Source organism: Sceloporus occidentalis, unplaced genomic scaffold, assembly GCF_023333645.1.
Source record: "Sceloporus occidentalis isolate IW3139 unplaced genomic scaffold, rSceOcc1.0.p SCAF_71, whole genome shotgun sequence".
Taxonomy (NCBI): Eukaryota; Metazoa; Chordata; class Lepidosauria; order Squamata; family Phrynosomatidae; genus Sceloporus; species Sceloporus occidentalis.
Genome location: NW_028317051.1, coordinates 356,691 through 428,779, shown reverse-complemented (window position 1 = coordinate 428,779; position 72,089 = coordinate 356,691). Strand labels below are relative to the sequence as shown.

At 40.9% G+C, this 72,089-nt stretch overlaps 2 protein-coding genes across 2 annotated transcripts; one reads left to right on the top strand and one right to left on the bottom strand.

Annotated features, from left to right (window-relative positions):
- Positions 1-53,873: 53,873 nt before the first annotated feature.
- Positions 53,874-59,401, bottom strand: LOC149286244 (AFG2-interacting ribosome maturation factor-like). Its single transcript, XM_089494305.1, has 4 exons — positions 59,352-59,401; positions 58,370-58,642; positions 56,086-56,265; positions 53,874-54,021 (listed from the first exon to the last, which is right to left on the bottom strand). The coding sequence occupies exons 1-4, from the start codon at positions 59,399-59,401 to the stop codon at positions 53,874-53,876; spliced, it is 651 nt and encodes a 216-aa protein (XP_089350431.1).
- A 1,926-nt stretch (positions 59,402-61,327) lies between these two features.
- On the top strand, positions 61,328-64,803 carry LOC149286243 (uncharacterized). Its single transcript, XM_089494344.1, has 4 exons — positions 61,328-61,506; positions 62,467-62,581; positions 63,636-64,177; positions 64,542-64,803. The coding sequence occupies exons 1-4, from the start codon at positions 61,328-61,330 to the stop codon at positions 64,801-64,803; spliced, it is 1,098 nt and encodes a 365-aa protein (XP_089350470.1).
- Positions 64,804-72,089: the final 7,286 nt, after the last annotated feature.

The following is a 72,089-nucleotide window of genomic DNA, read 5'->3' as shown; positions in this document are numbered from 1 at the left end:
AGCTATATATTTTCTGTCGTTAGGCAACCATTGACAGAGGTACAGCATAACACCTATCACTATATACTGAGGCACAGCACAACACCTATCACTATACATTGAGCCAGACATTGCCAATAATGTACCATAACCCCTATCACTATATACTAAGCCAAACATTGATGTGGTGTAGACCTACCGCTTCAGTGTCTGGCTTAGTATATAGGGATGCACCGAAATTAAAATTCTGGACCGAAAATTCAGCATTCACTTGACCGAAACTGAGAATGACCCCTCCTTTAAAAAAAAAAACCCACTTTATTAAAAATAACACACCAAAATTGGACAAAAAAACCGAACAACAATATTAAATATATATATATATATATATACATATATATATATATATATATATAATTGCTAACAGCAATCACACTCCTATCATGCCCAGGCAGCCAGTACATGCTGGAACCTGGGCATCATATTAATTTGATTACAGCCTCCCTATGCCATGCTTCCCCCCCCCACTTACACATCCATGCTATCACACACACACTCATTCACAAAGCATAAACTACAGCATAACACCCATCACTCTCACACACTTACTAATCCACTCTCACTTAATGTTTTCCTACATTTCCTCTGTTAGTTTCTTTTCCTCCTCCTCTTCGTTCTTCCTCTTGCCTCTTCTTCTTCTGTGTCCTGTCCTTCTGCTGTAGTAAAGACAGTGGGCGTGGCTTCAGTGCTGTGCACCAGGATCTGACATCAAATCCCGACGCACAGCATCAGTTGCAGCGCGCGTCGCAAGGGAGCAGAATCGGAGGTCTGCATTACCAGACCTCCCGCTCCCTTGATTGATTTTAAGCTGGTTGGGGTGAGATTTTTGATCTCCCCAACCGAGCTTGTTCCTCCAGCGGCGGACATTACTGTCCGTCTTTGGAGGAGTGCCAGCGGCACCCTGGACGGCACCCTGGACGGACTGCCCGCCCCCCGAGCTCCCCGTGCGCACAATTTTAGGACGTGTGCACTCCCTCGAAAAGTTATGTGCGCGTGCACAAGCGCACAGCTTAGAGGGAACACTGATCGGCAGCAGGGTCTAATATTAAAGAATGAAAAATAACTGCCAGTTCAGCAGTTATTTTGAAATCATATTTCAATCACGGTCTTTACTTCAAAAATATAAGTACATATTGTGTAGTTAAAAATACATATCTACTGCATATATATATATATAGTGTATATGTAGCGTTTTATAATTGGCCCCCCTACTTTGGTCAACGTCTCCCCATGTGCCCCCCTAAATATGAAAGCTGGAGACGCCACTGGGTCTTAGATCTTATGTCTAAGATAATTTCTTGCATGAGTGTGGAGACCAGCCACAACCTTCCCTTGTTGCCTGATTGCTCCATTAAACATGACATAACCATGCATGTGGGGTATTGCTGCACTTAAGAGATGATACTAAATATAAATCAAGACCTTTTTTGTTCTTTTACATATGCATTCAGAAAAATAAACATAGTGAAACTGCAAAGTGGTTGTGAAAAATGCTTTCTTTTTTTGTTCCACCAACTTTGAAAGGTGCTAGCATGCAATCAACTGCATGGGATGGGCCAATATACCAATAATCAAATTCCCTGTGCTGTCTATTTTATTTTTGTTTACATATAGTTTTATGGGGTTAAATTGTTATGTTGGTCCTCTACTGTGTCTCGAATGGGCCCAGTAAAGTAATTTGTCAACTCTGAGTGAGAACTGAAATGCGCATGTTCCAGTTTCGACCCCACAACACTGAGAAACATGAAACAATACCCCATGCTGTACTCGGGAGTGGTTACTAAATACACATCAAGACCTCAAATGCGACAATGAGTGGGTTATCAAAGTTGAACATAGCAAGGGGACATAGCAAAGAAGCAAAAATATTCTGGTCCTTTTTTCTTTGTTTTTGTCTTTGACTTGTCTTGTTTCCCTCTGTGAGATACAAAATATTAAGATAAGACAAGAGGGCACTGTTAAATGTATAACACTTAAAATTTAAAATAAAGACTTATTAAAAAAACTACTCTTTAAAAGAGATTTTCTCCATATATGGTGGAGCTGTACTATCCTAAATAGAGTGTGGATGAATGCATCGAAAAAACTTACAGATCTCTTTGGCTCACATTGGATATTAACCCCAGATAGAGCGCTATTACATTTGAATTTACCTAAAGCCACAAGTCAAGAAATACAATTATTATTACATCTTTTGACAGCTATTAAGATAGTAATAGCTAGAAATTGGAGATCCTCAGAGCCAATATTGTGGATAACAGTAAGATCGCAAATCTTACACCAATGCTATATGGAGAAGCTGATCCTAACACAAGATAGTGGAACTAGTAAAAATCAGGAAAAGTGGATTAACACTATCCTAGAGGGCAAATTAGACTAGAAATAAGCCTGACTAAATACTTTATATCTATCTCTTTGGATTTAGGCTAAGGAAATACTATGGCCAGTATAATTCAATAGTAATAATAAAATATACATACATAAATTTAAGCAAACTTCAAAACCCCAATTGAGCCCAATCATACATACTCAGTATATCTAAATATAAGATTTATGAAATAATAGAATCCACAAGTGTTGTCTTTATATTTGTCAGTTCTTTTAATTGTATTTTGTACGTTGTTTGCTTATTTATTGTATTGTGCTTCTTTTTCTATCTTGTATTTTATATCCAAAAACAAATTAAAAAAAAACCACAGTCAAATGCCTAACCCCTTAGGGACCAGGCTGTTTTTTCTTATTTTTTGTACCTTCCATGACCGAGGCTGTTTTAACATTTTTGCAGTGCTCGTTTTTAGCTGTAATTTTTATCAATCTTATTTAGTGTACCCACACAAGTTTTGTATTTTTCACATACCAATTTATTGATCATTACACTCATCATTCAATACCCAATGTTTTTATGTTTTATGCAAGTTATAGGACAGTAAGTACAAGTAGCTTTTTGGTATTACTTTTTAACAACAGTTTATTGAGGGATGCACCTTAGGCCCACCTTTGCCATGTCTCCAACCTCACCCTCTAAAAACGCAGACCAGCAACAGTGAAGCTGAGCTCCCCGGGGCTTAGATCATTTCCACAGAAAAAATCATGCAGTTTACTGCTATCTCATCCCAGCAGCCACAGGCAGTTTCAGAGACAAAGACCTGAGTTTCTTTGTTCCCTTCATATGTGTGGGGGACAGCCCCAACCCCTCCTGCTGCACAATCACTCCATGAGTGTCTATGATGCAATAGCATCATTTAAATTACTGTCAATGATTTGCATTGAAAGATTTATAAAATAAAACAAAATGTTTTCTGAAGCACTGATTTGGAAGTCAACGCCAATAAGGAGTGTGCCTGATTTTATCATTATGACAGCCAACTGATGAGAGAGAGGGAGGGAGATAAAGAGGGGTTATCCAAGGTAAAAATAAAAACATACACAAATTGGACAAAATGATCTGAAAAATATCCTTCGTCTTATATTCAAGGTCATCTTATAATCAGACTTCAAATAGCAGTCTGACTACAAGACTAAGATCCAGATACCCCTCAGCACTGCAGGGGACCTGGATCCTCCTGTCTGGCAGCTGGTGGACGCAGACAACCTCCGCTGCTGCCGGCACTACTGCCAGGGCTTCTATGATGGAGCGCCGGCGTGACATGACCTTCCGGTGCTCCACCATAGAAGCCCCAGTGGAAGTACCAGCCAGCAGCAGCGGAGGTTGTCTGCACGCCCCCACTAGACACCAGGGAGTCCGGAGCACGGGGGACAAGTCTGAGGATGCATCGGTAAGACGGGGGGGCATATAGGGGGTATAAGGTATTTCAGGGCGGCAAAATGGCAGATAGGGGGAATTAGGCATATCTGGGAGACAGAGTTATAAATATGGGGTATAAGATATATCAGAGGGTACAGAGTGGAATATAGGGGGGAAAGTAGAATATCAGGGAGGCAGAGTGGCATATAGTGGGGAATATGGCATATCAGGGCGGGCAAAGTGGCATATAGGGGATATAGGGCATATCCAGGGGGCAGAGTAGCAAGTCGTGGGGCAGATATGCATAACTAGGGGGGCAAGTTGGCAAATAAAAACAAAAAAGTGCATTTTCTCAATCATTGTTTTTATTAAATAGGAAAGAGTTTACATGTGAATTATTATTTACTAGGAAGTTTAGGCTCTTTTTTTTTCTAAATTAATATTCAAATTTGGGGGGATCGTCTTATAATCAGGGTTGTCTTATAATCAAGCAAATACGGTATTTTTTTTTAATATAGTTATAACTAACTGACAATTCATCCATGACCAATGTCAGTGACCTAAACTAATCGGCTATATAAGTGATCGGCTAATTATTTCATTTTTATTTTACAATATTTTAAAAAAAAAATACTTAATCAATTCTCTGTTTATTGAAAATTAATTGTCACAGTGACAGCAGCATAAAACCATGACTTTAAATGACAGCATGCAATGTTACAAACGCATAGATATATATAACACATCCATATGCTGTGACAGATTCCAAAGAGCAAAAGTTACATGTAACAAGTAACAAACAAAAAAGTTACATATTCCAAAGATATTGTGTTACAAATGATGCTCTCACATGTTACATGCTTTGCGGAGAATGAGATAAGTGTTGGTAAAGGAAAAGTATAGCTCTGTAACAAAAAAGTATAATCCAATCAAAGAAAAGAAAAGCTCCAAGGTGTTGCCAATTTATCTAAGACATAGAAAAACCATTTGTAATACCCAGTTAATTCCAATGAGACCACGCAGAGACAAATATTCTGCATGAATAAAAGCACATCAAGTGTCAGATCGAAAAAGGGACCACATATTTTCCTGAATCTAGGGGACAAAATAGCAATCACTCTGGGAGAGTACCATTGATTTTGGCTGCTGGGGTTGTGCAAAGCGCCTTAATTTGGTTGAAGAATTTATCTGCAATTTGTCACAGTGTCAGGTAAATGAGGTGGATCCAACTATGCAGATAAGCACTGCTTAGAGAAGTCCAGTAAACAGTCCGTGGTCGAGGGCAATAGCAGGCAGCGAGGTCAAACTTATCCGAGGTCAGGGCAGGTAGATCAGGTGCACGTTAAACAGGTCCGGGTTCGTAGGGAGGCAGAGAAGGTCGGTACACAAGGCAAAGATATTCGAAGTTCAAGAAACAGCACACCCAAAAGCTAAATAACGCTTAGAATGGGCAAGGATAGGGAATACAAATGGGGTTTATATAGGAGACAGGTACTCACGTCACAGGCCGCGCCGCTGCGTGCGTCGGGTGTCATCGGGTGCGTTGTCGCGGGCGACTCGGGCCGTCAGTACGTCGTCACCGTGGTCCCGGCGCACGTGCGTGGAGGACGCGGCGATAGGTCCGCTGTGCGGTCGCGCGTGCACGGCTGATTTCGAGGAGGCAGGACTGCAACGCCGGCGTGCTGTTGCTGCGGAGGTGGAGCCGCGACGCGGACGTGCATGCGCAGTGTAGGAGGCAGGGGCGGAGCTGCGGCCGTGGGCGAGCCAGTGTGAGCGGCAAGGTGAGAGCCGCAGCGGCGCACGTTTCACAATTCATAATGTAGTCAAGAACTTGAAGAGGAAGAGCCAGGCCACCCTATGAAACGCCTTGTCAGCGTCCATCGAAATTAAGGTAAAAGGCAACTTGTGAAATTTTGCATTTGATAAAGGATTGATGACTGGCTTCTCTACCAGCTGACCTGATCTTTATGGATCAATGTGGGAATAAACGTTTGGAGCCCCAAGGCCATTACCTTGGCTAATAACTTTAAGTCCGAATTGATTGAGGTATTGGGTGATAATTACTACATTGCTCTGTGTCTTTACCGGGTTTTGGTATAACTGAAATGTAATCCAAATTCAATTGTGGGTCAGGAAGAGAACCCATTGCCAATACATTAAATAGGGTCACCAGGTGAGGTCCCAAAATCGTTTATAGTAAAGAGTGGTGACCCAATCTAGGCCTGGATATTTTCCCTGGGCAGTTAATTTTAAAGCCATTTTGATCTCAGTAATATATATAGGGGGGTCCAAGGATTCCCTGGCCCCCTTGTCCAATCTCTGCATCATGTGTTTAGACAAGTAAGCTTCTACTAAATCAAAATACTTTGAGTTTGTGTTGGGTAACAATGGAAGATTATATAAGGCTTTATAGTAGGCGAATTTGACAATATTTGTAACATAAAAAAGTGCTCTTTGACCACTGGAGGGAGCATTGCGAGTTGGGACTGCCTCAGGGCCTTGACAGCATGCTATAATCAAGGGGACAATGAATTCATAAGTTTATCAAGGTACCATACAGGATAATGTCAGAATGGCTATCCGCCAGCTGAAGCTCACTAGAAGTTGGGTGATGCAGCAGGATAATTACCCTAAGCAACTACGTAAATCTATTAAAGAATTGCTTAAAAAAATAAATTCCGCCTTTTCAAGTGGCCCAGTTAGAGCCCAAACCCTAACCCATTAGAGATGCTGTTGAATGACCTCAATAGAACAGTTCACACCAGACATTGTAGGAATATGACTGAGCTTAAGCAGTAAAAAATGATAACTTTAAATTCCTCCTAAACGTTGTGCAAGTCTGATCTGCAGCTACCGGAAGTGCTAGTTTAAGGTTATTGCTGCCAAAGGAGGTTTTACCAGATATGAAATCCAAGGGTTCGCTTACTGTTTCTACCAGCACTGTGAATGTTTAATGGCTGTGTTCAAAAATGGACATAAAGGATTACCATTGTTTGTTTATAACTAGCTTAAGCACATTGTGTTAGTCTATACTTGTGACTTAGATGTAGATCAGATCACATTTTATCAACAATTACTGCAGAAAAGCAGGTAATTCCAAACTGCTCATTTTCTTTTTCTTGCCACTGTAGCCAAACCTGGAAATTGCTCTGGGCCTCTAGGGAAAACATCTAAAAATTAAGGTGTTAAATGAAAATTGAAATTCAGTTCAACACTGAAAGAGCATGGCCCCAATGAGAGTTCTAGGCACCTGCATGCATTCTGCAAAACACTATAATAGGCACCAGTAAACAAAACAAAAAAAATCACAAATGCCTTTTGTTGCATTTTTGACATGAAAACAAAAGTGAATATATAATTTTGCTTCAAAGTTAAAATTTCTTTTACACAATAATTAGGTAGAATAAGATGGTGCATTATTTCTCTTTTTGGTATAATTTTATTAGTTGAGAATAAATATTATGTTTTACCTTAAAATGACTATTGCCAATATTATTTTACACAAATTTTAAATATGCAAAAAGGGAAGCCCTCTGGTTACCAAATTAAAACCCAACTTTATTATACGTGGTAAAATAGGGCCAACAGTATTATAAAGTAGGAGCTTTGATTTACTGACTGTGCCGATTGCCAGGAAGAATAATGGCTTATACATTTTTTACAAGATATTTGTCAATTGTAAATTTCAAGATTCGGAGACCAACCATTGTACCACAACAATCACAGGAAGTTTATTCTAAGCAGCTTCAACATCTCCAACAAAAAGATGGGATCTGTAACAAGTGGAAGCTGTTTTTTTAATAAAACTGGCCTAAAACTTCGATTTGATGATATAGCCAATCAAACCAAACCACCAGAAAGTGAGGCCTTAGCTTATATATTTCCATAAATGTCAATGTAATTTTTTAAAAGTTTGACTAAATGTGCCAAACGATTCTCTCATAGAAGACATCTGTGCATTTAAGGAATCAAAGCCAGAATCTGTAACTTATTAAATGCAATGACTGAGATCACATCTGTTGCTACCACTTTGTGATTGTGCAGATACAAGTCCACCTCTAATTATGTGCTTTTTTTGGGAGGGGGCGTCTATCCCCTCTGCATTTGAAAAGTTTAAATGTAATGGTAATAACATCAAGGTTTTCACCATTTTCAAAATTCTAAACATGATCCAGAAGGTATGGAAAATATTTTTTTTGTGCACTAACAAAGTTAATGCTAAATTGCCTCTAAGCAACCTCAGACACTTTGAAGAAATGGGAAGTGTTTTTTCTTCTTCTCTTGAACTGCTTGTATGATTAAAGATGATGGCTTCAACAAATGCAGACATTTGGTTAGTGCAAATACTTTGCATATGCTTCAGAGTCACATGAAATTGGAGAATAATGCAGAAGCAACAATTACTTATACATTTACATTTTTTTATTTAAAATGGGGTTATCTACTGAGCATTTATACAAGAATCTTCTAAATAGATTCTTTGTACATTTCTGTGGGTTGCATGTATCCTACATATAATTCATGTAATTTATTGTTTGCTGCTTTTAAAGTGCCAGGGACACTGGCAATGATTTGGCTAAACATAGACGCTTCCAGGTTCTCAAGGTAAATGTCATTTCAGATCAGTAAGAATTACAAGAAATCAAAACTTAGGTTGGTTTCTCTACAGAAATATTAATGTAATGTGTACAGACTTAATATCCTTCAAGACATTACCCCTGTTTTTTCTGCTGAGAGAATGTCCAATGAAGTTACATACAAAAACATCCTCCCATGCTGTATCATCTGTTTGTACTATGCAACTTAAATCAAGATTTATGTATGTAAAAAAATATATTGGTGGTTGGCATCTCATCCACTTCAAAGACACCCTCATTTCCTCTAAAGCCCGCTTTGTGTACAAATTTGAGCTGATAATTCCAGATTCTGGAAACCAGTTTCTCTAGATTTATAGTAAGTATAGTTTCCAAACAAAAACCTGGTTTACCATATTTCTTTCTGACACATTGTTCACCTCAAAACTATTCATTTTTTTGGAGTAGACATCAAACTGTTCTTAAAAAATTTTTTTTAATCATCAGCAAATGTTCTGTACTACTTTCTCATACTGTATTGCTTGGTTTATTTATTTATACCAAGGCTGTGACATATGGTATTACGTCTTTAATAATTTTATGCATGGCTTTTGTATGTGTATGGTTTGAATTAGCACAGTTTAATATATCAGTGGGTGTTGCAATGAGCAAACCTCTTCTTTCTTCAAAAAACATTTTAAATGCATAACTTATTTTTGGTTTCTATTTAAGATTTGGTTTTCATACTTAATTAAAACAGAGTATAAGGGAGATTCTTGAAGTTAGGTTTTATTGAAGTTTGTGAGCCATGTAGTGATGGAATTTTTTTGTGTGAAACTTTTTATACAAAAGAGGAATACGGATACATCTTGTAACAACACATTACCCAATAGTCATTGGACATCCCTGAAAATCTATCTATAAATGTCAATACAACAAAATCCCTCAATGAAGAATTTTGCTATTGAAGCATGGAAGAGCAAACAAATATCCAAAGACACTTGCAGAAAACATATTAATATAACAAATGACTTGGGGTAATGAGCAAAAACCAGTCTTTTATCATGGTTAAATTGTACGTCCAGCGAAACAAACATGACATATTGGTGTGTGTGACCTATTAATATAGCTTAATGTATGACCAAACATTATACAATTATTGCCCAAAATTAAATACTTTGCAACAAAGCATTATTCAGGGACTGCCTTAATGCCTGGTATACTGTCTTTTTATTATACTGATACCAGGGATTTGGTATATGTCTCATAATAACTGCAAAGAGAACCACTAGGAAGGAGGTTTTAACAGATTATTTAGCCTTCTAATATAGAGGGAAAATTCCAGCTTCAGAACCTATGAAATTATTAACATCCTGCTAAAAAGATTCAACGTAATGACAAGACCAGAATGTTACTGCATTGAGGACATTCAGAGATAGCGCCCAAACCAATTTGGAATCTTAATTTGGGTGTTATATAAGCCCTGTGTAACATCTTCCAAAACATTTTACTATACGACTATTCAGGACTTTAGATGCTAGGTTGAATGCATCAATGAGTTGGTCTATCTTATAATTAGGTAGGTCAGCCTTCCAAGCAAACAAACTTTTTCCTTGGACTTCCAAATATAATGTGGGTCTAATAAGACTATAAATCCTAGACATTTTGGTTGGGTATGACCTGGGAAGTATGGTGACATTATGAAGAGAATTACTGCGATCTCTATCAGTAAGGGGAATAAAGTACTTTATCACTATAACTTGACAATTGCATATAATGCAAAGGGTAAATAAAAATGGGACAAAATGTGTCTAGTAGTTGCAATCCCCATGTGTTTGTCCATCTGGCACATTGGGTTATGGACCAAAGATAAAAGTCATAAAAAGGTTATTTGTAAGCCTAATCATTTCCTAATCAACTTCCACAACGTGTATGTATGTTATAGTAAAGGGGTTGAGAGCTCCTCCTCCTCCAGCCAAGAGATTTAGGCAAAAGCAGGAGAGACGCCAAATGAATGTTTGGGGGAAACCGCTGTTATGGCTTAGGCTGTGTGAATCTAGGAAAGTCTAGTATCCAAAGCCATTCTGTAGTTGGCAGCCAAATGATCCTATTGGACATTTCTATAATCAACCTTTGGTGGACTTTCTACACATACGCTTTTATATACACATTGTGCATAGACTAACTGTGAGTGCATTTTTACCGGCTATATTCGCTTTTACCTAAGATACTGCACTATTTCAGTTTGGTTTTATAGATTCTACACGAAGATCAATAAAAGATACCTTTTCACTTTACTCTGATGGGTCTGAATCATCTATACCGTTTGTGAGTGCAATCACAACATCACTTACACCAAATATTGGTTATACACTCTGCACTATATTGTATTACTTTTTCCTTACATGTACCTGCGCCCCATATATTGGTTTATCTATATTTCTACACCCTGAGGAAGAGTGTCTTTTGGGCTGCTGCGGTCATTTGGGAAGTATTATTTATTTATTATTATTATTGTCTTTTCATTTATTTTACACGAGCACTGGTGAGCACGAGAATTAGGTTCATTATTGTTTTTGTATATTCTCTTTAACAGGGACAGGTTAAAACCTGGACCCCTTAATGAGTCCTTGGTTGTAATTGTGACTAAAACCGCTCCTTACTTTGGTAGGTGGGGTGGACAATATTTAGGATGTTAATCTGTACTGCTGTGGCTGCTGCATGCCACTCGTGGTAGAGGTAGTTCAACTTTTGACTGCAAGCAAGAAGAGATTCTGCCTACTTGGGACAATTGTACCGTTGGTCACTTGACTACTTTTTCGTACACAACGATATATCAGCAAAAGGGGCGCATGAACATGTGGGAAAAAAGAAATACAACACAGTAGTGTAATAAATTCACAAGAATTAAGTGTGGTGAATAATATATTGCACTCACAAAATTAACTGGATAAAGAGGCTCATCAGAAAGGAACTTGGCTTCATAGGGTCTGTAATGTAAATGAGAAGACCACAAATGGTGCAGTATGATCGAACAAATATTTAATAAGAAGAGCGGATCAACTTACAAACAAGTTGGCATAACAGTTGATGTTATGCAAAAGCGCAGTATGAAGATAAAAGTCCAATAGATATAGAATGTCCGTATAGCAAAATCTCGATCTCAACGCTTTTTGCCAAACTCCGTTGGCTTCTTCAGGAGAAAAGATATTTAAAATACCGATATATGTAGTGTAGCTGCAGTCTGTAAATCCTCATCCCTTGGGCTTCGTTTTAAAGCTCCCGATAGCGTCCTCGCATAGTTACGTGTCGGCGTGATTACGTGTCGGCGTGATTACGTCCTCGCAGTTCACTATTTAAACCTGCTCAGTTCTATGTTGCCTTGCCTTCTGATGGTTGTCTATGTGCTAGCTCCCAGATAGCGTTTTGATTACTGTTTCCCGTGTTTGATCCTGGTTCGTCTGACTTCGTTGTTTTCCTGAATCCTGACCTCGGCTACGTTATATGACTATCCTGCTCTCCGGAATCCTGACCTCGGCTACGTTATACGACTATCCTGCTCTCCGGAATCTTGACCTTGGCTTATATGAACTGTTCTGTCCTGTCCTACCTGACTCCGGTGTCTCCTATTACTTGTACATGACATTAAAGATTTATTTTTATAACTATAAATATCTATATGTAATTTTTGATATATATTTTTTAGACACATATTTTTGTAAAAATAAATTTAATTTATATTCCACAACTTTTTATAATATATTTTTTATAATAAATTAATAAATCTATATTTATATATAATTTTAAAATATATTTATATTTACATATATTTTATACATCTATTTATAAATTATTTATATGGTACTATTTATAAATTACTAATAAATTATTTACTCATTATTATTTAAATAATTTACAATTCATATTTACATTATTTAGATTAATTATCCCTGATTTATATTGGGATTTTGTGGTATATATCTCCGATTCACCATTTTTATATAGGCCTCCTTTTTTTGCCTTTTATTTTCTCCTTTTTTTCTCATATATATCCTTTTCTTACCTTTAATGCGCGGACTATTATATACGGGAATGATACACACAGATAACATGTTTTTAAAAAATTTTATTTACTTTATTTGTCCTTATCCGGAGTGCTTCTTTTCGAAATATCCGAGTCCGAGATGTTAAAAGTCCTCCAATTAAAAAGGTCTTAGAGTTCAAGACGGTCTGTTTTGACTCTCCGCCCATTTGAATGAACTTTATTTGACATTTTCAACTGTGGAACCATGAAGGAAACTCCGACGAGACTATGTCAAACGTGTGGCCACGTGAGGACGTAATCACGCCGACACGTAATCACGCCGACACGTAACTATGCGAGGACGCTATCGGGAGCTTTAAAAAGAAGACCAAGGGATGAGGACGTACAGACTGCAGCTACACTACATATATCGGTATTTTAAATATCTTTTCTCCTGAAGAAGCCAACGGAGTTTGGCGAAACGCGTTGAGATCGAGAGATCGCGATTTTGCTATACGGACATTCTATATCTATTGGACTTTTATCTTCATACTGCGCTTTTGCATAACATCAACTGTTATGCCAACTTGTTTGTAAGTTGATCCGCTCTTCTTATTAAATATTTGTTCGATCATACTGCACCATTTGTGGTCTTCTCATTTACATTACAGACCCTATGAAGCCAAGTTCCTTTCTGATGAGCCTCTTTATCCAGTTATTTTTGTGAGTGCAATATATTATTCACCACACTTAATTCTTGTGAATTTATTACACTATTGTGTTGTATTTCTTTTTTCCCACATGTTCATGCGCCCCTTTCGCTGATATATCGTTGTGTTACACTTGTGAGGAGTGTTGTTTTGGGAGCTGCGGAACTTGTAGGGGTATATATATATATATATATTTCTTTATTTTTATATAATTTTATTCACGTGGAGGTGGTTTTCCTTGTTTTATTATTACTTTTTCGTACACGCATGCCACCAGCTCTGCCTAACCTAAAAACACTGGAATCACTCCGTCTCATGGACATTTCCAAATTTTGTATATACTCTCTGGTAAAAATGGAAAAAAAATTAAAAGGTATACCCCCTACTTAGGAATTTGACACAGTCAAATGCCAGATTTTGTCACCAATATTTATTATTCAGCAATTAATTGAAGGTAATAAAAAATATTTTTTTATATATAAACAACTTTTCATTATATTTTTTATTTTTTATAAATAAACAACTGAAAGATAGTCACACTGTGCATATGCACAAGCCCAGTTTTGTCACCAATACTATTAAATAAAGCTAGTTTGAGACGGGGAAATATTTTTGGCAAGACATTTTATAATCTAGCTACTAAAATGTGAAGGTCCTGCTTTAGCAATGATATTGGGTGGTATTAGACCAGTTATGTTGTATCCCTATTTGGCTTAGGCAGTACGATGGCTCTGGACCTATTGAAATCACCTGGTGAAGCTTTACCCTCAAAGAGTTGATTATATATGTCACTGAGTGGGCACATGGCTAACAAAGATTTTATAGTATTTAGTTCAACCCATCAAGACCTGGTGATTTATCATTGTGAAGTGACTTAATTACGGACTTGATTTCTTGAATGAAAATGGGAGCACTGATTAGTTCTGTATCTCTGTGATCTAGTTTAGGGATGAAAGCATGTTGGAACACTGAATTAATAAGTATTCTCCTCTTTTTGTTTTGACTGGGTCAGTTATATCCTGTTTGTTGCTGACTAATTTAAATGTAGAATTTTATTAAGGTTTCCTAACAATTTAGCAACGCGATTGCCCCATCTTTTTTGCTAAATTTGTGGCTAAATTTGTGGCCTTCTTTGTATAATGCCTTTGTATAATACCTCTGTTTAAGGTATGTGAGAACTTACCTACGTGGTCGCAGGGGTGTCATCATCCCCAGGCCTCCACCGCATTCCAGGCAGTTAGGCAAGGCCTTCTCAGCAAATGCGATCATATGATCACACATATGATGTCAGCATTTTTGCTCACAATTACCAGGGGTGCCCTGTGCTGCTCTAATTATGATATTCACAAAATGTTTGTCTTGTGTAACAATACCTACTTTAAATGACTATGGTAAGATGTTTCTGCCAAGGAAAAGCTACAAATGAGGGTTATATAAGGGAATAGAGAGCAATATTGGAACTCATTCACAGGTGAGTTAAAAATCAGTTGAAATATGTAAACTCACCAGCTTCAATATGCATTATGCAGGGAAAGCCCTGGAGCATTCATGCTTCAAAACAATCTTGGTCCTGAATAAAGAGTACTTAAATTGATGATGTCCATTAAGAAGTAAATTGCAGTGAGTTGCAGCTCACCTGCAACCACGTTTGTCAAAAAGAGGAAGATAAGATGTGTATTATGGGCAGGACAGGTACAGAATGGTATAAAACAGATAGATTAGATCAGACAGTTCAGCAGTGTTAGTGAAATTTTTCATTTTAAATTAAGCATTTCAGTAGTCTGCAGCAGAAACCTTACAGTGAAAAAATTATCATTATGCAATAAAATATTGCAGACAATAGCATATAGCTTCCAAATACACATTAACAAAGCAGGAATATGAACAGACATGATGAGACATTTTGCAGAGAGAAACAAATTAGATCATGCACAGAAGCTTTGAGACCAACCGCTACTGAAGCAGCTTGGTCTTAATGAACATACTTTGATAACAAAATAGATAAGCAACTGTTTTTAAGGAGACATAGTTATGTTGACAATTAATGTATTACTTATATTGCTCTTCAATTGTTTTATTGTATTTGATGGGCTGGTTTTTGTTATCCCTGCTAAAACCACTTGATATGGTGGCCATGAAGTGTAAGAATTAGAATAAAAGAGACACCGATCAGGTATAACATTATGACCATCAACAAGTGAAGTGAATAACACTGATAATCTTGTTATCATGACGCTAGTCTGTAGGAGGGATATATTAGGCAGCAAGTGAACATTTTGTCCCCAAAGTTGATGTGTTATTCTTCAATACCATTATATATGAAACTCACTACACTATAAGCTTTTGTTTTTGTGTTTTATTTTATTTTCTCAATTCTCCTTTATTGAAAATATGCACAAACGCAATACAGAGGCGCACAAAAAAGGTTACACCAACATTGTGCACAATGTGTCAAATCAATGTAAGATGCTCCATAAACGACCCAGATCAAAACACAGCAACCGATACATAGGTATATATCACAAGGTCACATGAGTATAGAAACGGCATGCCAGAGTCCACAGCCGAACAAATAGAAAAAGGTCGCTGTAGAAAAATATGGTGAAAAGCACATGGCGCTAGAGATGTTGAGACATCAATAAGAAACAATAACAAAAAGTAAATGCAACAAAGTAAATAAAAAGAAGAAACGCACTGCACGGTAGTCCCACCCAGGACACGATACCCCTCACATGGGTGCGGAAAACTCCAAAATACCACCAGTAGCACCAATCGAGCAAGGAAGCCCAGCTAGCGGGGAGGGCAGCAAATGAAAGAGAAGGCTAGAGCAGGCGGTAGGGGCGCTAAACCAAACCCAGCTCTCGCATGCGCGGCGAAGACACAAACGTCGACCACGGGAGCCATCGAAGAGTATTCCGATATTCCTCCCCCTTGGAAGAAGCAACTAAGTCCTCCATTTGAGAGATTGTGTTCACCCTAGAAACCCAGGCACTGACGGGAGGTGGACCCGGGGTCTTCCAAAATCGGGGGATAATTGATTTAGCAGCCTGGATGAGGTGAAAGGCTAAGGACCGCTTATAAGAACCATAGGAGGAACGGGTATGATGGAAAAGGAAAGCCGCGGGGGAGGGCACAAAGTCAGGATCAGCAATCTCCCTGACCACCGTGCCAACCGTAACCCAGAATGGCCTGATGTCAATGCAATCCCACCAGAGATGAATATAAGAGCCAGTATCAACGCCACATCTCCAGCACAGAGGGGAAACCAGAGGTATATAATGATGTAGGTCTTGAGGGACCTTATACCAACGGGAGAGTAATTTATAAGAACATTCTTGTATCTTGCTAGAAACGGAGCCTTTATGTGTCAACAAAAGAATCTTATCCCATTCAGAATCGGAAAATGAGGCGGGCAGGGAAAGATCCCTCTCCCAAAGGCTTAAAAAGAATGGCTTAGTCTTACAATGTTCATCCACCAGGAGATTGTAAATGTGCGAAAGGAGGTGTTGAGGCTCGCGAGGTGAAACGCAGAGGTTCTCAAAATGGGAGAGAGGCCTGGTGAGAAGGGCGTTCGGCAATAGAGTGGAGATGTAGTGCTTGAGTTGGTGATGCAGGAAAACGCAGGGGAAGGAAGAAGGGGCCTGCCTCATGAGGTCTCTAAGGGGTCGGAACGTAGTACCTTGGAGAAGGTGAAATAAACGTACGTGCTTAGTACGGAGCGGTATGCAGAAACTCCTGAGGCCCGCCTGAGTATTACGATCAATAGCGGGGTTGTGTGAGAGGGGAAAAAGGGGACTGGGAGACGTCGACAAGAGGCGACGAGAGGACAGCTGCTTAAAGACACGTAAGGTGGCCGAAATAGTGGGGTGAGAAGGTATTGTCAGATTGTGATAGCGGTCCGGGAGCCATGGCACCGCCGCGATGTGGTGCGCCAGAAAGGAGTTTTCCAGGGGCACCCAGAGCTTCGGGACCTCCAACGACCACTCCACTATGCGGCGTAGATGGGCCGCCATCCAATACCACTCCACACACGGAACCCCCAGGCCACCCCTGTGTTTGGGCCTGATCAAATGGGTGAATGCCAACCGGGGGTTCGAATTCCCCCAAATGTATCTGCGAAATATCCTCTGGCAAGTCTTAAAATACGCCCTGGGGAGAGATATCGGCAGGCATTGCAGCAAATACAGGAACCTGGGCAGAATGTTCATTTTCAAAACTCCTATGCGGCCAAACCAAGAGATGTGCGGAACCAACCATCTACGGAGGTCCGTAATAACAGAGGAAAGCAGGGAATCAAAGTTCAGCTGGCGGAGTTGGGATAAATCCGAAGGCAGCATCAGACCCAGATACTTAATTGCCACAGGCTGCCACTTAAAGGGGAAGGAGCGCATGAGGCTCACCCGAAGCGGGTCAGGCACATTGATACCCAGAATTTCGGATTTCTGCAAGTTTATTTTATAGTTCGAGAGTATCTGGAAGGAGTCTAACTCCGCTACGACATGTGTGAGAGAGGAATGTGGTTGCGTGATCATACAGAGCATGTCATCAGCGTAAATTGCAAGTTTGTGGGTATGGCCCGCGATGGTAATGCCGGCGACACCGGCATTCTCCCGAAGGGCGCAAGCAAGGGGCTCCATGGTCAGGATAAAGAGTAACGGGGACAGGGGACAGCCCTGTCTCGTACCGTTACGAATATGAAGAACGTCGGACAGGATACCATTAACCTTAATCTGAGCTGTGGGGTTGGAGTATAAGGCCTTAATAAGGTTAAGAAAATTCCCTGACAGGCCAATAGCGTCTAGCGTCTGGAAAAGGAAGGACCAAGCCACTCTATCAAACGCCTTCTCGGCGTCCATAGAAACCAGCGCATAAGGGAGCTTATGGGCGTGGGCGTAAGCCATCAAATTCAATACCCTAATGGTATTATCCCTGGCCTCCCTTCCGGGGACAAAGCCGACCTGATCCCTATGAATCAAGGACGGTATGAACTGTTGGAAGCGAAGAGCCATCACCTTTGCCAACAATTTGAGATCAGTATTAATCAGGGAGATGGGACGATAGTTGGAACAACAATCCGCATCTCTACCCGGCTTGGGAATAACTACAATATGTGCCAAATTGGTGTGCGGATCGGGAATTTGACCATCAGCCAGCTGATTAAAAAACTTCGTTAGGTGGGAACCAAGGACCGGAAAAAAACGGTTGTAGTAACCACTCGTCAAACCGTCCGGGCCCGGGCTTTTGCCCTTGGGGGTGAGTTTCAACGCAGCCTTAACTTCATCACATGTTATCGGGGAGTTCAGAACAGCTGAGGCATCAACATCCAACCGCCGCGGAAGGTATTTGTGAAGATACGATTTCATCATTGCCAGGTGACAGGGCTTGGCCATGTCTGCCGGCGGCAAATTATAAAGTGCACGGTAGTAATCGTGAAAGCAACGGGCAATCTCGTGGGATTCAAACCGAAGTGGACCTGTAGGGCCTCGGATTTTAGGTATAAACGAGATCGACCTCTGGGCCCTAAGAGCCCGAGCCAGCAGTTTGCCCGGCTTGTCGCCAAGCTCATAAAATTGCTTCCTAGCTAATAGATAGGACCGCTTAACCCTACTATCCAAGAGGGATGCCATTTGTTCCCGCAAAGCCTGCAGTTGCAACAACATAGTCGCATCTAGCGTAACTTTATGCGATTGCTCCAGACGGTGGATACGGTTAGTCAGGACCGTTATATCAGCTAGCCGTAGCTTCTTAAGGGCGGCACCAAGGCTTATAAGGTGTCCCCTGATAAAAGCTTTATGCGCCTCCCAAACTGTGGGAAAGGGAACCTCATCTGTAATGTTATCTTTAAAATAGTTGGCAAGGTGGTCCGAAAGGTCAGCTAAGGAAGAGGGGTTGTCAAGCAAATTTTCATTAAGCCGCCAGCTCCACGGTTTACGGGAGGACTGAGAAAGTTTGAGAGAGAGGAGGGCAGGGGCATGGTCACTAAACGAGCGAATACCAATGTCAGACGAGTGTAAGTGCAATAAATGGTGATGGGAAAGAAAAAGCATGTCTATGCGTGTATAACGATTATGGACCGCCGAATAGAATGTGTAATCCATCCCCTGGGGGTGTTGTGAGCGCCAAACATCAACCAATTGACAGACATGAAGGGCACGCCTCACTTTCTTAATGTGCAGAAATGGTATGTGCGAGGATTTTGCTGAGGAGTCCCTCAGAGGATCAAGGGTCATATTAAAATCCCCCCCATAAACAACTATACCCTCCTGAAAATCCGCGAAGATGGACAGCATACGACAAAGAAAGAGATGCTGGCCACGATTAGGAGCGTACACATTGCCCAGCGTAATCTTATGATTGCCCACATAACCTTTCAGGAATATGGCTCTTCCGTCTGCGTCCCTCCAGATATCCAACAGGCGAAAGGAGAGTGATTTATGGAGTACAATAGCCACGCCTTTGGTCTTAGAATCGGGCGAGCTAGAGAAGAACACCTGGGAGTAACGGTGGTCTGTAAGTTGAAATTCCCTTGAAGACCTGAAATGAGTCTCTTGCAAGAACGCGATATGCGTCCTGGATAAATGAAGATTGTGAAGCAATCTAGATCTTTGTTGGGGCTTGTTGAGGCCTCTCACATTGAGAGAGGCGAAATTAACTAAGTCCGGGACCATCTACGGGAGATCTGGAGAGAGCAGAGGAAGCTGGCAGGACCCGTGCAGTGTGAGAACCAAAAAAGTAAAACGTGTAAAACTAAAACAACAAGAACAGAAAGAGTCAAATGTAGGCACAACATGAGCCACAAGAGACCCTGGATGCCGAAGCACCAAGTAATGAGCCCAACGACCAAACATTAGGTCAAAAACCTGCACTCCACTCCAACAAGGGAGAGAGACAGGACGGCTCCGGGGGGTGGAAAAGTAAGGTAAGTAAATAATATCGGACCGAGGGGCACACCCGGCCCAGAGATCACACAGAGGACATGACCGCAGAGACCGAGCGCCGCGAAAGTGAATATAGGCGAACTCGGACTCGAGGCGCAAAAGTGTGCGAGAGGAGACTTGGAAAGTCAGTGCGCGAGCCGCACAGAGACCACAGCTATGTGTGGGTATGAATGCGTGCGACGGATGCATGTGAGTACGTGCGAATGTGAGGGAGAGAGCATGTATAAACGAACGCGTGCGAACGGACAAAAAAAAAAACAAACAAAAAAAAAAAAAACCGGAACGTGACGATCCGCAATAGAAATAAACATAAAACATAAAACAAATTGGTAAGACACGATACGCCAAAAAGTAAAAAAACAAAGAGGGGAGCCCGAACCAATTGACGGCGCCCCGGGTGCAGGTACAAAGAAGTGAAACTACACAACCCACGGCGGATTACTCATGACCGAGGCGTACAGATGGTCAGCTACCAACTCAGGTAGACGTACGAGCCGGTGGAGGCCACAACCCTCCCCGCCCGCAGTCCCACACATGATACCGTGCCTAGTCCCGCTAGTGGTCCGATGAGGCCGATTGGGGTACGTTGAGGCGAACGACCGGAGCGACGAGCCGCGAGAGCAGAAAGTCTCCACTGCACAGCGGATAGGAGGCTGCAGCAACTCGATGAGGTAAGCTGTGAGCAGATGTGAAAAACAGCGGGCCACCTCCCGGTAGCGACGAGAGGCGTCGAGGACAATCCCACGATGGTCGGCCGGTAGAGAGGAAAACGCGGAGAGGAGAAGCATGCGCGTCGTCATCAGGGCAAAGCGTCGTCCGGGCGTCGTCGGCGTTTTGGTCGCTGAGGTCTCGGGGACCACTCCCTGGAGGGGTCGGAGAGGCTGGCGGGAGGAGTAAAGGAGTACTCCCAGGCTGGTACCTCACAATGCGGAAGGCCCAGGGCCTCGGTAAGAAGAGGGACATCTTCAGGCTGGCGGATCACATGAGTCGTAGAACCCCTACGCACCAGCAGGGCGAAGGGGAAGCCCCATTGATAGGGGATGTTTGCTGCGCGGAGAGCCTTGGTAAGTGGCTGGAGCGCACGTCTGTTCTGTAGCGTGGCAGGCGACAGGTCCTGGAAAACGGAGATGGCGTGGGAATCCCACGTAAAGGTGGGGCGCGCACGGAATGCCCTCACAATGTCCTCCTTCAAGGGGAAATCCTGTAGGCAACAGACCACATCGCGTGGTGGTAGTGAGTCAGAAGGCCTCTGTCTGAGAGCCCTATGCACTCTATCAAATCCAATAGGAACTGTAACATCCCTGTTCAGGATCTTGTTAAAGATGGCCCGAAGAGTGTTAGGGAGATCATCATGTGCCACCGACTCCGGCAAACCGCGAACCCGAAGGTTACTCCTGCGACCTCTATTGTCAAGGTCTTCCAACTTTCGGGACAGGTGTCGAATGATGTTCGACTGCTCTCGGAGGTGGAAGGTCAGGGAGTCCACAGTGGCGTGCACTCGCGGCTGTTCTGCTTCGAGCGTCGCCACGCGCTCTCCAATATGGCGGATGTCTGACTGAATAGCGGTAAGGCTTGAGCGGATCCCTTTAGTCGCCTGGTCCACAATCTCAGCAATGTCCGCCTTGGTTGGCAACAAATCGAGCCTCTCTTTCCAGGAGCGATCAGACGTCTCAGGCGAAGGCAGCCGCGGTCTCCGAGCACTCGCATCAGTTGCCTCGCTGTCCAGGCTCGCGGATGGAGATGGCGGCCTATGCGCCGAGTCCCGAGAATCTCGGTCCGGAGAGGCGGCAAAATAGGAGCGCACCGAGGCAAGTGAACCCCTTTCTCTGGACCCCGAAGCCTTCGGGGTGGTATGTGGCTTGTTGGTTTTGCCCATCTTGCGTGTGGCAGCGAAATAAAAGCTAAAATACGGGCCGGGTGTGCCAGAGCTCCGAACTCACGCGTCCATCTTGGCCGCGAGCAGGCCACGCCCCCCCTTGTGTTTTATTTTATGACATCACCATTTATTGAATATTACACAGGTAATATTTTCTGCTTATCTCTTCGCACATCTTCAAATATGTCCATATGTTTATTATATTTTCTATACAATGTTGCATGTAACTTGTAACAAAGTACATACATCAATTTGAATGAAAAATAGACATACTTGTGTCTAGTAACTCTTAGAGCTGGCGGTAGTAAAACAATTAATGCAATCAATCATGTGGAGTAGGTGGGAAGATAAATAGCTAAAAATTCATACCTAATTATTAAAGTTCATAAATAGACATAAGCCAATGCTTAAAACAATAAAATTACAATAAATAAATAAATGGACTTAAAAAATCAGAATGATTTGGTCAAACCGTTCCCAAGAAATAAAGTCCCTGTGGGAATACGTTCCAAGAATCTCAATCTGGATTTCCATATGCTGCAGATTTCAAAAACTCCCACCCTTAATCATTCAATGTATCTCAACTGTTACGAAAACTTCCAATCATCTAAAGGGGGATTGGAAAGCATAGACCGCCACTAGCGTAATAACTTCAATCAACTTTATTAAACAAAAACAAAATGCACTTACAAGCGCAGAAAAAAAAGAGATACAATGTAGTCCTCTTTGTTTCAAACGATGTAGCGGAGGATCTGGTCAGCTACCCCTCACATAGACACCAAAAACAAAGAGCACCAAAAGCCCTACGCATTTTATAGTTTCTGAACCACTTTCTTAGGGGCTTCTAACGGAAGTTCATTTGTAAAATATTTAAAGCCTTATTAATTAGTGCTTATAATTAGCGTTACCACAAAAAGTCAATTACCTTAATTATTTTAAGAAATTAATTAACATACATTCACATATTTCAATATAATCATTAAACAAGTCATCACACAAATATTTATATGGATATATAAATGTGTAAATATAGAAAAAAAAACAATTAAATATAACAAACAAAGATAACAAACAATATAGCTAAGGGCAACCCCTCCTTTCTCCTCTTTCTGTAGCATGCAAAACCAGAACTGGAACTTGTAAATGAGGCTCTTGAAATCCTCTGGCAACACTCAGGAACCTGGGCCGGGAAAACCCTCGTATGTGGATATTCCACTGTAAAAGAGGAGACATTTATGACAGCAACAATATAAAGTAAACTTTAAAACATAAATAAAATACTGCCTTGTAACATAATGCCACATAAATATCTAGGGAAAAAACCACCAAGGGAGGCAGGGAAGTTAAATGTTCGCCTTCTGTCTTCATTAAAATTTCAGTTATTCGGTCATCAAATTTCAGTTATTCGGTCATCAAATATTGTCCATCCTCAACAAGAGGCAAGAATTTAAATGATTTTTGGTTAGACTGCGGATTGCAAAGGAACTTGCGATCAGTTCCAGGCAACTGATGTGAAGAGTGCATTCTTCCAAAGATCAACTGCCTCTTGTGGCTTTCATGCTGCTCCCTATTCTATGATACTTGCATCAGATTCTAGGATGAAAAAAAAGGTTTGCCATTCCAAGCCTGCATGTGAAGAAACCTCCAGTGAAGCATCTGACGTACATTGAATGTGAGTTGAACCGCTGATCATAGGATGGGCGATGCCTCAAATAATTGGCTTTGAGGTTGGAGGTGACTGACTTTGAAACATTCATCAGGAGCCCTAAACAAAAGGTTTGTATCACAAAAGAAGTCTGGTTTCTAAGAAGAACCGGATCCTGCGAGAAAAGTAGAATGTCATCTAGGTAAATTATGGCGCGAATCCCCCTGGTTTGAGCAGCTTGGTAAAGCACCAAGGGGTGGAACTGAGCTAAAAGGAAGGCACTTGAACTGCCAGAGTTGACGACCCCATTGAAATTGAAGACATTTCAGATGATCTGGATGAATGGGGACCAATCTCCTTGTTTCATTAGATTCCGAAGGAGGTGAATGCCTTCCATCTTCAAATGATAAACCCATTGAGGGCCTATAGATTGATGACCAGATGCAAATGCAACCTGTGGAAGGAAAGAGAAAAAGGACTTACCAGCGTTGCAGCGACCTCGTGTGAAAGCCGCAGCCCCTCTTCCTCTAGTTGTGGTGGAGCGTGAACAAAATAAACCTCTAACCATTGATGAAGATTGCCCTTGAAAAAATCTTGGGCCCAAACTGATAGAAACGACTGAACACTCGCCCCGTTTCTCCGTTTGAAAGACTTTGCATATAGGCGTCCAGTTACCCATCCATCTTGAGCAAGGCCGCTTTTCTGCATTCGGTAGAAATTGCTACATTGGCATTGCCTTACATACAGACTAATGGAAAAGCTCAATCCCTAATGATTTTGGGATCAAGTGTAGAATTCTGTAGAAACACTCGGTCGGCCAAGGATAAAATCTGGGTAACTGGACCCACCCTATCAAGGGGTTTGTCTTGAGGCACTTTAAGGCCCTGTTCTAGATCTCTTTTATTATGAGACAGGAGAGTGACCACATTCGGGACAAACTCCGGAGCCACTTTGCCCAGGATCACTTCATTATCTAATGGGTGGCGGAGCCATTTTAGTAAATAAAGACTTATGTGCTCAGGAACAGCCCATTCCGTGGCCTTTGGGTGTTGCATAGCCGCTGGCTCAAACAATACTGCTCCTGACAGATCCAAGACTGGAGCACCCACCACTGACTCACAAACAAAGCGTGGATGAAACCTGGACAACCAACTATTGGGAATCATCTGATAAAGTCGCATGCCATTCATCGAGGAGTGATAAAACACCCTCAGAAGGCTTATCCATAATGCTAGACATAGGGCCGGACTCATCACATAGTTGAGAAGTCATCATCTTTTTGGAGTGTTTTGCTGTGCACTTCCAAGGGCCCTTCCAAGGGTGTTTAAGCTGTTGACTCCTTAATAATCTGCTCAGAGGCACAATCCAAAGGTGCGGCAGCAGAAGATTGTACTGGTTGGGACATAGACTCCAACATTTTAGTCATAAATGACTCAATGGATGCAGCAAATTTAGACTCCAGCCAAGATAATAAAAAATATTATAAAATGATACCATCCAAATCGCTAGGAAAAAAGAACTGCCAAACACTAGCCTGGCAGGGAAAAGGTCTGCACGTCAAAACTGCTATCCGATACTGCTCGGGATTGTTACCGCGCGGTATCAAGCAAAAAATGAGTATTCAGCCAACTTAAGTGTTTGCCACACAAGAGTAGGGTCCAAGATGGCCATCGTGTCTAGGATGAAAAACAAAGCGGCAGAAGAACCCAAGGAAAAAAAATATAAAATAATAAATAAAAATACAAATAAAAAGGAAAAAGTTTATTCTTATGAGCAAGTGCTAACATTAGCACTGTATATTTTAAAAAAATCACACCATGGAAAGCGCTACAATACTAGCATTTAAAATACCCATGGGGTGTTAAGTATTAAAAAATGTATGGTTTGATGGAGTAAATTGAATTGACTGAATTGAAAGATGTCCTAAATAGGACATGGGCTCAGACTGACCAGATGTCAAAATGAAAAGAAAAAAAATGTGCACCCTCCCAAATTGAAGGATATTTATAGCTGACTATCACGTCTTTCAACATGCCTGTAATAGAGCAAAATACATAGTGTGTAGAGGGTTGCTATTTATTCCACATTTTAGTCATTTATTCCTATGGGAACTGGATGAATACAGAATCTCCAATACCTTAATGTAAGGTTATTAATTTATTAAATGAATATATATTTCCCTGTCTGCTGATATTATCATTTCTTCAGAGAAGTTCCCACTTTGAAGTGTTTGAAACACTCCTATAAAATGTGAGTGTATACATACCAGATTGAGTTAATCAACGTTTACAAAGATTACTACATTTATATTATATTTTTCCTTGTTTCATGTTTTCTTTTTTTGTTTTAAGTTATCATTCAATTGGAAAAGACTGTATATGTCAGAGTGGTTGAGGAGATTTTATATTGCATATTTAATAGTTTTATTTATTTAATGTTTTTATATTTACATATTTATATACCTATATTTATATAACTAATTGTTTAATGGTGATATTGGAATATTTTAAATGTATCTTCATTTCTTAAAATCATTTAAGTAAATGTATTAAATTGGACTTTTTGAGATAACACTAATTACTGCGCACTTTAATTGATAAGGCTTTGAATAATTTTGCTATTGAACTTGCGTTAAAAGCCCCTGAAAAAGTAGTTCAGAAACTAAGAAATGCATAGGGCTATTTGGGCTCTTTGTTCTGGTGTCAATGCAGGTTAGCTGACCAGACCCTCTGCTACGTTGTTTTAAACAAAAAATGACTGCATTGTAACTGATATGCAATCTTTTTTATCTACGTTTTGTAAGTGCATTATGTTTTTTGTTTAATGTAAAAGTTGATTAAAGTTATTACGCCACTGGCTTTACCATCCCTCTTTAGATGATTGGAAGTTTTGTGCTGGTTGCGTCATTTGTTGGCACTTAATAAAAGGTAATGATAATGTGAAAAGTTTATCTGAAGTATGCTGTTCCCTAACATGCTTATCATCATTAAAATGACGTAATTTTTTCTCTTTTTCTTCTCTCCCCCTCTTTCTATTTTCCTATATCCCCCTTGTTTTCTTCTTCCTCTCTCCCCCTCTTTCATCTTTCTCTCCTTGTTCTTCCTTAGCTCTCACTCTCTTTCAAGTGTTCATATATTGTCAATTTTAATATTTTTTCCTGCCTAAGAACATTACTGCTGCTTAATAGAAAGCAAGGGTGAAAATGCTGTCCTACTCTATGTAAATACCGATTAATAGTGTGCTGATGCTGCGTTTTGAGCACCCCATCTATTATAGCAATGCTAAATTAATACTTCATGTCAAGCAGGTCTCTCCATCCTGATCCAAGCTCTATCTAATGTCATAAGGTACAACAGTCTGCAATACATCAGAAATACTTTGTTTACTTTTTGGAAGGCATGTTTAAGACAAGCTGGCTTATCTAAAGCCTCTCACTTCTGCAGAGGAGAAAGGGAAACTAATTTGTTGAACGTTAGCAGTGACATTTGGCTTCAGCCAACAACTATCCCATGATTAATTCCCCATATGGAGTGTAACATGAGATGCATTGAACCCAAGTGTAAACACACATACACAGTTGAATACAAATTTAGCTGTGGCTTAAGAAGATTAAGTATTAAGAACAGGACATTGTGGGGGAAATATGTACCATAACGATAAATTAGACTGGCCCCAGAGATACTAGCTCAGTGTTACTGGTCTTTACTAAGTGCTTCTTAGATTATGTATATCTTTTTGTTAATAGCCTTACAATAAAGACCAAGATAAAATGGAAGATGAGTGAAGCTACAGGGATAAGCCACAAACCATTAACATAAATTATTAAAGGCACTTTTCTTAATCTTTTGTGGATATGGTATTTCTTAAGTCTCAATAAAATCTCTCTTTTTCGACCAGAGTTTCCTGAAGCACAATTGAGCAGCAGGAAGAGCGCAAGTCTAAAAACTAGTGTTTGTCATAGTGTTTGAGCACAAGTCTAAAAATTAGTCATTGGAAGTGTTCCTCCATAATGTACAGAGAACTCTGGGTTTCCTGAATAAAACAAATAAAGTCATGGCTATTGTTCTAGTTCTTCTCGGCAGCTGTCATCAGGAAATACAGTTGTGCTCAAAAGTTTTTGCTTACTATTGGAGGATTGGTAAAACATTTTTAAAGAAAACACGAGTGCAGGCAAAATACATTTCATTAGTTGTTATGGGATTCATATTCAACTGGAGGTTATAACAAAATATGGCAACAAAGAAAAAACTGAAATGACCTCTGTTCAAATGTCTGCATACCCTTAGTTCTTAATACCGTGTATTGCCCCCTTTAGCATCGATGACAGTGTGCAGTCTTTTTTAATAGTTGTCTATGAGGCCCCAAATTCTTGCAAAATGCCTCCAGGTCATGCAAAGTCTTTGGTCATCTTGTATGAACCGTATGTGTGAGATCTCCCCAGAGTGGCTCGATGATATTAAGGCCAGGAGACTTTGATGGGCACTCCAGAACCTTCACCTTTTTCTGCTGTAACCACTGGAGGGTTAATTTGGCCGTGTGCTTAGGGTCATTGTCTTGCTGGAAGAATGCATGCCCCCCAACTGTTCTGATTTAGGTCTCTGTCCCGCCTATCCCTTCCTCTGTCCCGCTTTGCAAGGGCAGAGGAAGGGGCAGGCAAGATCAGTACTCACCTCAGGTGCAGCTGCGGGGGGGGTGCACAGCCGCCCGATCAGCAGCTGCAGCCTGCAGACTAGCTGGGAGATCGCGATCTCCCTCTAGTCGCCTCAACATTAGGGAACGTGAGGTCACTGCTCCCTAATCACTACCCGCCGGCAAATAATGCTGAGCGCAGGGATATGATGACATCCCTGCACTCTGCAGCAATAGCCGGCGCATAGTGATGAGGGAGCAGTGAAGTGACAGACCTTGCGCTCCCCACACAGGATGGAGGATACAGGATGGAGGCAGAAGAATGGTGTAAGAGGTAAGAGATAGGGAGAAGGGGGTGTAAGGGCAGCGTATGTGTTTGTAAGCTTGTATATATGGGCCGGTGTGTAAGAGCAGTATTTGTTAGCTGGAGTGTAAGGGCAGTGTACATGTATATGTGTTTGTGTAAGGGCAGTGTACATGTAAGTGTGTGTGTGTAAAGGCAGTGTACATGTATGTGTATGGGTAGTGTACGTGTATATGTATGTGTCTAAGGGCAGTGTACATGTATGTGTGTGTGTAAGGGCAGTGTATGTGTATATGTGTGTGTGTGTGTAAGGGCAGTGTATGTGTACAGTGGGGCAAAAAAGTATTTAGTCAGCCACCAATTGTGCAAATTCTCTCACTTAAAAAGATGAGAGAGGCCTGTTTTCACCATAGGTACACTTCAAATATGAGAGACAGAATGGGGGAAAGAATACAGGAAATCACATTGTAGGATTTCTAATGAATTCATTGGTAAATTCCTCGGTAAAATAAGTATTTGGTCACCTACAAACAAGCAAGATATCTGGCTCTCACAGACCTGTAACATCTTCTTTAAGAGTCTCCTCTGTCCTCCACTTGTTACATGTATTAATGGCACCTGTTTGAACTTGTTATCAGTATAAAAGACACCTGTCCACAACCTCAAACAGTCACACTCCAAACCCCACTATGGCCAAGACCAAAGAGCTGTCGAAGGACACCAGAAACAAAATTGTAGACCTGCACCAGGCTGGGAAGACTAAATCTGCAATAGGCAAGCAGCTTGGTGTGAAGCAATCAACTGTGGGAGCAATTATTCGAAAATGGAAGACATACAGGATAATCTCCCTCGATCTGGGACTCCACGCAAGATCTCACCCTGTGGTGTCAAAATGATCACAAGAACAGTGAGCAAAAATCCCAGAACCACACGGGGGGACCTAGTGAATGACCTGCAGAGAGCTGGGACCAAAGTAACAAAGGCTACCATCAGTAACACACTACGCCGCCAGGGACTCAAATCATGCAGTGCCAGACGTGTCCCCCTGCTTAAGCCAGTACATGTCTGGGCCCGTCTGAAGTTTGCTAGAAGTTATATCCAGAAGAGGATTGGGCGAATGTCATATGGTCAGATGAAACCAAGGTAGAACTTTTTGGTAGAAATTCAACTCGTCGTGTTTGGAGGAGAAAGAATGCTTAGTTGCATCCAAAGAACACCATACCTACGGTGAAGCATGGGGTTGGAAACATCATGCTTTGGGGCTGTTTTTCTGCAAAGGGACCAGGACGACTGATCTGTGTAAAGGAAAGAAGGAATGGGGCCATGTATCGTGAGATTTTGAGTGAAAACCTCCTTCCATCAGCAAGGGCATTGAAGATGAAACGTGGCTGGGTCTTTCAGCAACGAAGGAGTGGCTTCGTAAGAAGCATTTCAAGGTCCTGGAGTGGCCTAGCCAATCTCCAGATCTCAACCCCATAGAAAACCTTTGGAGGGAGTTGAAAGTCCGTGTTGCCCAGCGACAGCCCCAAAACATCACTGCTCTAGAGGAGATCTGCATGGAGGAGTGGTCCAAAATACCAGCAACAGTGTGTGAAAACCTTGTGAAGACTTACAGAAAACGTTTGACCTCTGTCATTGCCAACAAAGGGTATATAACAAAATATTGATATGAACTTTTGTTATTGACCAAATACTTATTTTCCACCATAATTTGCAAATAAATTCTTTAAAAATCAGACAATGTGATTTATGGACTTTGTTGTCTCATTCTGTCTCTCATAGTTGAAGTCTACCTATGGTGAAAATGACAGGCCTCTCTCATCTTTTTAAGTGGGAGAACTTGCACAATTGGTGGCTGACTAAATACTTTTTTGCCCCACTGTATATGTGTGTGTAAGGGCAGTGTATGTGTGTGTGTAAGGGCAGTGTATGTATATACGTGTGTTTATGGGTAGGTGTGTGTAAGGGCAGTGTACATGTATATGTGTGTGTGTAAGGGCAGTGTACATGTATATGTGTGTGTGTGCGTAAGGCTAGTGTAAGTGTATATATGTGTGTGTAAGGGCAGTGTACATGTATATGAGTGTGTAAGGGCAGTGTACATGTATATGTGTGTGTAAGGGCAGTGTACGTTTATATATATGTAAGGGCAGTATATGTGTATATGTGTGTGCGTAAAGGCAGTGTATGTGTATACGTGGGTTTATGGGCAGGTGTGTGTAAGGGCAGTGTATATGTGTGTGTGTAAAGGCAGTGTGTGTATATGTGTGTTTATGTGCAGGTGTGTGTAAAGGCAGTGTGTAAGGGTCCTGGGAGGGAGGCTAACATTAGCCTTTTTTAATAAAAAAAAAAAATCTCTGCTGCTGTGGACTACTCTTTCAATGATGCTCAGGCAGCATTATGGTGAACACTTGGCTGGCTGAGAATCATGGGAATTTTAGTTCACAGCTAGCATCTGCAGCTTTACTATTGCTGCACTTCCCATAATGCTCAGCCAGCATCATGGAAGTAGTATGTCTGACTGAGCCTCATGTGTTGGTTATGTTTAATATGAATGACTGCTGACAAAAACAAAGCGTGTTTTAAGTGGCGATGCAAGCGCCACATTGTAAAGTGCAATTGCTTGTATCGTTGAGTTCCGCGAGATTTTAAAAAAAAATGCAAATTGTCTGCTAGTATTTTCTGATAACATGCTGCACTCTTCTTGCCATCAATTTTCACAAGATTCCCTGTACCTTTAGAGCTCACACACCTCCAAAACATCAGCGAGCCACCGCCATGCTTTACAGTGGGGATGGTATTCTTTTTGCTAAAGGCCTTGTTGATCCCTCTTCAAACGTAGCGCTTATGGTTGTGACCATAAAGCTTTATATTGATTTCCTTACTCCAAATTACAGTGTGCCAGAAGCTGTGAGGCGTGTCAAAGTATTGTTGGGCATATTGTAACCGGGCTTTTTTGTGGCATCGGTGCAGTAAAGGCTTCTTTCTGGTCATATCGTACTCCTTGAAACAACTACATTGTCTTTTTCCAGAGCAGCCTGTATTTCTCCTGAGGTTAACTCTGGGTTTTTCTTTGTATCTTGAACAAGTCTTCTGGCAGTTGTGGTTGAAATCTTTTTTTTGTCTACCTGACTTTGGCTTGGTATCAAGAGAAAACCCCCAAATTTTCCACTTCTTAATAAGTGATTCAACAGTACTGACTGTCATTTTCAAGGCTTTGGATATCTTTTTATATCCTTTTCGATCTTTATAAAGTTCCATTACCTAGTTACGCAGGTGTTTTGACATTTCTTTTCTGCTGCCCATGGCTCAGTATCTAGCCTGCTCAGTGCATCCACGTAACAAACTTATTGACTATTATACACAGACACTAATTGCAATTTAAAAAGCCACAGGTATGGGAAATTAACCTTTATTTGTAATTTGAACTTGTGTCACCTTGTGTGTCTGTAACAAGGCCAAACATTCAAGGGTATGTAAACTTTTGATCAGGGCCATTTTGGTGATATCTGTTATCTATATGATTTAAAAAGGAGCCAAACAACTATGTGATAATACATGGTTTCATATGATCACTTGGCATAAATAAAAGACTGGAGGTTTTTTGCATTATCAGCCATATTTTAAAAATCTATGCCTTCATTTCACAATTCTAGGATGTGCACAACTGTAGGTATAGGAAGGATGGCAATTGAACTTTTTGTTGTGTTTTTTTGTTTTTTTATTGAGCGGTTGGCTTCTAAAATGGTAAATGGTTTGCAGGACACAAATTATTGAGACGGACTAAGGGATCTCAATATGTATAGCTTGGAGAAATGTGAGATGTGATACAAATGGAACAGCTTCCCATCAGAAGTGGTAGAGGCTAATACAGTAAGGAACTTAAAAAAAAACACAGAATAAGCATAACGCTATCCTGAAGGTAAGGCAAGATCAATGAATGATTAAGGTCTGAGACTTTAAGCCAGGATAAAAGGCCAGGCTAGATGGGCTGAATGGTTCTTATCTGCTGTTAGATTCTATGAATGTAGGTCAGAGGCCACGGCAGGCTTGTCAACCTCTAACTGGAACACAGATAAATGTGTATTCAGTAAATAGTTGCTAATTGCGTTCATTCCCTAACAAGACAAAAACATACAGAGCATGGATGCATATGTCCATCGCTAAATACATATGTGTGCAATGTAGATAGATATAAGTATATATTGTTATTGCATAAAAGCATGAGGGTTCTGGATATTACCACCTGCCAGACTCATTGACAGAACAAACACATGCATTGAATTGACTTCACTAATGTTTACGTTTAATTGGTCCACTAGTCCCAGTGCAGAACTTCATGGGGAAAATGTCATGGTGTCAATAAACATAACTTAGTCTGGATCCCAGAAGCTGAGCATGGATTTTTCTAATTAATTCACTGTATGTATTTTCATACCAATGACATTTGGAAATTACCTGCAGCTGTTCTGAAAATAATAGCTGCAAATTACAGCAGCAAACTATAAGATACAAAGGCAAACATGCTTATTCCAGATGCACCATTCTTGCGGGAAAACTCACATTATCTAGTGTCCAGGGAAGTACCCATGAGTATAAGATAGGCCTTCTAATAAAAAACAACCCCTCTAATTAACAATAAGTGTTCAGTGATAAACTGGACCACACGTCTCACAAGAAGTCTGTGTTTCTGCTGGGATGCTTAGACAGAATGTTGTCAATGAGGTTTTGAATAGGGCCCTATGAATCTCAAACTTTGGCCAAAATAATGACTTAGGTTTTGGAATATTGTTTTAATCAAATTAAATAGATTTCTTAGCTGGGCTTTTCCACAATTCTGGAGCCATTTCTGGTGGCAGAGTGGCATATAGGGGTATAAGGTATTTCTGGAGACAGAGTGGCATATAGGGAGTTAAAAGGCATATCATGGGGCAGAGTGGCATATAGGAGGGTATAAGGGATATCAGGGAGGCAGAGTGGCATATAGGGGGGTATAAGGCATTTCTGGGGGCAGAGTGGCAAGCCTGCGGGCAGATGTGCATAACTGGGGGGGCAGGTTGGCAAATAAAAGATAATAAAAACAAAAAAATATATTTTTCCCAATCATATCTTTTGGGGGGTCGTCTTATAATCAGGGTCGAGCACATACGGTATATTTGTGAGCCAATGGTCTCAATGGACAGCATAGTAACCTGCATATTCAACTAAAGGTGAGTGTGTGCGATTTGTGAGTGTTCAAATTCTCATAAAAGTGACCATACTCACTAATATTTGAGCAAAGGCTGGATAACTTTAAAATTGATTGTAGCTATTATATATTCTAACTATATATATTACAACTACACAATATATAACAATTTAATAAAATGCTCCCAAACCCATCCAAAAATGACCTGCCAGATGACTTGAATATGAGAGTTTTAGTCTGAGATTTTCTGTATAGATCTAAACTTGTGGTTTTACAATTACAAGGAAGACATCATGCTGGGATTCAATAAACAGAAGAATATTATATAATTTTGTGTCAGCCCTGGTTTTCATGTTGCTTTATTCAGGTGCTTGGTGCATTCAACATCTACCGCTTAACATCAGCCTGCTAACCAATCCTAAACAATGGTACAAGTTTGCATTTTATAGGATATCACAAGACCTCAAGGTAATACAGTGTAGAGCCCTGCGCAGGACTGTTTTCTAAATCCCGCTCCCGCTGAACTGCTGACCATTACCGCCCGCTCCCGCAACGTGCGTGTCCAATCCTGCCCGCTCCCACAACATATGTGACCAATCCCGCCCGATCCTGCAAACATCATTCACAAACATTCATTCACTCATTCATATACTCAGTCATTCCCTCATTCACAGATACTAATCATTCACAGATACTCATTCATTCCCTCAATCACACTTTCTCGTTCATACAAACTCCCCCACCCCCTTACCTGAACTGCAGATTTCCCACACACTCCCACAAGGCTGCCTTTGCGTTGCTCGCACACAGCGTCTCTTCTTTTGTCCCACCGGAACGGAGCATTGTGACGTAAATTCATGTGACTCCGCTGGGTTCCTGGGCGGAACAAGAGAAGAAACGCTGTGTGCGAGCAACGCGAAGGCAGCCTTGCTGGAGTGCATGGGATTACTGGGACCCACAGGTACATTGTCTGACTGCCTGCTCCTGCCTGCAACACCCGAAAAACCACCTGCACCTGCAGGTTTATGACGAGTCCTACTGGACCCGCATTCCCGATGCAGTGCTCTAATACAGTGCCCTCCATTGGCAACCTTGGTACATTTGAGCAAATATATATGTGTGCCACCGTTATTGGCACCCCTATGAATTCATATGAGAAAAATATATTTGAAGTATATTGCCATTGATGGTTCACATTTTTAATACACCTGGGTGACTTCCTGTTTCACAGGGTTATGAATATTAGGCAACACATAGGCCAAATTCCCTTAGTCATTCATCACAATGGGTAAGACAGAGAAGGATAGTTGATGTCTGCCAAAATGTTGTTGAGCTTCACAAAATGGGAAGTGGCTATAAGAAAATAGCAAAAGTAATGAAAATGTGAAAGAAGCATTCACACATAAATTGAATGCCTTATTCCAGGGGCGTCCAACATGCGACCTCGAGGTGCGGCCCGCGTCAGATCGGCAGCCAGGATCACAAGAGCCCTGCTGCTTACTTGTGGGAGGGTCTATTCTCTGCTCCAGTCCTGCCTCCTCTGTGGGGAGAACGAGGGAGGCCGCGTCCCCTGCTGAAGTCTGTGATCGGCATTGAGAGAGCTGTAGTGCAGGTAAGGGGGTGGGGGAGTGTGTTTGAATGAGTATGCCTGATTGAGGGAATGAATCTGTGAATGAATGTGTGTGTGATAGCATGGATGTGTAAGTGCTGGAACCTAGGCATGATGGGACTGTGATTGCTGTTAACAATCCCACTCCTATCATGCCAAGTCAGCCAGTATATGCTGAAACCTGGCTAGCTGCCCCCTTGTGTATTGATGCTGCCAGCAGTATGGGGTCTGCACTTACAGCCACCCTGTACCAGCATGTACTGGCTGACTTGGGATGATAGGAGTGTGATTGCTAACAGCTAACAGCAATCTGCTAACAGCAATCACAGTCCCATCATGCCTAGGTTCCAGCATTTACTGGTTGCCTGGGTATAAAAAGAGTGTGTTTGCTGTTAGCAATCACACTCCTATCATGCCAAGTCATATTGTTGATTTTTTTTGTCCAGTTGTGGTGTGCTACTTTTAATAAAAGCATGGTTACACACTAAAATTGGACAAAAAATACCGGTAATATGCCCAGCCAACCAGTACATGCTGGAATCTAGGTATGTCTGAGATTGCTGTTAACAATCATAATATATAATTTTTTGTACAATTTTGGTGTGTAACTTACTTTTATTAAAAGTGTGTGGGGGGTAATTTTCAGTTTCGGCTAAGTGAACCCTGAATTTTCGTTTTTTGTCCAGAATTTTCATTTTAGTGCGTCGCTAAAATAAATAGAACTATTTTATTTTTACTTATACAGAATCCTGCATTTGTAGTCACAAAACTTTCTAGGCCCAGAAATCAGTGAGAGGAAAAGTAAAGGTTTTGTGTCATTTAATTTATTTAAATCTGCATATTTTATTAAAGGCCATATTTTCTCACAGTGAAAAATGATTGCGGCCTGCACACGTATACAATTCTGATGAAGTGGCCCACTGCAGAAAAAACTTGGACGCCCCTGCCTTATTCACTCTTTAAACATACACGTACTGCTCGTGTCTCAGGTTTTTAAAGAAATATATAAGTCTGAGCAATTAAACAGACAATGAACACAAACAGTTTTTATACCAAATAACCATTTTTGATGGATAGCAACAGGCTGAGGAATTTTCCCAATAAATGGGCTTAGTTTGAAGAAAGAAAAAATACTTTGCAAACAATTGTGTAAATATGAGTAATATCAAGAAAAACAGTATCCTTGTTTCGAAACACAGGAAAGCCAAACATTTTTAAGCACAAATGTAATGCTTTACAAATGGCAATTGCAGTTTCTTAGGAAAATGAAACCTAAATTTCTTATGTATAATTTTATTTATTTTGTAAACTACAATCTTTCAGGAGTTACATTATGGGATCAATCCTAGAAGAAGGCAATGTCTTTAAGTCAACCATCAGGAAAAGAAAACAAAAAAACTGTTTGAACATATCATATAACAAACACAGAACCTGAACCCTTAGGAGAAGATGTATATTGTAGTACTACTGACAACAGAACAAATTGAATACCTCAAGGCACAAAAAAGTTAGTAAAGAGCGAGAGACAAGGTGAGGGCAGGAGGCTAAGACAGGGAGAGAGTGAGTATGTATGTATGTTAGAGTTAGCGTTTATGTAAGTGTGTATGTGTCAGTCTGTGTGTGTTAGAATGCGTGTGTGAGTGCTTTACCTGCCCTGGATGTCCATCATTATTTCAAAGTTGACAACCAAAAGTATTTTTGTAGGGTCATGTTAACACTTTTTTTACTCCACCATTTTACCACCAATCCAGGCCAAACATTGCAGTAGAATTTAGATTTTTCAATTTTGAACAAACACATTTTGAACAAACACAGATTTATTTCCGAGGGTATGTGCATGTTCAAAAACAACTGATCTGTATTCAGCAACGCTTCCAGAGTACATCAATATCCCACATACATGGATATGTTATATTAAATATGGTAGGGTTAAACTAGGAAAACATGCATTTCTGTGTTTTAAAAAAGTTAATTTTGACAGATCACCTGACTATGGGCATATTGGCATGTTCCAGTACAAAGTTGATGTTAAAAAATTAAAAGAATTTTTCACATCCACTCTTGCCATGTCTTTTTTCGAAGTCGATAAGTAAATAAACAGAAAGTTATTGATTTGTATTCACAAGTGCCCAGTAAAAACATTACTGAATATGTTATGTTTTTTATCGCAGTTAACTTTCTAGGTGGCCAACTATGGGAACCAAATCTAATGGGAACACGTCAGCATGTTTTGATGTGGATGCTTTTCATTGGGCTACCTGCAACAAGCAAACAAAAAAATAATCTCCTGAGCAAATAGAGGCCACATACACTATATGTGGTATGTAAGCCTTATACAGTCACAAGAGACCTCCAAAATCGTGCAAAGTGGTTTCACCTCTTTTCTACAGTTGAACCAGGGAAGGTGCAGGGTAAATTGCCCCTTAACATCAAACTATATATATTTCCTGAATGCACATCGTAGGAGGATTTCAAAGACGCCCTACTTACCTTCTGTGTGGCCCGTCTTAAACACATATGTAATGGGAACACAGAATTTCAGTTTTTTCAGTACCTTTTCATGTCACTATGTGATGGATGCTTCAAGCTGGAACAAGAAAGAAAACACAAAAAATAATCTCCTACTTCTGCCGAGCACGTAGATACCACATATGTGTAATATGCCATTGTTCCATAGTTATCCCCAAAATCTTGACAGTGCAAATTGGTTTTAACTTTTTAGAGTTTAACCATTAACATGCAAGCCACGATTTGCAGGGTAAAACTATCTAAACATCATAATAATCCACATAAACTATATATATTCACTGAAAGCACATTGCCTGAGGATTTCAAAGACACCCTATTTAGGTGGACTGTCAGAGTCATGAATGTAACAGGAACACAGGATATTGAGTTTTTTCTTTTTTTATTTGGTTCTGCATCATCAGCACAGGTAATTCTGACAATACGATCAGCTGTACATTATAGTGTTGTGTCAAAAAGTAAATAAGAGAAAATACAACAACACAGCTCCTGATTATTAATCAAATAGTGGTAGTACTCACTGGCGTAACTACAGAGGTTCTAGCGGCCACAGATGCGACAGGGCCCATGCCTCTAGGGGACCCCTTCTTCCTGTCTCCTCATACCAGTTCAAAATAGTTAAGAAAGGGCCCCTCTGATCTGGATCTGTGCAGTCCAGGCCGGAGGGGCCCCTTCTAAACTATTTGGAACCACCATGGGGAGACAGGAACGTATCGGGGTCACATTACATCACATGACTCCTCTGTGAAACTGAGGCTGCTCGTACACTGGGCGCGGGCAGCCAGAGAGAAAGCTGCAGGTGCGGTGAGAGGTAAGTGGGGACAGGCGGTGGGATATTTGTGTTTGCATATATAAATATGTATGGAGGTGAGCATGGATGTGTACTTGTGTGTGTGATTATGGATGTGTATTTGTGTGTGTGTGTGAGAGCATGGATGTGGACTTGTGAGTGAGTGTAATTTGTGTGTGTTTACATATGTTGTATGTTGTAAGGGGTCAAGGGGCAAAGAAGTCACAGATCGGTTGTGTGGGGGCAATGACAGCACAGACTAGTTGTTGAAGATGGGGGTACTGTGGTTTCTAGTTATGCCCCTGACAGTACTTCAAGAATGCTACAACTTCACATAGATGCCAGTTTTTTGCTCATTGACCAAGGATTCCAGGTTCTAACCTAACAACTAAATGGGACATTCTCCCATTGGGATGACCTTCCAAGATTTAAAAAACATCTCAAAGGCTGGGGGGGAGAGATAGATTTCAACTTGCGAGCTATAGCCAATTTTATTGCAAGCAAAAAAAAAATGTATGAGCAGCTTTCTAGTGCAAAGAGAGGGGGCATCAGGAAAAAGGCATTGCAGTGTCACCTTTGGAAAACATGGCAGCCGAAGGGCCAACCCAGGTTTTATGCAGTTAAATAAGCCTTCCCACACTGGTCATTGGCACTGCCATCATATACAAAGCTTAATGTGATTTGTATATTGGGAATCCCTTGCATTATTTCCTCCACCTCATGCCAGGATACAATAGGAAAGCTTAGACATAGCTCCCTCTCCCAAGCCACAGCGTGAGCCAATTTGATAAGATGATCTAAGATACTGGCACAGCATTGAGAGCTCAGATGAACAGAGGCAGACATGGATAAGTAGAAAGATCTGCATGAGATGGCAAATTTGCAAGCACCTATACAATTCTAGATTAGTGAGGTCAAACTTTTTTTGTGAATCTGTTCAAAAGGTAACAAAAAGGACTTGCCTATAAGGTCTCTGACCCCAACACCCGTCTGCCACCATCTAGTGAGAGAAATCCCTGGAATCAAAATCTCTAAGGTTGAAGATGCCCTATCCCAGACATTCATAGACAACCTGGTTAGTGGGAGTATGTTAGGTAGTTTCAGGCTCTCAGATGTTTTGAGCCACAACAGATGGGCAACCGTGTATGGGGCTAATGCTATACCACTTGCAAGAGTACATTTGCTATGTGATAATACCCCTTATCCAAATCTTATCACAGTTAAGCAGGGATATGGGTCTAAAATGTGGACATTATTATTGAAGTGAAAAATGTGTCACTGTAAAAGCCTGTCAAGCCATCGGGACCAGGGGCAGAATTCCTGTATTGCTCTTTTGACTTTAGCGTAACTAAATAGGGGCATCCAATTAAACCCAGGATTCATCTGAAAAAGTAGGCAGCCCCACCAACTGTAAATTATTTATGCTCTATAAGGTTGAGTAACAGTAGGATTGTCTCAAAGGGTGTAGAGGAATAATATTGTGCAAAGACATCTGCTATTTGGGACAGATTAGTTACAGATTGACCACAGCTATTTTTTAGACATAGCGGTCTGATGGCTGCCACAAATTTCTTGCTTATAAAATACCACCTGCTTAATAGAGTTTTAGTTAAAAAACTGCTACGATGCTACGCAGGTTTAGTGACTTTGAACTCGCCAATTTTAAATTTACCTTTTTAATCTCAATGACCATAGACTCATTGGGCTACTCTTATTTTGGTACTCTAAATCATAGAGTCTTAGTAGCAGATTATTGTAAGATTAATTACGCTTCTTCTTTAAAAAAGAGGCTAAACTCAGATCCCGGTCGGCGGCCATACCTGGAGGCAGCATATTGAGAGGGCTCCCCCGCGCTTGACACAATCCGGGGTGTATCACCCTTACCGAGCGCCAACGCCGCTCCCCGAGAGCGGACACTCTCCGCGATCTTGCCAACACTTTGGTGCGGAGAGGAAACAGCGGGGGGGCGCCGGCAGTCGGGGCCTACCTTGCCGACCAGGCGGCCAACTTTCTGCCACACCGAGGCCTCGTTCCGGCGACGTTGGAGTCAGGGTTGATCGGCTGTCATCCCCTGAGCTCACCCGTGCCAGCACACGCTACACGCACGAAGAAGTGCCGTCCATGGCTTTTCTCAAGCTCTCCGGAGTGCCGCATGGCCGCCACCTGCTATAGGATCCTTGGCTCATCGTCACACCATTCAGGCCTTTATACCACCACAGCATATAAACTTATACAGTGAATGACCATTGTACAAGAAAACGGCTTTTACTTATATATTGGTAGGCTATCAGTAGTAAAGTTATTGTATGTATTCTTCAAGATGTTTCACTGGGCCCAATCCGCCTAACGGCTCCATTGTTTTGATATATAACACATTGCATGGGGCTCATATCAGTCTCCACTCTACAAATTTTGTACTTTATCACCGTTATCTTCAAGTGCCAAACTCAAAAATTCTAATTAACCCTTTATACGTCGACGGCTCATCAAATCCAGCAACGATTTAGGCGTTTTGGCCTTAAAATATAAGATCTCTGCTCTGGGCTGCTACTATATGATATATACTTGAATTTTATTACACGAATCTCCCTAGCACCTGTGCTGAATACCTGCTATAGATTGGAGCTTTACTTCCACATCAAAGCATGGCTCAGTATTAGTTTTATTTTCCACGTTTTTGTGTATAATCATCTAAAGCCTGATTCACTTACTGACAGCACCGTGGGCAATAACGCATTGTGCGTGACGCTCTCCAACTTTCACCTTGAAACTCAAATACCTCATTGGCAATATTCTTACCTAGCAAATTTTATTGTCTCCACTGACTCTTTCTGTGCCATAACGTCATTACCTATTACAGTGCCTATTCTTTTCTGTATATAACCACTATACTGTTCAAGAATACCAGACAAGGAGAGGTGACAAAGCTAACGGCAACCACGTAAAGATGGATAAATTCCTCAACTCTTCGGGTAAAACAGCCGGCAAATCCTCTCAAAAAAAGCGTTTAACTAAACTGCAGTCATCCCAACCGACAAGTGAAGACTCGCAGTGTCTTTCTCCCAAAGCTGCCTTCTTTGAAGAGGATCCAGAGGACAGCGCTACCCCTCCTCAGGCTCTGGCACTGGTGAAAGCAGTTTCTGACGTCATGATGCTAATGCTGGACCAGCGTTTCCAAGACCTCAAAGAAACTTTACTCACTATACGGCAAGTAGTAACAGATCACACTACCAGACTCACCGCGTTAGAACAGCGACAAAGTGACAGCATTTGCCAAAATGGAAACTGACCTATCCACTCAGGCCCAACAGATTAAAACACTCACTGACAAATTGGATGATCTTGAACACAGACGTTGAAGAAACAATTTGAGATTTGTGGGTATCCCGGAGTCTGTCAAGCCGTCCTCTCTACTCGCGACACTTCAGAACTGGCTTCCGAAAGCGCTGCAGCTGACTTTGGACAACGGCTTACCCCTTCAAATTGAACAAGCCCATCGTTTGGGCCCTGAGAGACCAACAAACAATAGCCGACCGAGACCTGTCATTATTAAGCTGCTGAACTTTGTCAACAAAATCAAAATACCAACAGCTTATCGTAAAGTTCCTGATCTCTGATTTGAATCCAACCAAATAATAATAAGATGTGATGACATCTTCACCTACTCCATCTGCTTCACACAACTCTCCATGAACTCTGAACTGTTCGTTCCATATCCACACGTATACACGTCTTGTCTGCGGTACTCCGAAGACCTGACGATGATGGCACTCCTTAAGGTTTTAAGGTTTCATTTGTTTTGTTTAATTTTTGTACTGCTCCTGCGTGGTGTGTGCGGGTATACCCGCTTTTTCTTTATTTCTCCTGTTTTTGGTTTGCCCACAATACTTAACTTCCTGTGTGAGCTGGGACACACAGGGATACATATTGTTCTCAACAACTAAATAACCTAGTCTCTATCCCCATTTCTAGATATCAATGACTTCACCATCTGATCAGACTCACACACAATGCCCCTTAAAATTGGTATCATGGAACGTGGCGGGACTTAACACCCCTGTCAAAAGTAAAAAAAGTTCTAACAGTGTTACGAAGGTACAAACCCCATATAGTGTTTCTCCAGGAAACGCATTGGAAAGTAGGCTCCCAATCGACACTAAAGGATTACTGGATCGAAGCCTGCTACTCAGCCCCTTATAAAACTAAATCTCGGGGAGTGGCAATCTTAATTAGTAAATCCTTACCTTATGACATCCATAATACAATTATTGATCCTAATGGCAGATACATACTCTTGGATCTCACCATACATCGCCAGAGGTTTAATATTATTAATTTATATGCTCCTAACTACCCGAATCATTCATTTTATGTACACCTTTATGAAATGCTTATCAATCTTTCTTTCTCCTCCAACTTCCTCATAGGCAGTGACTTCAACACAGTTCTAGATGACAATTTGGACAGGACGGGACGGACTTTACACTCGATGACCCCCTTGGAAAGTATTCACCTATTCACCAACTCATTACACCTAGTGGACCCATGGCGTGTCACACACCCTACACATAAAGAATACACTCATGCTTCTAGAGTACACCACTCTTTCTCTAGGATCGACATGTTTCTTACATCATCTTCGCTTTTACCGTTTATATCTGACACTCACATAGACACAATAGTAGTCTCAGATCACGCACCCATTCGTCTTACGGTCCAACTACCCAACACACAAAGGTCACATAGACATTGGACATTCCCTGCCCACTATACCTGCAGAGACGATTTTACCACCATGTTACAAACATCTTGGCCAAATTATCAAGATGACAATTTGGAACACATTGATAATCATATGCTCTTCTGGGAAGCCTCTAAAGCAGTAATAAGGGGTAACATCATATCTTATGAGGCAAATCAACGTAAATGCTGGTACCAGAGGTATGATTCCTTACTTGCAGAAGTGCAACGCACTTTTCTTGACTACTCCGTCTATAAAGATGACTCTCACAAAATCAAATACACGGAATGTAAACAACTCTTAGACGCTTTGTTATTAGAAAAAGCCCAAACTCAAATAGACTACACAAAAAACAAATTTTTCCGATGGGGCAACAGAGCTGGGAAATTACTGTCCAATATGGCGAAATCCCGCAAACCAAAACATATTATTCATAAAATCGTTACGGACGCGGGAAATAGCGTTTTTCAACCTAAAGATATTAATCATGCATTCTCCACCTTTTTTACACACCTATATACTCCAGCACAAGATAACAGAGTCAGGCATACAATTATTACAGAAGGCAAAACTGACAAAACTTACCAATGAACACAGGGACAACTTAAATGCTATCATAACAGAGGAAGAGGTTAAACACACTATTCACTCCCTATCCAACGGTCGTGCTCCTGGCCCAGGCGGATTCTCCGCTGAATACTATAAGATACTTTCACAACACCTAGTGCCAGCCCTCACTGCATTATACAATGATATTTTTCAAAATAATTGCCCTCTACAGTCTTTGACACGTTCCACCACTATACTGATACCTAAACCACACAAAGACCCTACAAAAGTTCAATCATATCGACCCATCTCGCTTCTCAACCAAGACTTGAAAATTCTCACTAAATTCATTGCCTCCAGACTGCAATCCTTCCTACCAAAATTATTAATCCATCACCAATTGGGTTTCGTAAAAGGTCTTAATTCAGTCAGAGGTATCCGTACAGCCCTAGCAGCTGTAATAACATCCAACTCTGACCCAGATCGCCATCCTCAAGCCTTATTAAGTCTAGACGCAGAAAAGGCTTTTGATACTGTAGCTTGGCCTCACCGCTACAGGATCTTAAAAAAACGTTTCTTTGGACAACATTTTTTAAACTTTATACGCAATTTATATACGTGTCCAGAAACAGTTATCATCACAAACGGGATGGTGTCTGAGTCTATCCGCTTGGGCTGGGGGGTTAGACAGGGATGTCCTCTTTCTCCTCTCCTCCTTGATTTGGCTTTGGACCCCTACTCCGTATTCTTATTTCTTCCAATGATTTTCGAGGTATTACTTTTGGTTCACTGGAACACAAACTGACGGCTTTTGCTTATGACATCCTCTTATACATCTCTGACCCCAAAATGTCCATCCCACACATTCTCTCTTTACTACACACCTGGGGAGAGGTGATAGGTTTTAAAATTAATGTCAACAAATCAGAGGCGCTTTATTTGGGCCCCTCTGTCTTGCCTCCGGATACCCCTAGTTTTGGCTTTCATTGGGCGACAACCTCAATTAAATATCTAGGCATCATTTTACCAAAACACCCACGTTTACTCTACAGATTAAACATTTCTAGAATCATTAAGGAGGTTACGAATTAACTGAAATTATGGCATGCGTTACACTTGACACTGACGGGTAGGATTAATCTCATTAAAATGATTAGCTTTCCTAAACTTCTCTACACCATACAATCCTTACCCCTCTTAATCAAATCCACTGATCTCAAATTTTTGGACAAACAATTTAACCATTGCATCCTTGGATTGCTAGCAGTGCAGTTTACAAATTCTGCCAGGTGACCAAAAAAGAAGAAGAAATAACAACCCAGATAACAAAGTAACGGTTTACTGGGTCCCCACAAGCCTCTCAGGGACAAAGTAACCCAGGATCGTTTCTTAGAAGCTGCATAATGTAGTTTTGATGCGATTGTGGCAAGAAATGGGTTAATGTGGCACAATGGCTCTAATGGTGCCATTTTGAAGCAGTGGGGGTTAGAACTCAGTGCTTTGTGCCTGAAGCTGCCCATGGCTTAAGCCTGCAGGATTGGTTGGTAGGTGTTATCGGGCTTGGGCCCTGAATTTAACAAATTTGTAACTAAAAACAGTATTAGAGACACCAGTTCTATTACTGTTGAATGCCCAAACCCTCCCTATATTTAAAATGTAGTTTTGCCAGGGGGGGCTTAATTGACATGGGACAGAAATGCAAGCACTAAAAAATGAAAAGGCTTCTTAACCCATTCACTACCCTATAGATGTACCAGTACATCCATAAAAGGTGAGGTAGAATTTTCCCTAGGACATGCAATCTTTGCAGTGGCAGGGAGAGGTCTCTATTGACAATAGGATTACCCCGTGTCAGCAGAAGCAGTGTAAGTGCTCTCGGCGCGAGTGGTGGTCCCCTGCTACAGCATTCCCTTCCAGTAGGTGTCAATGTTGACATCAGCCATAAGGTCACTGGAGGAGAAGAGACTCTCTCTGATTGCTCCCCCTGCTGGCTGATCTCACACATTGCAATCTGCAATGCAAGGCTGTGGAGTCATGCTTGCATTGGTCATAGTGTGATCAGTGCAGGGGAGATCAGGGTGAAGAGAAAGAGAAACTAAGTTTAAGCCAACTATTAAAAATAATACACTATAGTAAAATATGTAAGCGATGTGGCCATAATATATAGAATATAAATTGGGTCATTGTTCAGGAGAGGCACCAACTGCGTAGAAGAAATGCTAGGCGAAATTAAAAAAAAAAGTTTTTTTTCTATTTTAGTAAAGGTTTTTGAGATATTAACACTGTACCCACTTTATTAGGTACACCTGTTCAATTGCTTGTTAACACAAGTAGCTAGTCAGCCAATCACATGGCAGCAACTCAATGCATTTACGCATGGGCATTAATATTGTGAGATCAGGCACTGATGCTGGACAAAAAAGGCCTGGGTCACAATTGGTGTTCCAATTCATCCCAAAGGTGTTCAATGGGGTTAAGGTCTTTGCAAGCCACTCAAGTTCCTGCATGTCGTACCATGTCTTTTGTGACCTTGCTTTGTGCACCAGGGCACAGTCAGGCTGTAACAGGAAATGGCCTTCCCCACACTGGTGCCACAAAGAGCATTTAACTGTCTAAAATGTATTTGTATGATGCAGCATTCATATTATCCCTCAGTGAAACTAAAGGGCTTGGCACTCTGATAGGCACTGTGCATTCTGACTCATCATTCACCAAACCGAGATTCATCCATCAGCCTTTGAGATACTGAATTGTGATTCGTCACTCCAGAATAACACATTTCCACTGCCACTCCAGTTTTACGCCACTCCGGCTGATGCTTGTGTGCAGTTTGGCCTTGGAAACCAGTTTGATGAAGCTCCTGACACACAAAGCTTGTGGTAATATTTCTGCCAGAGGCAGTTTAGAACAATGCAGTGAGCGATGCCACAGACGACAGGTGATTTTTTACATGCCGCATGCTTCAGCGCTCACAGACCTGCTCTGAAGGTGTGCATGGTCTACCACTTCATGGCTGAGCTATTACTCCTAGATGCTTCCACTTCACAATAATAGCACTCACTGTGGACCAGGGCAGATCTAGCAAAGCAGATATTTCACACAGTTGTGGCAAAGATGACAACCTATGGCAGTCCTACTTTAAAAGTCACTGAGCTTTTCAGTGTTACCTATTCTCGTGCCAACATTTGTCTATGGGGATGGCTGTCTATGTGCTTGATTTTAAACCAGTTAGCAGTGGGTGTGGCTGAAACATCTAAACTCAGTAATTAGGAGGTGTGTCATGTAGATGGTCCTGGCTTGTCAAAATGGCCGAAACATAAGCTTGGTAAATGGCTCCTACAATTTGGTAGGTCCTCAAACACACAACTTTAATAATACATGTGAGAACTTCCATTATGCAGTCGCCTTGTCTTACTTAGTTTGCATAGGGCTTAACTACCTGTTAACTATAGGGATATTTTTAGTCTATTATTTATAGCAATGCAGTAAAATAAGATGTAAAATTATTGCCATGTTCCATTTTATTTGAATTCTTTAACGTACACCTGAAAATATTAATTAAAAATATTGGGGCAGAGTAATCACCATGGAAACCAACAGAATGTTCCTGCTTATTTCCCCCCTTTTTTAGCAACTCGCTACAAAGCACTTAAAAAACTATGTAATTTTGAATGATCAATTTCTCTGGAGGTTAGTGTCAAAAGTCAAATTCCCTTTTTAGGGATCTATCTGAAATTATGTGTTCGTTTATCAAAGTGATTTTCATGCAACTGTGATTGCTTAATTCCTGGTGTAAAAATGATTACTTTGTGTATATATTTTACTTTACTGGAAACTGCATAAAATACTGTAGTATTTTAATAGCTATTGAGTAGTTTGAATTATTTCTATTTTAGTGATTGGTGATATTGTGTGAGCTTACCACTAAGGGGTGAAAAGTTGTCAGACCCCTTAAAAAGACACTCTAGCCTTCATATAAACTTGAATTTATATCATAGCCAAGAGGTTACTGGTAATTACTAAGTGAGAATTTTACTTAGTTTAAGAGTGATTAGTAGGTGGTTAGTTACAGTTAGTCTTAGTTTGTGCATTAACAAAGATATATGAAAATGTACACCAGTGTAAGTTAGGAAGTAAGTTAGTTTAGTAAATTAAGTTAGGTTTGTTGGGCATTTGTTAATTAATAATTATTTTATTAATTTTATTTAGCAAAATGATTTGGTGGTTGCTTGTGCATTTTAATCAGGAATTGTTATATTTAGGCCTTGCTAGTAAAGAGGGATTATTGGACTAGGTGTAGGATAAGTGATAAAAATACCTAAACTATACATTAGATTATAACGGCAAAGGTTTATTTTGTTGAGGAAATGCATGACATTTTGGCTTCTGAATCAGAGGGCATTAAGAGCATTTGAATTTCAGCCAGAAGAATCTACCGACTCTTTTACTCATGACTCTACTTCCCAAATACTGCCCCAACAGGGATGATTCTGAAGAGTAGACACCTCTATTCAGATCCACTTCAGAAATACTCTCACCATGAGTCGTGGAATCAATTTTGAAGATACAGGTCTCATTTTAATAGCATTCATCCAGCTCTTTGTAGGTATTACCTTTTGAAAAAGATTGCCTCTCATACAAATTGAAATGTTGCTCAGTTGTAATGTCCCATAAACCAAACCTATGCATGTGGGACATTACAGTACTAATTTTTTTACTTTTACCACAAACTTGCAAAGCTGTGGGTGTGAAAGCAGCTGCATAAAACTTACAAATGCGCCCCCTACATAAATACTCTGGGTGGTCTAGTTTTCAAAAATATAAAATTTTCTTCCAATAAACTGATGCGTGAAAACTCAATGTTTTAAAACTGGAATGTGCATTTTTCAATTTAAATCCAGTAATGCCCCATAACATACCTGTTTAACAGCCGCAGGGGTGTATGCAGGGAACGTGGCTGAATACAAACTGAGCTTATTCTATATTTTACACGTATCCTGTTGAAGAACCCCACTGTGTTCTTTTAAATGTGTAGCATGCAAAGTCCCAGTTCTATATGTACAATGTTACATATCACGAAATATCACACTGAGAAGATATCATTAGGTAATCACATTATGTTTCAGCGTTACTTTTAAGAAAAAACATTTTGAATGCCACTATTGATTCACAAAAAAGGCAGATGAACTATGGGAAGTTCTATATAGTCCTATTAGAAAACAAAAAACAAATCTCAGGCAGTGCAGCACACCAATATTTTGTCGGGTTTCATTAGCAGCACACAGTTACAAAAAATAATATATATACAGTGCAAGTTTGCCATCTAGTAGTCGTTTTTGGTACTGCATCTATCTTCATGCATCAGTACACAATTTTTTACTTTTGAACACCTTCATTACCAAAAAAAAAAATAGATAACTTAAAATAAATGAAAATGATATAGGAATATAGGAGTGGTTTCCAAATCAGAGCATGATAAACATGTTTGGTGTTTTTTCCCATTTATATTAGCTGTGTATATTCATATACCTGTGAAACTGAATAAAAGTATGGGTTTAGAAAAAAAAAACTATTTAATTTGATTCATAACAAAATAATATCTTACATATATGAATATATATACTTGTGTTGGTACACTAAATCCTAGTCTTGTTATATACCCTGAATATATGCATATTGTAAGAAGCACTTCATAAATTGTTGGCGCTATATAAATGGACGATTATTTGTTTGTTTGATTAGATTTAAAAAAAATTTTGGGTTTATTAAAAATAATTTAATGAACAAACTGGATGTTAAAAACAAACAGCAGAATAAAAAACAAACTTTACATTAACATGTACGTCTCGTTGTACTCTGCGCACACTTATCTCTATCATAATAGCATTTCTCTAATTACCTTCCTGTTTTACTATGACATAATAAAAGCTAGATTTTAAAAGATACAAGAACCCAAACTCTATTTGCCAAACTAGGTTTTAATAACTAAAATTGTTTTACCAGTAAATATTAATTCACATGTATTTTTTTCATATTTAATTAACTATGATGCAAGAAAAATGCATTTCTTGTTTTTCCTTTTATTTGCCAACCTGCCCCCCAGTTATGCACATCAGACCCCAGGCTTGCCACTCTGCCCCCCCAGATATGCCTTAAACCCCCTGTATGCCACTCTGCCCCGCAGATATGCCTTATGCCCCCTATATGCCACTCTGCCCCGCAGATATGCCTTATACCCCCTATATGCCACTCTGTCCCCTGATATGCCTTATACCCCCTCTCGTATGCCACTCTGCCCCCCCTCCCCAGACATGTGCGCCAGACTCCCTGGTGTCTACTGGAGGCATCCGGTGAGCGTCTGCCCGATGTGCATAGACAACTTCTGCTGCGCCACGGCTTCTATGATGGAGCACCGGAAGGTCATGTCATCATAGAAGCCCTGGCGGAAGTGGAGGTTGCCTGCGCACAACGCACAGACATCCACCTCCTGTCAGAGAGGAGGATCCATGTGCCCTGCAGCGCTGCCGGGGAATCTGGATCTAAGTGGATCTTATAGTCTGACCTCTATTTGCTCTTAAAAAAAAACCTCATCTTATATTCGATAAAATTGATTTTCATCGCTTTTATCGATTTGTTGTTGCAGCCCTAAAAGATATTGCAAAAACACAAATATTGATACTGTCCTGTAAAGTGAAAAAGCTCTGGTCCTTAAATTAGCCATGTCCATCGAAGAACTTATGAGTATACAACAAGAGTATACATTTCTCAAGAACATGGCAAGATTGATTAAATTATAGCATATATTATAGAATATATTCCTAGCTTAATTACCTGTATCCAAGAAGTGAGATCAACCTTCATGCAGAAAGTAAAGCTCTAATGAACGCCCAAGTAACATAATACCAGGAATATGAAAGGTAAAAACAGCTTGGTTTGTCCGCTGTAGAGCATAGATACATCTCTTAGAATTGAACTTATCAATTAAATTAAGCTCTATGCAGGATCAGCTCAGCTCTTCTTGCTGGAGAAACTGAATGGTGTCCCTTCAACAAGTGACATAGACAGTGGGGTTTGTTCACTAAATATTTCACCTGTACATTAGCTTGCATTAGGTTTACAGTGTGTGAATGATGTTCTTGTCCGGTTGAGTTGTGGTGAAAACCTTTGAACAAGAATTCTCTGCATCCTTGTACCAGATGTTGAGGCAACAAAGTGAACCTCAAGAAATATTTCAATGTGGTTAACATCCAGAGTGTAGTTTAAATGTAAAATGTCAACTGCTGGCCCCCTGCCCAGCAGGAAAATTCAAGTCCAGTAAACCAATAAATCATGCAGTCTCCCTGAAGAAAGATACATTTAATAAAGTATCTGTAAAGAAAAAAAAAAAGGAACATTTACTTCTTCGAAAAGCTTAAGAATCACTCATGCTAGTACTAATTTGTGTGCTAAACAAGTTATCATCACAGAGGAATATCTACTGCATCAGGACATGTCTGTCCCCTACCAGGTTGTTAATAAGCAAAAATTAGTTTTTGGACAAGTGGTGGTTTCACTGACAGACTGGGTCCTATTAGAAGGCGTTTCCAGCCATTTGGAGCCATATACCGTATTTGCTCGATTATAAGACAAGGGTTTTTTCAGAGCAAATACTCTGAAAAATACCCATCGTCTTATAATCGAGGTCGTCTTCTAATTAGACCTCAAAACGTCCGCTGGGGCCAGGCTGCTTACCGGTGCTTTGGTCGCGAGCAGCAGGAGAACAGGAAGCTAGAAGAGTGTCACATAACTTTGCCTCCCCCCTCCTTCCTCTGGGGGCGGGGCCAGAGAAGTTGCTCGCACAGCCGGGCCCCTGCGGAAGTCTTCGAGTGAGAGATCTGCAGTTCAGGTAAGGGGGTGGGGTGGGGGAGGGTTTTTGTGATTAATGTGTGAAGTATGTGTGATTAATGGAATGAATGAGTATTTAAATGTTTGTGAATGAGTGTGTGTTAGTATGGATGTGTAAGGGGGGTAGTGGTGGTAGCATGACATAGGGAGGCTGTACTCACACTCCTATCATCCCCAGGTTCCAGCATGTACTGGCTGCCTTGGCTTGATAGGAGTGTGATTGCTGTTAGCAGTTATATATATATACCTCCAGAAATGCCTTTTAACCCCCTATATGCCACTCTGGCATATAGGGGATTAAAAGGCATATCATGGGGCAGAGTGGCATATAGGAGGGTATAAGACATTTCTGGAGGCAGAGTGGCATATAGAGGGTTAAAAGGCACATCATGGGGCAAAGTGGCAACCCTGGGGGCAGATGTGCATAACTGGGGGGGGCAGGTTGGCAAATAAAAAAATATATATTTTTCTCAATCATAGCTTTTATTAAATATGAAAATATTGTTTACATGAATTAATATTTACTAGTAAAACTTTTTTTCCTATAGGGTCGTCTTATATTCAGGCTTTTTGTTTTTTTTCCTAAATTAATATTTAGATTTTGGGGGGTCGTCTTATAATCAGGGTCGTCTTATAATCGAGCAAATACGGTGTATATATATTGCTGTTGCACACTTATTTCCTGTAAGTGGTTTTAACCATATATATATTCTGTACAACTTTTTTATACTGCACAATGTGCTTTTACTCTTTGTTTTTGTACTAATTATTAAAAGATGTTTTCTACATGATTTCGATGGGTTCATTTACCATGGAGGCTTTGTGACTGCAATATTTCATCTTCACTCACACTGCTTTATATTTTTGGCAATATTACACAATTGTGTTTCAATTTTTTTTTGTTTCCCACATGTCCTGCACTCTCATCTGGTCCACTATGGCCTCCTTGAAAATGCATTACAAAATTCAGCAGAATTCCCCATATTCATTACCCCACCTCTCGTGCAGCATATACACTGATCAGCCATAACATTATGACCACTGATGGATAAAGTGAATAACACTGATAATCTTGTTATCCTGGCACCTGTAAGTGGGTGGGATATACTAGACAGCAACTGAACAGTTCCTCCTCAAAGTTGATGTGTTAGAAGCAGAAAAAACAGACAGACCTAAGGATCTGAGCAACTTTAACAAGGGCCAAATTGCCAAAAAAGTTAATTTCTGATAGTTGTCAGAACACACAGTGTATCGCAGTTTGTTGGGTATGGAACTGCATAGCCTTAGATCAGCCAGGGTGCCCATGCTGACCCCTGTCCACTGCCAAACGTGCCTACAATGGGCACGTGAGTATAAGTACTAGACCATGGAGCAATGGTGGCCTGGTCTGATTAATCACATTTTCTTTTACATCACATGGATGGCCAGGTGCGTGTGCATTGCTTACTTGGAGAACACTTGGCACTAGAATGCGCTATGGGAAAAAGGCAAGCCGGCGGAGGCAGTGCGGTGCTTAGGCCAATGTTCTGTTGGGTAACTTGGCTCATGCAGTCCATGTAGATGTTACCTTGACACATACCACCTTTTTAAGAATTGTTGCAGACCCTGTACACCCTTTCATAGATTCAATATTCCCTGATGGCACTGGCCCCTTTCAGCAGCATAATACACCCTGCCACAATGCTAAAATGGTTCAGGAATTGTTTGCGGAACACAACAATGAGTTTAAGGTGTTGACTCGGCCCCCAAACTCCCCAGATCTCAATCCAATTGAGCATCTGTGGGATGTGGTGGACAAACAAGTCCGATCCATATTTTATAAATAAATGTAATGTATGATCCATGGAGGCTCCACTTACAGGACTTAAACAATCTGCTTCTAACGACTTGTTGCCAGATACCACAGCACACCTTCAGGGACAAGTGACAGCCAGGGCTGTTTTGGCTGCAAAAAGGGGACCTATACAATATTAGGCAGGTGGTCATAATGTTATGACTGATAGGTGTATAATTCAGATAATTTCAGTGGTTGGCCTTCTGGGGCCCATTCAGAGCTCCCAGAAAAGAGGGGCAGAAAGACTTGGGTTCGAAAGAAGGACCCTTTAGGTGTATGTTATAGGACTAATACCTTCCACAAGCTTTTGCTTAGATGCAGATTTCTCCTCTACTTTGCTCCAGGACTGTGGTAAGTTCCTTATATCTGACAGATGATCATAACGCACTTGTAGGAGTAGCCTTCTCTGCAGATATCTAATTGTACATTAAGGATTCACTGTAAAAAATAAACTATGCAGTATCTCAAGTAGTTAAATTTGTGAAATGGGAAAATATTTTCAAATCATACATTTCATTTATTAATCACAAACAATGTTGTTGTTGCCCATGTCAGAAACATCATACAAACGGATACATAAGTAAAAAACAAAAAGCCCCCCCCAAAAAAAATATATTTTATGTAACTTAACTCAAGGTGTTTTATCTTGGTATCACTCCTTCAAAATATCCACTCTGATCCAGCAATGTATTCAAATCAAGTGCTGGCTTAGGCATGTTCTTCCTCCGTTGCCAAAGTCAATGCCACTGAGCTCTAGGATATGACATCATATTGATTTCTCCACTCAGGATGCACAGCGGGACAGACTGCTATGGAGGCTTAATGTATATGGGCTGGTTGCAGAGAGAATATATAGGTTGATCTTGCCTCGTCAGGAATACACAACTGCTCTTCACCCTGTTGATTTTTTATCAGTAGAATGGGTTTTTGAGATCTTATTATCGCAGGTGGTGGAAAACCTGTGTTGTGGGTGAGGCTCTGAGAAACGACTTTTCTGTGGGAAATGAAGTGTCGATGATTGTTGATTGAGTTAGGGACATATCTGCCCGCTGCATATGTCCATTAGGCTAGGTTTCCACTTGGATTTTTGTCCTGCGTTTTTTTTCTTGATGAAAAACGCCAAGAAAACTGCCACTGCATTTTCCTGCGTTTTGGCGTTTTTTTCTGGAGTTTTTTCTGGCGTTTTAGCCTTTCTGTGGAAATTGCTTTTTTTGACCTTAGGCAGTTTTTCCAGCCTTTACAAGTTAGCAGTTTCACCCAGCTAAAAGGGATTAGGATAAATGGCAAGTATCTGCCCCCGATGTCATTTACTTGGTAGACCCCTTTGTCTCTTTTCTGTGGTTTGTAAGGCATGCTTTATTCCGAATGTCTGCTCCTCTAGGAAGATTGGCCCCAAATGATGGTGCAAATTGTTTGCTGTTGCTTTTGGCACGCAGGATCCAGTTGATGCGTCGCGTATGTTTGTTTGTAATGGCATGTTTGTTCCAAATGGTGTAAAATTCAATATGAATCAGTCCAGGACTTTGTTTTGTGTGAAACTGTTTGTTTTCAGCCTATTTCTCGTAGGACACACAGATACTGGGTCCATCCTCTGCATTGTAACTGTGGAAAAAACGCCATAAAAAACGCCAAGGCAATAAACCCACATGGCTTTTTCATGGCGTTTTTTCTCTCCCATAGACTTCTATTGGAGAAAAACGCCAAGATTTCCTTGCAAAAAACGCCAGAGTGTCAACATGCTGCGATTTTGAAAAACGCCAAAGAGGACTGGAAAAAACGCCAGACAGAAAAACGTGGATATGGCATTTTGCGATTTCCTATTGAAAAACAGCTAACATCTGGCTGCTGCGTTTTTCCACAAAAAAAACGCCAGGTGGCGCTATTGGCGTTTTTATGGGCGTTTTTAGCATAAAAAAACCAAGTGGAAACCTAGCCTTAGGGAGACAAATAGTTTAGCATCCAGTTCTGCACACAGGCAATGTACAATTAAGAACACCCACAAAGCTTACTTTATGATTAATCCATCCTACAGTGTGGAACCTGGGTATGTACTGTCTGGAATTAGTTTGGCCTCCCTCCATTGTGGCTGGATTTAAAATTGGACTAGACAGGGTCAATATCCAGAGCTCAAAGAGGTTTGGAGGGCAATCTTTGTTTCAAAACCATTGTATTAGTATGATTATTACTTTAATGTAAGAGAAAGTTGTTTTATTAAACTTTATTATATGCTATAGATTACTATAATCAAACATCAGAGGTGCAATTATTAGCAGCCTGTAACAGTTCTAACTTTTTTATCTTACATGCATAATTATTATACATTATATTTTTAATAATAAATATAATGTTTCCCTAGACTATCTTGCTTTGCAGGTCTTAGCAGAGGTACTTTACATTGTATCTATTTTGTAGGAATTGCACGTAAATTATATAAACTGCTGTAACATACATAGTAATCTGTAAAGCAATATAAAGGATACTGATTTCTGTAACGTTTCTCTATGTCCTGCAGCCACTCCAGCATGTCAGCTATAGAAGGGCTGACAGCAGAACGCATCAGGGAGGCTTCAAGGCCAATCTTCCCTGCATTTACCTCATAGACATACAGGACAGCTCCAACCTGATGACTCACAGAATCCCTCACCCTCTGCAGAATACACCTGAAATTACAAATATCAATGGTACCAGTTAAGCCACTATGAGCAACGTTATATTGGAATAACTTAAAACATAACCTACTATACACCAAAAACAATTTACTTAAACCCCTTAAGGACCAAGCTGGTTTTTTTTTTGGGGGGGGGGTTTGTACCCAAGAAGGGCATTATTTTGATCATATCTTATTTAATATAAACAAATAATAACATGGTGAAAAAAGAAAAAAATTGACTTATTTGAAAAATATTTTACTCATCTACAAAAGTTAATGGAAAAATCTGCTAACTAGATTAGATTCTAATATTTGTCCCGAGTTTAGAAATCCCCAATATTTTCATGTTTTTTTTTTGAAAACTATTTTTTGTTATAGAGCAATAAGTAGCTAACTGCTATTTCAAAACCATTCTTTTCAAATCTGGTCGTTTTGTCCTCATGTCCTATGTGGAACATCTTTGAAGCCAGTAAATTCAATTTACCCCCATCAAACCATGTATTTTTTTAAATTGGTCACCCCGGGGTAGTGTTTTACGTATGCAGTTTACGTATTCCACCCCAACCTATTGTATCAAAACAAGACAGTAGCTTGAACAAAGGGACGTTTGTGAAGAAGAACTTTGTTCATAAGCGGGAATTATAGGAAATATGAAGTCCCAAACAATCTTGGCACTTGTTCCCAGGTCTTCTGGGCAACCTGCAGGGTCAAGGTGGCTATCTTTTCCCTCATATACCTGGAAGGATAACCAGTCTTGCTTTTGAAGAGCTTATACATCTTCACTTCAAACAAGGTCTCTGAAAATGAGGTGGCTAATCAGGGCCGGCGTTTATACAACCTTAAAAACTGGGGGTGCTCCTTAGGGCGGAACAGGCTGTTGACAGCATGAAATGAAGAATTGTTTCATACCTTTGCCTAGCATAAATGAGGGTACTACACATGAGACTGATGCAATGTTTTTGCCATTTAACATTGTGAGTGCCCACAATTTAAAAAACGGGGTTCCATGGCTGCTTTGCCAAAAAAAGAACCAGAGCTACCAGGTCTCCTCTAGTGCCGCAAGGGATCTTCCTCTCTGGCAGCCGGCACTTTTGCTGGGGCTTCTATACTGGAGCATCGGCAGGTCATGTCATGCCAGCACTCATATAAAAAAAACTTGTCATATATTTAAGCAAATATGGTATTTTCACATTATTATTTGTATTTCCTTGGATCTGGATGGTTCCTTTTATGGTGTTATGGTGGCAGCAATGAAGTTTATTGTTTTAAAATTGTATTACATATTTTTTAATATAGTTAATTGTGGTTGCTCTGGAATTTTGTTTTTCAGTTTTTGAATGACTCGATGGAAACAATCATTGACCGCTTCTTCAGGTCTTAACCGCAGCCATTCATGATGTTGGATATCGGTTAATCATGATGACTTTCTGATATTAACCCCATCATAGATAAGGCTACTGGGTCTAATTTCTACCCAAAGGTCGAAACCTTTAAGCATTTGTTCAATCATAATTTGCGTCTTATTTACTGTACCCAATTATTACGTCTTCAGGTCTTACTGTATTTTGTATATAATGTACAGCCAATACACTGTATTTGCAGCATGCTCATGCCTGTTTGGTAGGCCTCATATTACACATTTGTGGAAGTTTAACCGTGGGTCCAATATTTTCTCATTACCCTAACTTTTTTCCCCTATTATTTAGCCTCCATATTGGGGCAATGTGGAGTGTTTTAGTTATTTTTTATTATAATAAATAAATGTCAAGGCAACCCTTCAGAAATTATTTAGCTTCAGAATACACAAGATCTTTACGTATATAGATGTAGTATCAATGCTATGTTAATATACAGACTATGAAGCTCATGTTTATTTACATATATCCTTTTGTAGATCTTTGTGTGTCTATGATGTATATCAGATGTAAAATGCTAACTTTTATGTTGTATTTCCAAAAGAGAAGAAAAAGCAAAAGAAATAGATAGTTTTTTCATGATAAAGCCTTTCAACTTTACACCCAGTTCGTTTATGTGGGTATGTTTTCATTGGGTGGGATCTAGTATTATAAAATACATGCAAAAATTAGGGAATGTTATCAATGTGAGCAGCTTACATGTAGTCATTCAATTTCTCCAGAGTAACCTCCATTGCTGACTTGAGTTTGTAGTGGAGACGTCCCTGTAGATCAGCAAAGATACTGAGTGGACTGTTTTTGAATATGACTTTCTGGCAAGCCTCCATCTGCTCTGCAAGGTTACTCAAATTAGCGATCAGCGGATCACACTCCAGAAGAGTGAGTTTCCATTCCTCATGATGTTGTTCTACAGTATCAAAGCATCTTCTAAGGGACTGTTGAACAGATCCTAGCACTCCTTTATCTGTCATTCTGCAACAAAAAAAAAAAATCAATGGAGTGTTAAAAACAATACTGCATTCATTCAACTGACCTATTTTTTCCATTAAGCAGGTGTGACTACATTATTAGACTGCAGACTTATGTGTCAATGACATTATTATTATTTATTGTTTTATATAGATATCATTGTGTTATATATATCTGTAGCGCTGTACAATGGCCAATGGACAGGACAAAACAAGTAGTATTTAACTGTTAGAATATTCTTTGTCTTGAATATCTAAACTTCTACAGTGATCAAACAGCAATCAAGACCACAGCTTCTAGGTCTTATTAAGCATGTTTATTCAATAACAAAGTAACATACAGTACTGATGGGCAGATTGTAGGCTCAGTATTCTTGGTGAGATGAAGGTGAAAGAGCGTAGAAAGAGAGAGACCTTGTCCTTGTAATCATGCCTATTTATACCCCTTTACATTTGGTTAGGTTATACGTTAAGGAATCCTATTTGAGCATTCATATAATACACCGGCATTCCACAGGAGACCCTCTAAGCTATGTCACATAATTGATACCATATGTTCCTAGCACTCAAGTTGCATTCAGGCCTAAAATGTGCAGAACAAAATAAAAGTATAAAAATTATTTCTTACAGTAACATAACAATTTGACTTACAGAGACAACATGTGACATTGGCGAGTTACATCCAGGGTCAATTTGTGCATTAGAGCAGAGACCTGCGGCCAAGAAGGTGAAATTCTGGTTCCTTCTGTTGCGGGCGACACATGGTTGACAAAGAACATTCAGGATTTCTTGATAACCGAAATCATAATGGCTTTGTTTGAAGGTTTTTTTTTGTTTGTTTGTTTGTTTTTTAAAGTGACACTTCAGTGTCCCAGGCAGGATCCACAATGTAGAATGCACATTAAAGCACTTTGTGAGTACTTTAACGTGCATTCTTCAAAAACATGAGTCTGACAATACAAACAAACCTTATTCTCCATGGTATGTTGTATTGTGCCAACAATTGGCTGCTTACAGTGCAAGAGAACACTCCCACTGAGGTCTTGTTAAACTCCAACAAAACTCTCAGCCAGCACGGGAGCTGACTGGCAGTAAGTATATGAAATGGCAGGAAATGCTTCCGGTCAGGTTGTTCCTGATTTTATCCTCAAGCATCTAGTCTCGGCTGATGTTTCTTGAGGGAAAGGTGTCAGCAGCGGATATTCTAACATTGGCTGACAAAGGAGGGGTTCAAAGGTCCGAGAAGCAGTGGAAGCCAATATATACCCTCTCTGGAATGCACAAAGATGTACAAGAACCACTAAGCTATCATATGCTTTAAAGTGTATACGATGGCTGGAGTGGCCATTTAAAACAGGTATATATTAGCTATTTGTATGTCCTACCTCTGTTACGTTACCTCAAGGGCTTCATTAGCACTACCTTAAAGAATCAACCAAGTGAGGTATTTAAGTGTCCAAAAACATTGTGTTTTACGATACATATACACAGATCAGCCGTAACATTTTGACCACTGACAGGTGAAGTGAATAACACTGATAATCTTGTGGAAAACATTTCTTGCTTAAAGTTGATGTGTTAGAAGCAGGAAAAAAACTGGCAAATTTAAGGATCGGAGTGACTTTGACAGGGGCCAAATTGTGATGGCAAGACAAAATAGCATCCCCAAGGTCTGCAGTGGTCAGTACCTATCACGAAATTGTCCAAGAAAGAAAAAGCGGCAAACCAGCAACAGGGTCATGGAGGCCAAGGCTCACTGACGCATGTGGGGGCAAAGGCTGGCTCTTGTGGTCAAATGCAACAGACGAACTACTGTAGCTCAAATTTAGTTGTCAGAACACACAGGGAATTGCAGCATATTGCATATGGGGCGGCGCAGCGGCAGACCAGCCAGGATGCCCATGCTGACGCCTGTCCACTGCCAAAAGCGCCTACAATGGGCACATGAACATAAGAACTGTATCAAGTGCAATGGAAGAAGGTGGTCTGGTGAATCACATTTTCAATCAGCGCTAAAAAGTCCTTAAATCCAAAAAAAAGCGTAAAATAATCAGTCTTTAAGGAGTTAATCGACAGTGAAAAACAATCTGGAGGTCAATCTGCTCACAAATTAGTGATCTTAACAATTAATGGTAGCATATCTTTACCTAAATATGCATCATGTATACACATATAATACCCTGCCACTCAATTAAAAATAAAACACACCAACTTTTCTACTATACCAACGTAAGCCGCGTTCGCTACACTCTAACATGACGATTCATGGGGAGCCTTACCTCCACTCCTAGAAAATGCTCCCAGATTCACGTGGGCATGCTGGGAACTGTAGTTCTTCCGTACTTGAGAAAACAACTTTATTGAACAGAAACCTTATTACAACCCATATAAAACTATCTTTCTGCCAAATGTGTATCCAAATTACCACATTTATAAGGCCCTATCAATAATATGCCCCATGGGTAATGTAGTACACAAAATCAGCTTCACTAAGTTTACTACCGTGACGACAATACGGGACGGAAATACATGTTGTTGGTGTTTTTTTTTGCTTACCCGGAAACAAGGCATTACAACTTCCAGCTTAGTGCGTTGTAGCTCCTTCCGGTAGCGGCATCAGGGCAGGTGATTACTAGAAGATTATTATCCTTCCAGTTCTAGTTTGTAACGGTGATCCCGGATTTGGGGGATGAAGGAGCTGAGGGATGAGGAACGACGCAGGAAACACAGGCCGCGTAGCCCGCAACCAACTTCGGTAAAGCAGGAGAGGGTGAGTCCAGCCAGGCCTCACCGACAGTGGCAAAGTCGAAGCCCCAGTAGTAGCGGCGAGGAATGCCCCTCGCAGGAACAGTTACGGAGAAGGAGCAGGTAAGCCGACACGGAGCCTAGCGTTTTTTGGCTGTGCCTGAACGGGTTGTTGTATAACGTTCGTGCTTTAGCTACAGCAGTGTTATGTCGCGCTTACCGCTAGATGCTCGGTTGATCCGATACTCAGACGTATTTGTAAAGATCTAAGTCCATCATGCGAATTAGTCACCGCGGGGTCCAATAGAATATTAATTTGTAGCGGTAAATATTGCTCCATGCGTCTGTATCTTTAACACTTCCTGACTTTCATTTACTGTGACACACATAAGCGTAATTATTTTTAATGGGCTATTGTTTGCTATCTAAAGAGTAAAGGTCCTCATTTGCTTCATTGGGGAAATAATAACTCACAGTTTACATAAGCAAGTATTTTTTCAGTTTCCGTTACCAAGTGAACAAGTTCAATGGGGATTCTGGTCCTGGTAAAAAAAAAAAAAAAAGCAGCCTTTAAAAAAAAAAAGTGGTTTTCACGGAAGTGAAGAGATTTACACATTTGCTATGGTCAAGGCTACCATTCCAACCAACATTTCAATTTCTGTGTTCAGAAGAACTTTGCAACATTACATATCAAAATAGATGGTATAAAATAAATTGACAATGCTCTTAAATGTTCAATAGGTTAAATAAAACACACTTCAGCGATACTTGTGCTATATTTGGAGGGTGAAGGTATACGTTTTATTCCGATTCCCATGGTTCTGATCATATGCCCTTGGTTCACCATTCAAATTTCTGTGGAGTATAACATTGGTTACCAAAATAATAGAGCAGTTGTCACAGTAAAAACTGAATTCATAGATTGTTGCTTTGTCCTTTGGAAAAAGTGAACAAAAGTGGCTGAAGGCAAAAGCATTATGGGGAGTTCATAAACATGCTATTGGGGACAAATATATCCAGTTTAAATTGTATTTACTGAAATTTGTGCTGGACCATTTTGACACTTTTTTTTTAATTCTTCAGATCACCCTTAAAAAGGAAGAACAAGTCATCTGGCAAACCCATTAAATCATCTAAATATAAGAGAAATCAAAGTGAGAGCAGGAGCCCACCTCACATAGAGGTCAAAGTAAAACAGGTAATATGAGCATATACACAGGGCTGAATTCAAGTTCTTAGGCTTGGTAAGATGAAAAATTTCATCTCGCAGTTATTACCCATATAGTATGAAAGTCCAACTCATTATTCCCCGAGAAAGTAAAGTAAGTGTCTCATTAAAGGTCTGCTAAGCTTCAGTGATTTATTTGCTTTAATGTTGTTTTGACAATTTGGGCATAATCAGAAGTATACTGACAAATTTAATGAACCATTGATACAAGGATGCTCTTTTCTAGTGTACCTGTAGGTACTTTCCCTGGAAACACTTTGCTTAAATAAGTGTGCGCACTTGGGTATTGAAGATAACTACTTGGTCCCTATTTTAGGCTGACTAAAACAAACATTGGTTTACTGTGTTGATTAATCATTACAGCCTCAAAGTGTTTTCATATTATTATTTTTATCCTCATTTTCATTATTCACCTGTAACAATTTCCCAATTCATTCCAAACTTATTGTTGAAACGCCTGGTCCACCTTCTCAAAACAAAGGGAAGGGTGATCAGCATGGGATTGGGCTTGCTGATGGCAGGTCCTTGTTGCCTGTCAGCTTTAGACAGCATTGTAGGCTGTGAGCTGACAGTGTAACGGTGCAGATTTTAAATGCCAGAATGCATGTTTTACTTCCAGTAAAAGTTTAGAAGAAGTTAGCTTCATGTTGTGTACAAGGAAACGTTTTGGCCCTCCAAAAGATTAAGAAAACCTATGACATATTCCTGAATGGGGGGGGGGGGTGATGATCAAAAGTTTGGTGTAAAAGCAGTGGCGCATATCCTGTGGAAGAAATAGTAAGCAGAATTAAGATTTTTTTCCCAATATATGTGTGAATATAGTTTCAAACAAAACTCTCATGAAAAGTAATGGGGTCAAACAAGGAATACTAAATGTGTTCGGAGAAGCTCACTTTATTTTAAAATTGAATATAGGATATTTTATTAATTATTAACTAATACATCGATTGTTTATGCCAAATCTAACCAGTTTTATCTGAAAGTAAAATGTTGCCATGTAATATGTAACATTCTAATTTAACAGGAAAAACAAGAGCACTCTCGCAGGGCACATGAGGAGAGGCAACCCAGGGAGCGCTGTGAGGAGGACCACAGACGAAACAGACACAGAGACCAAACAGACAGAGGGCGTTACAATCACTCCCGGTCCCGGGAATGGGATCGTGAGGAACGGCATATGAGAGACCAGAGAACAGAACGGGAAATCCATAATGAGCGGAGGAGGGAGAGACGACAAAGAGAAGAGCAGGAAGGAGAATCGGAGCAACACGACACAGATAATACAGACGGCACATCCAATAAGGAAAAGCCCAACTTTGAACTGTCAGGTGCCTTGGTGGAAGATACAAACACATTCAGGGGAGTTGTGATAAAATACAATGAGCCCCCTGAAGCTCGTATCCCCAAAAAACGTTGGCGTCTGTACCCCTTTAAGAATGACGAGGCTTTGCCTGTCATGTATATTCACCGACAAAGTGCTTATCTTTTGGGCAGGCAGAGACGTATTGCCGATATACCTATAGACCATCCATCATGCTCAAAGCAACATGCTGTTCTACAGTATAGGTGAGTAATGCAGTTATTTTTTAACTTGTATGTATGTGAATAAAAAAACACTTAAACATAAATTAACATAATGTTAAACTAAAGTAGATTAAAATGTACTGAATGGCCTTTTAGGGCTGATGAATTAGTTGTTATATCTGTACCTCACAATACTTAAGCACAGCTGATGACTAGTGTATTTATAATCCTACATCAAATTAGTATTGTGAAAACTTTATGCCTTCTGCTGTATTGCTCGATAGGTAAACTGTGATTTTTCTGTATTGCACAAGTTAAATTTCCTAGTTTCCTTGCTTGTTGTGCCATTGCTTTTTTAATTCAATACACAGTAAGCCGCTCTGTGTCTTAACTCTTGCTGTTTCAGAATGGTCGCGTTCACCCGTGCTGATGGAACAGCTGGCCGTCGAGTAAGACCTTATATTATTGACCTGGGTTCTGGCAACGGCACTTACCTAAATAACCAGCGCATTGAACCGCAACGATATTATGAACTGAAGGAGAAAGATGTGCTTAAATTTGGTTTTAGCAGCAGGGAATATGTTGTTCTCCATGAGTCATCAGACACTTCTGAAGTAGACAAGCAGCAGGATGACGACGACGAAGAAGACGAGGGTACTGATAGCTAGTGAATGTACCATAAAATCAAAAGGACTTAAGACCTAAACTTCACTGTGGTCAGATGCATTGTTCTACAGAATGGAATATTGTTGGCCTGTCTCATAAAAAAATATCTTGAAATTTTGCATGGTCTTAAAACAATAAACTGTAAATAATTTGTATTTCTCTTTTTTTTTTATGTCTTGAGGTTAGGGGCAATGGGGTGAGACGTAGTGATTATCCTGTTTACATATGATGAAAAATTACAGTTGAGTGGTTTCTTGTTTTAATTGTTACATAAAGGGAATTTTGATGCATGTTCTTGAAAGATACTCATGTTTTATGGTGTTCTAAATCTCACGTTAAGAATGTCCAGAGTATGTGGTTTTCATTATTTTTTACTAATTGATCTTGTGACACAGAGCCAAATATTATTTATCATCTGTTATCCAGAATACTAACTTGCCCCAAAGACCATGTAGGGGCAATCATCCAGGGTCAAGTAAGATACTGTATGTGAGTTGGAGTTAGTAGTGGCTATATTTAAAAATAGAAATGCTACATCCAAACTCTTCTAGTCCACAAATGGCAAATGTAAGCCGACATTGGCTACACACTTGTATTTTATATAAAAAGGGCATTATTAAAGAATATATATATATTTTTTTTTGTACTTTTTTATACAACTCAATCTCCAAAGGTTAAATGTCTAACTAACCGCTGGAACTATTTTACCTTGTTCCTGGGTGGGACATTTAAGAAGAAGCAATGGTTTATGTCCAAGTTATTGGCACTTCTACTATCAAGTTTTGTTAAAAATACTACATATTTAACTTTTTCTCCATCAGAATCGGGTTTTCTTGAGCAGTGCCAGGGTCATGTCGTAGTAAGTATTCTGTTAATTTAATAATTGTTTACTTTCCCAGTGGCATCAATGCATTGATATTGGAGGGTGTATATTTAATGTTTTGTGACATGTTTTTAAACTAGGGCAGGGGGTGAGTTAAAGGTAGTATGAACAATGCTACCATGTTTTCATAAATGCATTGGGCATTTGAAAGGACCAGGCTATTGGTGAAAGCCTTTGATTTGGTTTATATGCTGTGTAAAATAAACCAATTATACATCACCTGATTAATGCATTTGATATTTTGATTGATCTTCGGTTTCTCGTGTGGTATGAAATAGATATTTATTAATCCATAAAACTTTAAGGTGCAGGGGTTCTAAGTAGTCTTTAAGGACTATATCTGGACTACATTTTGTGGTTTTGCTAAACTGTTTCTGTTGTTTGAGTGGAATATTGTGAAGGTTGACTTGTGTTCTGAGATGGAGCATATTTTAAATCCACTATTACAGTAGCGGGGAGTGAAAAATAAAATTGAAATTGACAATACCTGAAACTGACAAAACACCAAGACTTTCTGGTACAGAAAGAAAAGAACCCTGCCGTTTTTGAGCTTACAAACTATTAGGATGCTGAGTGGGCATTAGACTAAAGGTGACAAACTGCTTGGGCATGGATAATTTACAAGTTGAAGAGGGCAGTTAATGAACTATTTGGAGATAAAATGTTGAAGGGTTTTACAAAGGACTCTAGGTAAGGGTCAGGAGTTTAAATGGTGTATGGGAATCCAGCAATAAAGAGCAATAAGAAATTTAGTCCGGAAATGGATTGGCTTGGTGGGAGAGGAGTAGACCAGTTGCAACAATCCAGACAGGATCAAAAAGGAATACATTGGTATTCCAGTAGGGTTTTGTGTGAGAAAAGGACACGTTTGAAAGAGTGTGATAGCAGCAGGATTTGAACAACTTGATGTGAGAGAAGCAGAGAGCGTTACACTAAGGTTGGGCTTACTTTAGGGATACAAGTAAAAAATAAATCACAACCTCTAAACCACTTAAGCCAATAGTATTAATAAATATGTATAGATGTGACCCTTATGAACATGTAAAAAAGACGTATGTGGGATATTACTATAATCAGTCCAGTATCTTTGGGCAAAACAGATGTAAGGGATTGAATTACACTCACAGTCTGTATGGGCACAACATAAAAACATGTGCAAAAGCTCGTAACGCCAAAAGTCCGCAGTAGTGCAGCTTGAAGAGTCCGATTTGGTCCTTCTCTACGCGTTTCGCCGGTTCGGCTTCCTCAGGAGAATAATAATTGGTAAGTACTTCCATTGTGTGCCGTCGTCTTTTTATATGTTTCCGGGTTCTGACGTCATTGCGTTGTACGGGAGGAGGAGTTTGAAACGATCCATCTGTCTTTCAGTGCTGTCCGATTGTATGGGCGTGATTGCAAGTAGTTGGCAGTGGATCCTGATGTTATCCTGCCCTACTTGAGAAGGAACCAATTAGGTTTTTTAAACTACTTTTATTATTTTGTTCCTATTTTTTTTAGTTTTTTTTACATATTACCACTAATATGTTATATGGATTTTTATGAAAGGTGTCCCTACTTGTCCTAAACAAAGCAATGTATACTTTGTGTGGGGTCAAATATGGGAAAGTGGAATCATGTATAACAAACACGTTGAAGAAGGATTAAAGGCTGTTAATAGTCTCAGCCAATGTTATAAACAGACAGCGCTACGGAATTTGATGGCGCTATATAAAACAATAAATAATATTATTAACCAAAGTAATGCACGTATACACCATTTGTAAATTCATTTATTGATTTTATAGGTTGTTTGTATTATATTATCATTACCCTCTGTGTTACTTTAAGTAAATATAATTTAGCAGAGCCCAAGCAGATCCCAAACATTACCATTTTAATCTATACTTATCCCCTTGTTAGGCCAAGTCCTTGATTCTGATATGAAATCAGAAATCTTGAGTATGAAAGAACCCTGTACAGAGTAATCATGAAAATAGACACCAGGAATAGTATTTCAGAAATATTCTATTGTAAAACAGGCAGTCACAGGGTAAATACAAGTGATCAATGTGACTTTGAGCAGGGCCCTCCTCACCTGTTGTAAGTCAATCAGTTATGTTACATACTACTTGTTATGTCCTGTCTATCCATTGTACAGCGTTATGGAATTTGGCGCTATATAAAACAAATAATAATGTCCCAGATGTGCTCAATCGGATTCAGCTCTGGGAAATGGGCGGGCCAGTCCATAGCATCAATGCCTTCCTCTTGCAGGAACTGCTGACACACTCCAGCCACATGAGGTCTAGCATTGTCTTGCATTACGAGGAACCCAGGGCCAACCGCACCAGCATATGGTCTCACAAGGGGTCTGAGGATCTCATCTCGGTACCTAATGGCAGTCGGGCTACCTCTGGCAAGCACATGGAGGGCTGTACGGCCCCCCCCAAAGAAATGCCACCCCACACCATTACTGACCCACCACCAAACCAGTCATGCTGGAGGATGTTGCAGGCAGCAGAACGTTCTCCACAGCGTCTCCAGACTCTGTCACGTCTGTCACATGTGCTCAGTGTGAACCTGCTTTCATCTGTGAAGAGCACAGGGCGCCAGTGGCGAATATGCTAATCCCGATGTTCTCTGGCAAATGCCAAACGTCCTGCACGGTGTTGGGCTGTAAGCACTAGACTTGGGCACCAGGGGGCTCTTCGTGTTCGTCTTCGTGCTCGTCTTCGGGGAAAAAAAAATCTTCGTATTCCGCGAATATTCGCCCGTTCCTGTCTTCTCTTCGGGCGAATATTCGCGGACATTCTTCGTGCTCGTTTAATCTTCGTTTTCCTCCTGGTTGCCTAGCAGGGGTTAATACGGGGTTAATAACACATCACAGCAGCAGCAGCTGCCGTGAAGGTACGTGTGTGCAGCTCTATTGGTCGTTTCGGCAGGGGGCTGGTCTGGCATCAACGAGTGAATTGCAGAACTGCAGAATGCACTTCATTCGTTGATGGCAGGCGAGCCCCCTGCCGAAACGACCAATAGAGTTGCACACACATACCGAGGTGTACTGTCCATAGATGTTTAATAAAAGAATAGGGAATATTTTACATTTTTAAATTGATTTTGGACCACTTTACATGCCTAACATTTGCTACCTATTTACAATGGCATACTTTGCAACAACCCAACTTACTTATTGGACAGGACTGGAAAATAGCAGGACTGTCCACCAAAATCTTGGGTGTGTTGGCAGGTATGCTGATGGAAAAATGTTGGACAAGAACTAAAAAATAGCTTAGGGTTAATGTACGGTTATGTTTAAGATTAGTAGCAGTGCACTGGTTTGGTTAAAGATGGATTATGTCTAAATAATAATAATTAAATTTTAATGTTTTTTTTTAAAAAAAAATAGGGGTTTATTTAAATGTATTTTAAAGTTAGATTTATTATTTAGTACTTGATTATATTTATTAAATGTTTATAGTAGCGTTACCTACCGAGCTATAACTACCTATGTGTATTTGCATTTTGCATACCTAGTTTAGCTAAATTAGATGGGACAGGACTGGAAAAAAGCAGGACTGTCCCTGAAAAAGTTGGGTCTGTTGGCAGGTATGTGGATGGAAAAATGTTATAGGGTGAAGTGTGAGTTATAGTGTTAATGTAATGCTATTAGTGAGTGAAGGCCAGGGCAAATAACAAGGAAAAGGTCCTTGTGTTTTGTGCATTGTAAGTGTGTGTGTATGTGTGTTATGTGTGATGTCACTGTGTGTTATATGTGTTATATGTGTTATTGTGTGTGTTATGTTTGGTTGGTTGTGTATCAGAAGGAAAATAATGAAATGGAAAAGGAAATGGGAAAGGCAAATGAGTGGGCAATTGGCGACCCGCTCACCTGTTTCACCCCAGGGCAAAGCACCCAAACACTGTCAGTCTTAGACGTTTGGCAGCAGACTTCCAGAGCTCAGACACAAGGCCCTAGCGTAAGCTGGCCACTCCGGCGGAGGTAGCAGGCGTTGCCACACCGCAAACAGAGGCAGCCAGGGGGGAGAAACTGCCCTTACCATTAGGGACATTTTGGGCATGACTCTAGCCAGGAAGCGAACTGGCAGAGAAGAGATGCTGGCACCACCACCAGCAGCAGCATTGAAAAGGCGAATGAGTGGGCAATTGGCGACCCACTCACCTGTTTCACCCCAGGGCAAAGCACCCAAACACTGTCAGTCTTAGACGTTTGGCAGCAGACTTCCAGAGCTCAGACACAAGGCCCTAGCGTAAGCTGGCCACTCCGGCGGAGGTAGCAGGCGTTGCCACACCGCAGACAGAGGCAGCCAGGGGGGAGAAACTGCCCTTACAATTAGGGACATTTTGGGCATGACTCTAGCCAGGAAGCGAACTGGCAGAGAAGAGATGCTGGCACCACCACCACCACCACCACCACCAGCAGCATTGAAAAATTGGAAAGGCGAATGAGAGGGCAATTGGCGACCCGCTCACCTGTTTCACCCCAGGGCAAAGCACCCAAACACTGTCAGTCTTAGACGTTTGGCAGCAGACTTCCAGAGCTCAGACACAAGGCCCTAGCGTAAGCTGGCCACTCCGGCGGAGGTAGCAGGCGTTGCCACACCGCAGACAGAGGCAGCCAGGGGGGAGAAACTGCCCTTACAATTAGGGACATTTGAGGCATGACACTAGCCAGGAAGCGAACTGGCAGAGAAGAGATGCTGGCACCACCACCAGCAGCAGCATTGAAAAGGCGAATGAGTGGGCAATTGGCGACCCACTCACCTGTTTCACCCCAGGGCAAAGCACCCAAACACTGTCAGTCTTAGACGTTTGGCAGCAGACTTCCAGAGCTCAGACACAAGGCCCTAGCGTAAGCTGGCCACTCCGGCGGAGGTAGCAGGCGTTGCCACACCGCAGACAGAGGCAGCCAGGGGGGAGAAACTGCCCTTACAATTAGGGACATTTTGGGCATGACTCTAGCCAGGAAGCGAACTGGCAGAGAAGAGATGCTGGCACCACCACCACCACCACCACCACCAGCAGCATTGAAAAATTGGAAAGGCGAATGAGAGGGCAATTGGCGACCCGCTCACCTGTTTCACCCCAGGGCAAAGCACCCAAACACTGTCAGTCTTAGACGTTTGGCAGCAGACTTCCAGAGCTCAGACACAAGGCCCTAGCGTAAGCTGGCCACTCCGGCGGAGGTAGCAGGCGTTGCCACACCGCAGACAGAGGCAGCCAGGGGGGAGAAACTGCCCTTACAATTAGGGACATTTGAGGCATGACACTAGCCAGGAAGCGAACTGGCAGAGAAGAGATGCTGGCACCACCACCAGCAGCAGCATTGAAAAGGCGAATGAGTGGGCAATTGGCGACCCACTCACCTGTTTCACCCCAGGGCAAAGCACCCAAACACTGTCAGTCTTAGACGTTTGGCAGCAGACTTCCAGAGCTCAGACACAAGGCCCTAGCGTAAGCTGGCCACTCCGGCGGAGGTAGCAGGCGTTGCCACACCGCAGACAGAGGCAGCCAGGGGGGAGAAACTGCCCTTACAATTAGGGACATTTTGGGCATGACTCTAGCCAGGAAGCGAACTGGCAGAGAAGAGATGCTGGCACCACCACCACCACCACCACCACCACCAGCAGCATTGAAAAATTGGAAAGGCGAATGAGAGGGCAATTGGCGACCCGCTCACCTGTTTCACCCCAGGGCAAAGCACCCAAACACTGTCAGTCTTAGACGTTTGGCAGCAGACTTCCAGAGCTCAGACACAAGGCCCTAGCGTAAGCTGGCCACTCCGGCGGAGGTAGCAGGCGTTGCCACACCGCAGACAGAGGCAGCCAGGGAGGAGAAACTGCCCTTACAATTAGGGACATTTTGGGCATGACTCTAGCCAGGAAGCGAACTGGCAGAGAAGAGATGCTGGCACCACCACCACCACCACCACCACCACCACCAGCAGCATTGAAAAATTGGAAAGGCGAATGAGAGGGCAATTGGCGACCCGCTCACCTGTTTCACCCCAGGGCAAAGCACCCAAACACTGTCAGTCTTAGACGTTTGGCAGCAGACTTCCAGAGCTCAGACACAAGGCCCTAGCGTAAGCTGGCCACTCCGGCGGAGGTAGCAGGCGTTGCCACACCGCAAACAGACGCAGCCAGAGGGGAGAAACTGCCCTTACCACTAGGGACATTTTGGGCATGACTCTAGCCAGGAAGCGAACTGGCAGAGAAGAGATGCTGGCACCACCACCACCACCAGCAGCAGCATTGAAAAATGGGAAAGGCGAATGAGTGGGCAATTGGCGACCCACTCACCTGTTTCACCCCAGGGCAAAGCACCCAAACACTGTCAGTCTTAAACGTTTGGCAGCAGACTTCCAGAGCTCAGACACAAGGCCCTAGCGTAAGCTGGCCACTCCGG

Excerpts from the sequence above, each read along its gene's own strand:
- LOC149286244 (XM_089494305.1), bottom strand. The coding sequence starts at position 59,401 with ATGTGTCGCCCGCAACAGAAGGAACCAGAATTTCACCTTCTTGGCCGC. Across the intron at positions 58,643-59,351 it reads TTTCACCTTCTTGGCCGCAG|AATGACAGATAAAGGAGTGC; the intron begins GTCTCTGCTCTA and ends TTTTTGTTGCAG. Across the intron at positions 56,266-58,369 it reads GAGAAATTGAATGACTACAT|GTGTATTCTGCAGAGGGTGA; the intron begins GTAAGCTGCTCA and ends TTGTAATTTCAG.
- LOC149286243 (XM_089494344.1), top strand. The coding sequence starts at position 61,328 with ATGAAGGAGCTGAGGGATGAGGAACGACGCAGGAAACACAGGCCGCGT. Across the intron at positions 61,507-62,466 it reads CAGTTACGGAGAAGGAGCAG|ATCACCCTTAAAAAGGAAGA; the intron begins GTAAGCCGACAC and ends TTAATTCTTCAG. Across the intron at positions 62,582-63,635 it reads TAGAGGTCAAAGTAAAACAG|GAAAAACAAGAGCACTCTCG; the intron begins GTAATATGAGCA and ends CTAATTTAACAG.